Consider the following 72,089-nt stretch of genomic DNA (forward strand, 5'->3'; position numbering starts at 1 on the left):
AACTTCTCATAGTTGTTGCACTCAAGCGCCAGGTCCTGAGATCGGGTTGTTATTCAGCCTTGGGACCAACAATGTTTCCAGGTGTTTGCAGTGTTGTCACGAAGCCTAGTGTACACCACTGGAACACTACTGTAGATGACCAGAAGGTGGAAACACGAATACGTACATACACCCGAAAACAAGTGTCACAACTTTTTAGTGTCGCCCAGGGCAAATGGCTCTGTTCACCCAGCAGGGAACAGGTACCCGATATGTGGGGTGGATGTAAAAACTTTCTTGCACCCATAGGCAGCCTGGGGTGTATACTCCCCTGGGAGTTGAGAATGATAAAAGTGGAACGCAAACGGATCCACTGGTCGGGGGACAAATAAATCTGCATTTGAGTCGATACTAGTAGGGTTGCGACGGGTACTCGAGTACCCGATAACGCGTCGGGAAGCCTGGGACTCGAGTCAAATTTTCAGGACTCGAGTGCCCGTTCAGGGGAGATAACTCGTAAGTCACTTCAAAATGGACGACAAAGCGGACAAACGTTCAAATGTTTGGGCGTATTTTGACCTTGATGACACAAAGAAAAAGACCAAATGCCGTCTCTGTGGCATATGTATCAGCTACGCAGGTAGTTCGACGAGTTCCATGAAAAAGCATCTAAGTTTTAAACACAAGAGCATTTACTTTGATATTCTGCGTCACTTGTTGTTTTAGGTAAGCCATGCAGCCATTTAATAAAAAAACATAATACCTTAGAATAGATCTATAGATGTTTGATGACCTTTTATTCGCAAAAACGTTACAAAGAAGTGGGACAACATTGAACTACGGGTACTCGAGTTCAGTTTTCGTACCCGGTCGCAACCCTAGATACTAGTACCTGGATACCTGCGATATATAAATCACTAGGATGAAACAAGACGGCTGGAATACTGCATGCCCTAATAAGGATCCATAAGGATCTTTCATGAATAATTAAATGTGACCAATTTGTAGGCATTATTAAGGATTTAATTACCATCGTTTTATTACTTCCAAATCGATGTCCTACAATGAGATGTTTAAACCACATAAAATTTCATCCATTATTCAAGAGAACTGATTGGCAAACCAAATCATTGGCTTGTGACCCCATTTAATAGTAGAATAAGGACCTTGAATTGTCTTTTGACGGTATTGCCATAATGATTGTAGAGGAGACCAAAATACTTCTAATACTGAGTGGTGAAAGCATGTAAACTAGAACTATAGCCTCGTTTGGTTTCATTCTCTTGATTGATTATCAGTTTTCAAAATCACATACAAACACGAATCAGTCATGTTATTAATGCTTTTCTCTTTACTTAATTGCACAAAGTTAATCTATTTCATTTGATTATAATTATGAATATATAATATTATACTCATGAATGACGTTTTAGCAGTCATTATCAGTATTATCTTATATATTTCTAAAAATTAAGGATTCAGATACATCTACATGAAATGCTTTAACTGGGGTTGGATTTGAAACTATGTCTTTAAAATATTTGATTTTATTACCCACGAGACGTCATTTCCTTTACAGAAAATTACTACTACCAGACACGAGTGAAGGAATCTCATAAAACGAGAGACATTTACAAACACTTTATTAAGAAAGACAAGACAGTCACACGCATCAAATTCGTTTGGTTGGTTGGTTGGTTGGTTTGCTGTGTAACGCCGCACTCAGCAATATTCCAGCTATATGACGGCGGTCTGTGTAAAATCGAGTCTGGACCAGATCATCCAGTGATGACATCATGAGCACCGATCCACGCAATTTGGATTGATGACATGCGTCAACCAAGTCAGCGAGTCTGACCACCCGATCCCGTTAGTCGCCTTTTACGACAAGCATGGTCACCTTTTTACAGCAAGCATGGGTTGCTGAAGACATATTCTACCCCGGATCTTCACGGGTCCCATCTGTAAGAAACAAACCAGTGTAATTGTGTGTGTTATTCTCATTACTTGTATATAATTTGTATGCACTGTAATTTATTTTGCGCTATTATTATTCACATATTACAATGAATGAAAAATATGTAGGAGGAGGCCTTGTAAGTGTGTCACATGTGCATAATCAATTTGATTTTTCGCATGAATATGTTTCAATCAAATCAAGTGGTTAAATAGTTTGCTATTCATGTTTTCCCCACAATTCTGTTCGCCCACGAGCCTTGATGTCCTCTCCAAGGTCAACATGTCAGGCTACAGCGCTACCGAGTGTAATTATCGCCAGGAACCGTTAGACCCTGACGGGTCGTTCTACTACAGTATGAACGGTTGAACTTCGTTTCGCCATTAGGTAATTATTGGCCAGTGTTGATCTTATGCTGACTAACCCCTGGTGGTACGGCGGTAAACGTATTGGCTAGGGTATTATATTTATATAATATACCCCTTTTATCTAGTAATCATGAATAACACATTTTCGCAGAATTATCTAGCAAAGGTCAAGTAGTTGTTTCTTGTTGGGTGTCAAGAACTTATGTTTGTTTGTTTGTTATTTTACGCCGCACTCAAGAACTTATGTTAGTCAAGTACGTGTATACTTAGAAAGTGTAGTATTTTTTTTCTTTTGAGACTTTTTAGAGATAGGTGCACATTAGCCATTCTCCCCATCTAGCCAAGCCTGGGTTATTCACTCATTAGAGAGTGCAGAGTTAATTAACTCCCAGGTATTATTGGTCTCTGCTGTCTATGTGTCTTACAGATTGCATTGCCAGAGCGTTGTTTTAGCCATATTTCTTAATAGCTGGAATACGGTTGCTTAGTTAACGAGTTTGCATATTCGTTTATTGTTTATGTATCATATTGTTTACCTGTGACAATTGAAGCCCACTTTAGATTGCCTATCGTTATTATTTCTTCAGCAACCCATGCTTGCCGTAAAAGGCGACTATGCTTGTCGTAAAAGGCGACTAACGGGATCGGGTGGTCAGGCTCGCTGACTTGGTTGATGCATGTCATCGATCCCCTTTGCGTAGATCGATGCTCATGTTGTCAGTCACTGGATTGTCTGGTCCAGACTCGATTATTTACAGACCGCCGTCATGTAGCCGGAATATTGCTGTGTGCAGCGTTAAACAACAAACAAACACAATTTGTAACACATATCCGCCCGGAGAGCGGAAGGTCAGGGGTTCGATCCCGCCCGCGTCATACCAAAAGACGTTAAAAGATGGTACTTGTTGTTACCCTGCCTGGCACTCGGCATTAAGGGGCTAAAACAAGGACTGGTCGGCTCGAAGTCAGTATACGGCGTCTGAGTGGGGTATTCGTGTTAAACTGCGGCATGGTATCTCAGTAAGATAGCACTATAACATCGGCATCAGTCTGGACTAGTACAAGCAGCCACACACACGTGCATGCACGTCGCTATATAAGTGCAATAATCTTGGACGCGACGTTAAAACCCAATTCACCTAACCTGCCTTCAGATTAGATTACACCGAATGAGTGCAACTACGAAATGATTAGCTTGGGGATGTGTTATACTCCACACTATCCTGGAATCTGCTATCAACTGTCGCTTTATACGTGGTTAAGCTAGTGTGATCTTGCATAAGTGATTGTGAAATTTCGAGGACTGACAAATGGCAAAGGAAAATATGGATGTGTTTCCCAATGTATATGGATTATTTGGTTTCCTGTTAGTTATAAACTGGATGCCATGCCTCTACCTCGAATTACCTATTCTCTATGGACGTCCTTCACAACACTTATTTTACTGGACAATTATTGAGTATATATTGTTCAGCGCGCTTAAAAACGGTCACATGTCGGGTGACCTGTATGCCGTTATATAGCTGAGATAATTAATGCTCAGAGTAAAACACACAAATATTGATTTGGTATTGGTTTTAGTAGTAATATGTCATGCTTTGGTTTTCGTCTTAATGACAACTGGGCGTTCCTCATCTATTAATCCTACAAACGTTTGACTTATTTAATAAAGAATTCATGTAAATCAGTCAACAGTGCAAACTGCATTGGTATTCTCCGTGTGGTGTCTCTCTGCGTCGGAATCAACAAACTGGATTCAACAACGCTTACTACACGGACGTACTATTGCATCTGACATTTTAGTTTCCAATCACTCTCGGACACAACAAAATGACAGCCTTTGTCATGTGTAAGTTTGTCTCTGTTGTATCTCTTCTACTCCAAATACACTCTTACTCCTGTTCTCGGTGTGAAAAAACCCAACTTGTGCCCTTAGCTGACTTTGACAATTTATTCGTGAACGAGCACCTGTTGTGGAATGACCAAATGGACAGCGTAGCGGCGTGTATCAGTCGCTGTTTCCTAGACACTCGCTGTCGAAGTGTGCAGGTACACGGGATCACGAGCGGGTGTACGGGTCATGCTACAGGCTTTGCTAGTCCTACCAAGATATACCCTCCGGCCACTGCTCGAGAAGGTTCCAGACTCTTCCTACTGCCAAGAGGTAATTATGAATATCAAAATTTTTAATATAATACATCTTCTTTTACCTTCCTAGGACAAAAAAGTGTTTCACAAAAGTATCCTAATTCTTAAGCCCTGTTTATACGGCCAAATGTTACTCACATAAGCATATTTACTCCAGGAGTATATTTGCTTATAAGTAAATATACTTTTGCACGACCTCTTGAGGTGAAGTAAATTACTACTTGAGTATATTTGCTTACGTAAGCAAATGCGTCTACACGACCACTTTTACTTATGTGAGTATATATACTTACATAAGTATATTTACTTATATAAGTAAACGTGGTCGTGTAAACGGGGCTTTAAGACACCCATCACGTGTGGCTTTCCTCTCACATCAAGCTGACAGGACGTGATATAACTGTACATATACATATACACGCCAAAAGTCAGAGTTACGTTAGAAATGAGAGTTTGTTATGTGGCCATTGTAAATTATAAGGTCATAGAATGGAGTACATTATTAGAGGAGCCGTATGCATAAAGGTTTTAGTACATAAAACTCTAACGAGAAACGTGTTCACTAGTACCTTTAAGAGGAGCTCTAAATCCTTTGCTATTAATTAATGGATTTTGAAGTTAACATAATCTTAAAGCGCAATGTTCCTCGAAACAAGCACCTGTTCAGAAACTGAGAGTTTAAAGAAAAATAACTAATTGCATTATGTGTATTATGTGGCTGAGTGAAATATATAGTATGTACCACCCATTCTTATGTTATTAGGACTTGTCACATCTACATAGTGTAGAATGCCCGTGAAGATCCGGGGTAGAATAGGTCTTCAGCAGCCCATGCTTGCCTTAATAGGTGACTATGATTGTCGTAAAAGGCGACTAACGGGATCGGGTGGTCAGGCTCGCTGACTTGGTTGATGCATGTCATCGATCCCAATTGCGTGGATGGATGCTCATGATATTAATCACTGGATTGTCTGGTGCAGACTCGATTATTTACAGACCGCCGTCGAGTGCGGCGTAAAACAACCAACCAACAGTGTAGAAAATATTAGTGTAGATACAGAATACTCCTACATTCATATTGATTGAGATATGGAAATATCTCAGAAAATAGAATACAGGATAAAAAAAACAATGTTAATATTCAAATAAATTGTATATCACTTAAATAGTCTCATGTCTTTGTCATATTTCATTCGCTCCATGAGTGATACGAGGTCTGGTCAATAAGTTCTAAGCCCTGATTAACTTTCAACTATGTGCGATAACAAAGTGAATTTGTCAGTGTGGCACATTTTTTTAGTAGTTCATTGCATGTGTCTGTTGAGACCGTTTGTATATAACTGACAGCCAGTCGAACGTGATAGAGGTCCAAATGGACACAGAAATGGAAAAGAAGGAGTACCGAACAGTCATCAAGTTGTTTTTTTTAATTTAGAGAAAAATACTCCACAAAAAAATCATGACCGCATGTCACAAGTGAACATTTACAGATAAATCCGATATCATAGTACCGGGTGAGGAAACATGGGTCTACCACTGTGATCCCGGGCAAAACGTCAATCCATGGTATGACACAATACCACTTCTCCGTCACCAAAGAAATTCGATTACTGAAGAAAGTTATGGCGACTGTATTTTTGGATGCAAAGGGTGTGACCTTTGTTTATAACTTAGAAAGTCAAAAGACAATTACCATTATGCTGAGATTCTGAGAGAAAAGCGGCGAGGAATGCTGACTGCTGGAGTGACTACTCCTTCATGAGAATGTCTCTTCTAACAACCCTCGACTTGCAATAGCGGCTGTGCGACAATTTGGGTTCGAAGAACTTCCTTACCCTCCATACTCGTAAGAGCTAGCACCAAGTGTTTTCCATCTGTTTTCTATGACGACAACGATCACCTCAAAGCCGCCGTGAATGGGTTTTTCAGGGTGGCTTCAGAAAACTTCTGCATGACTGGAATTGATTTCACTATTGAATTGAGAAGTGTATTGAAAAACAAGGAGATTATGTTGAAAAATAAAATGAAAAACACTTTCACAATTTTTGTTTTTGTTTGTTAGACTTAGAACTTTGTAACCAGCCCTAGTATATTATCTATTTATCTATTTTACTTCTTATGTATGTATATATACTAAACCGCAAAAGAAACGTCACCCCAAGTAACATTGCATGAAAAGTTGTCATTTAAATATTTGGGTAATTTTTGTCAAAGATTCTAAATTTTAACATTACCTTGTCCGGAAAAATGAAATTTGATGATAAAAAAACAAAGCAGATGACAATAAAACTGATCGTCCAAACGCATCACGGCAACGGCCATGGTTACCCGATGCACGTGAGTTCCGAGCAAATTGAAATGCACATGCGTCCCCCATTTCTTGCCCTATAAAAATTCACCCAGATCGGATAACATTCATTAGTTATAGAATTGCTACCACATGCCAAGTTTGACAAGAAATCAGCGACACCAAGCCCTTGGACGATTGCAAGCTGGACAAACCGCCCGGCAAGTAGCCAAATGCATTTCAAGTCCACGTAAGGACCATATACAGGCTCCAGCAATGGTACCAGACCACCAACACTACAGATGACCGACCACGTAGTGGAAGACCAAGGGTCACCACCCGACGTCAGAATCGTCAGATTATGCGACATCATCTTCAAGATCGCTTTGTTACTGCTGCGGAAACTGCTCGACAGACCGTGGGGACACACCAGCGACACGTTAGTGTGGACACCGTACGTCGACGATTGACGAGAAGACACCTCCACAGGAGTCTGGCGACGCCGTGGGGAACGTTTTTCGGATGCTTTTGTTGTTGAGAGAGACTCGTGGGGTGGTCCGAGCATCATGGTGTGGGGTGAAATTGGTCTTGCAAAGAGGGTCGGTCCTGTGGTCTTCCAGAACATCGGTCCAGGGAGAGGCAATGGTGTCACGGCAGTTCGGTACATTGATCAAGTCTTGACACCACACGCCATACCTCATTTGGCACGTCGCCGCAACCACGAGTTTCAGCATGATAACTTCCGTGCCCACACTGCAAGAGCAACATGAGACTTCCACCAGCAGCATGGATTCAGAACCATCCAGTGGCCTGCCCTCAGTCCCGATTTAAATCCCATTGAGCACCTGTTAGACGAGATTCAAAGACGGCTGAATGACGTCCGACCAAGGCCGACAACTGCAGCTGAACTGCGTCAGGCGTTCCTCAGTGTGGGCTCAAGTGCCTATGGCCTTCATCATCCGCCTCATCCATACCATGCATCGACATTGCACGGCAGTCATCATTGCACATGGTGGACACACGAGATACTGACTTGTGATGCCATTTTCTCAGAGACTAGGGTTGTTTTTCACTTTAAGAACATTTGACACTTTAATTTCAACCTTTATAATCAGTTTTGCCAAGTTTCATCATTCATCTCAAAGTTTGTTTACAGTGTTTGGACAAATAAGGTTTCTCATATATCTATCCTTTGTGACGTTTCTTTTGCGGTTCAATATATGTTCATCACGTCAGGCATTCACATTATCATAACAGGTTCAATTGTGTTAATGACAGATGATGTAATCAAAACTTTATATGCACTAACTAAATTGACAATCATGTCAGTTAGACATGACAGGGTATGCTTTATGTTCAATCCCGTTATGACTTCTAAAAAAGAAGATCCGGGGTAGAATAGGTCTTTAGCAACCCATGCCTGCCGTAAACGGGATCGGGTGGTCAGGCTCGGTGACTTGGTTGATGCATGTCATCGATCCCAATCGCAACCCATGCTTGCCGTAAAAGGCAACTATCGGGATCGGGTGTTCAGGCTCGCTGACTTGATGGATGCATGTCATCGATCCCAATTGCGTGGATCGATGTTTATGATGTAAATCACTGGATTGTCTGGTCCAGACTCGATTATTTACAGACCGCCGTCATAAAGCTAGAATATTGCTGAGTGCGGCGTTAAACAACAAACAAACAATTGCGTGGATCGATGCTCATGATAATAATCACTGGATTGTCTGGTCCAGACTCGATTATTTACAGACCGCCGTCATATAACTGGAATATTGCTGAGTGCGGCGTTAACCAACAAACCAACCAACCAACTAAAAAAGGAAGGGGTAAAATTAACATACCTATAGAATAATGGACTACTCCAGTCGTCATCTGTACTCTGCCCAACATACACGAACAGTGTCAATTAAGAGATGTGTTTTTTTGTAAGTGGGTGTCAATTTCGTTGTATTATTTCTTCTTATATTATTTATTTTCATAACGACAACAGAGAATACCTTACCTTATTTGGACAATCTTGTGTGATCTCTGTGAGTAAAGAGCTCTAATCTGGTGGTGAACCAGATATTTGTAAGGACCTGGTTCTGGAAACAGGAATACAGTTCCGTCCTGATAAACAATTCAAATTGACTTTAAATATCCAGTTCACCAGGCTGTCAAAGATGAACTTAACCACTGACTTATAGGGGTGTTTTGGCCCATTACACTCAATGTGATTGGAGGAAAAGTATGACACTTGTAACTTTAAACGTGTGAATTCATGAACATATGAATAATAATAAGAATTATCAAATGATTACTACAAGGAATGTGTTATCTTTTTTCCCAGTATGACTACTCCATCTTAGTATCTATCAATTGAACTGTCAGAGTGAGTGAGTGAGTTGGGTTTTACGCCGCTTTTAACATTATTCCAGTTATATCACGGCGTGTCAGCTTAATGCGGGAGGAAAGCAGGTCTCAGACGTTTACCACTTCGGGTGGCCCAGTCGTCTAAGGCGCCGCGATTCGCTGTGCAGAGTTGCGTTCCTTGGGCACGCCAGAAACCTATGATTGTGGGTTCGAATCCCGGTTCGTCCCGATTATGTTTCTAACCTGACACCCTGCGATATAACTGGAAGACTGTTAAAAGCGGCATTAAACCCAACTCACTCACTCACTCATCAGAAACTGGCTCCATTCAACACACCGATCTACGAGCTGTCATTAATCTTTGTTAGAGTATTGATGCCCGGAAAGTCGTATCATTAAGAATGAGTGCGTGAGTATGGTTTTACGCCACTTTTAACAATATTCCAGCAATATCACGGCGGTTGACACCAGAAAAAAATGGGCCTCACACATTGTACCCATGTCGGAATCGAAATCGGGTCTTCGACGTGACGAGCGAACGCTTTAAACCACTCGGTTACCCGACCTCCCCCATAATATTAAGAACCGTCGGGGAGTGGAGCCATGATAGTCATGTTTTCTCTGTATACTTTCAGCCTCCCACTACATAGGTAGTGCTTGTGCCAGTGATGGCGACTGTCATGTGGCGACCTCTGTGTGTAATGATGGAATCTGCACCTGTCAGATTGGGTACTGGTTTTCGTCCTCACAACAGGCCTGTGTCACTGGTAAGTTTTGTACGTCATGGTTGGGGCGGTTGTAAAGCGGTTAAAACGTCATGAAGACGTCATGGCCATTGGTACAATGTGGAAAGCCCATTCTTATGCCCCTCTTCATGAATTGTCGTATTGCTGGAGTGTTAGCGCGAGTGAGTGAGTAAGTGGGGTTAAACGACCCTTTGAAAAGTAGTCCACAATCATAAGTGTGTTGCGTGCCCAAGGGAATCAACTCTGCACGTCGAATTAACTGGGTCACCGGTGCATCGGATATTACCAAAGACATCCTCACTAACTATCTATAATGTACATCGTGACACGAATTGTTACCGTTTACTTGCTATGATGTTTACAACCCTAAAAAAGATTGACATACGAGCTGCGCACGCAAACTCGAATAATATCAAAGTATTATTGCAATGAATGATTGTGCATGTTACATGAATACTGAATCAACTCACTTTTGTAAAACAGGCATAGGTTGGTAGGCACCCATTATAGTCCCGAATCACAACGGGGGGGGGGGGGGGGGAGGGGGTAGCAACGTTGCACGCCGTCGGGGGTATGGTGACACGCTATCAGCCAAGTCACAGAAGACCCGTGAAGATTCCGGGGTAGAATAGGTCTTCAGCAACCCATGCTTACCGTAAAAGGCGACTATGCTTGTCGTAAAAGGCGAATGACGGGATCGGGTGGTCAGGCTCGCTGACTTGGTTGATACATGTCATGGTTAATTCAATATATACTGCCACAAATATATGCCAAATAGGCTGTCCAAAAAAGACAGGACCATAAAGTATACTTTTCGGAGTATTTTAAATTCCATTTGTACATATCCCCATATTGCAGGTCAAACCACTTACGACCCAGTGATGATTCCAAATTACCATAACCAGCATCAGCATCTGGTGACCGTAGGAGGCGGCTAAATGGATTGGGTTGCAAGGTTTTCTTGTTTGTTTGTTGTTTAACGCCGCACTCAGCAACATTATACCTGATGGATGACAGGTGTTGAGTGAGATATATATTCAAGGTCAAAAGATCATTTCTTATAATAATCGCAGATGGGCACTCTTAACGAGACACGACAGTTGAGCGACTGACGCAGTTTTACTGATCTTTCACTGACATTACTATCTCAAGCTTATAACATGTATCAACTACAATGGATATAACGTTACTATATATCTAACCCAATTCTAGAGAGAAAGGGACCCGTGAAGATTCCGGGAAAGAATAGGGTTTCGGGTGTCTTGGCTCGCTGACTTGGTTGATACATGTCATCGATCCCAATGGCGTGGATCGATGCTCATGATATCAATGACTGGGTTGTCTCGTCCAGACTCGATTATTTTCAGACCGCCGTCATATAGCTGGAATATTGCTGAGTGCGGCGTTAAACAACAAACCAACCAACAACCAACTGGAGAGAAAGGATGACAAAATAAATTTACATTCACTTGGAATTAAGCAGTATTTAACTTTCTTTATGGTATAATGTAAGCATTTTACTAAAATAAAATCTCCCTATCGTTTTATATCTATCCTTGTGGCTGATGTTATGACGTTCATGAAAACAGCTTCTTTGCCAAATGGTGCAAACTGAAAGGTCTCACGCTCTAAATGAAAACAAGAACAATATATATATATTATACAATTACCGACGCACACCGTGTATTGTTACAGTTGCTCCTAACATGCTTACGCATATACTCACGCACATACAGTCATAAAAATGCTGATACTATTAGACGAATACCTAGACTTGTATAAGTGACTCTGTAAAACATAAATAATCCTCAGTCCGTTGAGACCCGTGGAGATCCGGGGTAGAATAGATCTTCAGCAACCCATGCTTGCCGTAAAAGGCGACTATGCTTGTCGTAAGAGACGACTAACGGGATCGGGCGGTGACTTGGTTGAAGCACGTCATCGATCCCAATTGCGTGGATCGATGCTCATGATATCAATCACTGGCTTGTCTGGTCCAGACTCGATTATTTACAGACCGCCGTCGAGTGCGGCGTTAAACAACAAACAAACCAACCAACTCAGACCGTTGTAAATGGACATTGGGTCCTGGAAAATATGACATTATACACTAAAATTTAAAGATAGACACAAATAATACCTTGAAATCTAACTCCGACCATGATGATTTCTCAGAAATGATAACCACTGTGGTTTTGAATATAATGAAGATGTTCGTAATATCTGACCAAGAAAGTGCCAGTATTCTTCTGGGTATGTACCAATTATTAGAAGGTATACCTTCGACCATACTTTGGGGCGGTCGGGTAGCCTAGTGGTTAAAGCGTTCGCTCGTCACGCCGAAGACCCGGGTTCGATTCCCGACATGGGTACAATGTGTGAAGCCCATTTCTGGTGACCCCCGCCGTGATATTGCTGGAATATTGCTAAAAGCGGCGTAAAACCATACTCACTCACTCACTCACTCGACCATACTTTGACTGATAACTTTGCTTTGAGTGACTCCTCGTTTGTTGTATTATCAGAGAGCTATTGGACCAGAAACACGACAGCTGAGCTTCTGAAGTATCGGGGAAGGGGGTATATGAAGTATCGGGGAAGGGGGTATATGAAGTATCGGAGAAGGGGGTATATGAAGTATCGGGGAAGGGGGTATATGAAGTATCGGGGAAGGGGGTATATGAAGTATCGGGGAAGGGGGTATATGAAGTATCGGGGAAGGGGGTATATGAAGTATCGGGGAAGGGGGTATATGAAGTATCGGAGAAGGGGGTATATGAAGTATCGGGGAAGGGGGTATATGAAGTATCGGGGAAGGGGGTATATGAAGTATCGGGGAAGGGGGTATATGAAGTATCGGGGAAGGGGGTATATGAAGTATCGGGAAAGGGGGTATATGAAGTATCGGGGAAGGGGGTATATGAAGTATCGGGGAAGGGGGTATATGAAGTATCGGGGAAGGGGGTATATGAAGTATCGGGAAAGGGGGTATATGAAGTATCGGGGAAGGGGGTATATGAAGTATCGGGGAAGGGGGTATATGTCACTGATTGATAAAGCTCCCTGCCAAATAGTCCATGTAGCAAAAGTAATGTAAGTCCCCACTGTCCCTAGTGAGGTGGCCTAACTTTGGTTGCTGTGATCTATAGCCCATTTTTATATTGTATTGTTGATTGAAAATGTATTCTTTTAACTGTTCTCAACTAGTCATAAAATCGAAACTGTGATATTCTAGTTATCTTACTTTCCACCTTTGACAGGTTTTTAATTAAATCAAAATATAGTTATTATAACTGTTTCGTCACGATATGGCTGAATTATTGCCGATGTGACGTTAAATTTCACTCACTCACTGCCAAATATTCAATGAATTAGGTTTTATCCCTAATCTAAACTGGGAAAGTAGACAACCAATGCAAAAAAAATCAATGTTGTAGAGTTTGTAATGTGCGGTTTGTTATTTGTTTTAGAATGTTCTTCTCTGGGGCCTGGTCTCGTTCGATACAATGGACACGCCATCTTTGGATATGATATGGCTGAACATCTGATGGAAGAAACGTCATGCCAACACCTCTGCAACGGCACCTGCTCCAGCTTGGACTACGACGAAAAAAGATCTCGTTGTTATATTAATAACGGCACATACCTCTCAGTGGACGTCGCATCTCGGGGTGAAGGGGATAAGTGGGTGTACTACCAGCGTAACTGTGCCCAGTAGACAAAGGACAAAAAGGCACACTACCAGAATATCTGGATCATATGCTGTCAGTGGACATGTTCTAGGTGGATGGGTATTTACGTATGTATTTATACGAGGAACAATATTTAAGGGAACACCCCTACGAGCGAGACACCATTACTGAACGTCGAAAGCAAATTCCAAGTTTGCACATTGCACATGTAATACATGCCGTCCACAGTGACACAGCCTGGTTACTTGCATGTGGCTATAAACGTCACAACCACATGGTTAATTGATCAGGTACAACGAAGGAAGATGCTTCTGTGGCAGGACGTGGAGTCATCTCACAGATGATATCCTTACCTTGTCAGCTTGCTGACGGGGTTAACCTCTTTGGTCATGTGGACAAGGCGTCCAACCTCTCATCAGAAGGTCCGTGGTTCGAATCCCATCACGGGACTCGGACATTTTATGGCCGTTACATTGGCGCCCAACGTAGGGCTGAGCACGTTCATATTAAATTTGAGCAAAATAAGCCTCAGTACCCTACTATGCGGCCCGGGACGTTCCTTCTGTTGACGGGGGAGTATGTAGCAGGACGTGGAGTCATCTCAAAGATGACATCCTTACCTTGTCCGCTTGCTGACGGGGTTAACCTCTTTGGTCAAGTGGACGAGGCGTCCGACAATTGCGCGCACTAGACATCGTTGAAGCTGGCAATTTCGAATGCAGCTGCCAGACACTTTGGTAAATCTAAACGTGTGATATCCCGACAGATGGAACCATATCGGCAAACGGGTGGGGTTAAGATTAGGGTGGGAGGAGGAAGGCCTAGAGGAACACCAGAACTGGGGACAACTTCGGGGCTGCAAGAGGAAAAGAGCGAGTCTGAATTCAAGGCGAACTTTCAGAGGAATGTGTCTGCGTATGGCATCTTAGACAACATCCGTTTGGAAGGTCGTCAACAGCAGCGTTGAATATACGGCAAGGGGAGAGGTACTACAGGACTGCATTCCATGAACACGATAGGTATGGTGGTGGCAGCATAATGGCATCAGGACGGATCTGATGATCGTTTTAGGGAATATGACTGGTCAACGTTATGTTGACCAAATGTAGCGTCAAGTGGTCATCCCATTTGCCCAGTGAGTAGGCCAGGACTATGAGTTTCAAGATCACAACGCACACCCGCACCCAGCACGTGTTGACTGTTTCCCGATATGCCTGGGACGATGGGTTCTCAACCGACCTCTGCGTTCCAAGAACTTGCAACAGCTTGGGCAGGCCCAACAAGAAAAATGGTAAATGATATTAAGGGAGACATCCCGGCATTGGATTTCCAGGATGCCTAAAAGACGTCGTGCCTGCATCGATATTCACGTGTCATCGACAAGATATTGACTTTACTATGAAGATTCCACAAGGTCAATTCTTTCGTCAGTTTCTGAATAAGCTAAGGGGTTCCTTTAAATATTGGATTTGTATCTATATGTTGTTGGTGGATATATATTGAAATGTAGTTGGTGGATATATATTGAAATGTTGTCAGTGGATGTTTAGCTGCATGTTGTCGGTGGATGTGTATTTATATACTGTCAATTGATATGTATTATATGAGGTTAGTTGGTATTCGCGTTATAGAATAAATTAAATTTTAATCTGATGTAGAAGAGAGTAGTTCTGTGTATATTGATCATGTTTCAATAATTAGAAGTTTCACTTCAGTATGTTGTCAATAATGTTATTTTGTTTATTTCTCATACTGCATTAACGTACAATTATTTATTTATTTATCATTTCAGGTTGCATTGGGTATTTAAGTAGTTGTAAGTTAAGTATCATCATTAAAGCTCTACTCTTTTGTTAGGTTTTACTAATTGGGTCTGTCAACTGCATTGTCGGGTAGACATCAAAGGCGAACAATAAACACATTCCTGGCTATTACAGAGATAATTAAGAACGGGACAGATTTGCCATCTTCGATCGATCGATGGCAGGTTTTGCCTCTTTCGAGCTAATGGTCAACTATTTGGAGGCAGTGGAGTCATAGCTAGGGGTGGAATCTGTGGAGACTTGAAGAGAAGGCCGGTTGCAATTCAAGACAAGTATATCGCAAAGAGGTATTTGGAAGAAGTTCTGAGACATGTTGTGCTACCATGTATCAAACAACAGCTACGGGGTAAATCCTCCCTGCAGGACAACGCTTGACCCAATACCGCAAGGCAAACACGACACTTCCTGAACAACATGAACGTCAATGTTTTACCATGGCCTACCTATGTTCTCCTGACACAAACCCCATCGAACATTCGTGGGATCACGTTGACAGGCAAATCAGAAGGCGACTAGAAACACCAGACAACCGCCAGGGCCTGGAGCATACCTAATTACGTCGTCGTCCCGTGAATATTTTGCTTATGAAGACAAAGAACAAAATATTTGATGAAGTAATATCTTTCGTAATATCGATATCTACGCACAATTTAGTTACACGGTAAATAATCACATTGTGTTTTAGGTAATTGATGATGGTTGCAGCAGCGAGTACTTCAAGTCTCAAACAACCAGTGTACGATTTGTTTTGGGGCACTGATATACGTTTTTTTCCAAACAATTTCTGTTCCATTTGATATAAACATATTTATTTCCATAAAGTGGAGGGATTGGCAAAAAAGCAAATTTTGCTTATCTGAATGCCTCTCCCAAAGTTCCATTTCAATAGTATGCAGAGAATATACTAGTATTAAGGAAGGTATTGCACAACAGCATGGGATATTAATTAAATTGTACATGGTGGGAGGCATTATTCTTAAACAGTGGATGTGTGAGTATAAACAAGTGTATAATGTATTCAGAATTGTACTTACATTACATGTTATGAGTGCTTCAGGAACTTGACTTGAAATACATTAAAATCAAATAAAATAAAATTGTTTGCTAAGGTTAAAAAATAAGTTGTTATAAATACATTAATAAACGGTAGGAATTAAATCTTAAAGATCAAATAAGAAGTGAGATTATTGATCAAACAGAGAGTATGTTTACCAAATAATTCCATTTTTTGTGATATAACTATTGAGTGTTATTCTAATAAGCAATATTTTTTTTCTGTTTTACAAATGTCAGTGACAACCTTTAGAAAGGTCTCAAAAGATAACCTTTGAGGCTTGATGCTTGAGACATAAATACATCTTTCACTTGCTAGGAGAATATAGTTCGCAACAGTGAATTAAGTCCAAATATTTCAAGAATATCTTGTGAAAGTGATATCAAGTTGAAGGCTTCTTTTCATAAGTGACTGCACTTGCATCCAAAAGGCACTAACACGTTCACAATCACAATGTATATGTAAACAATTTTCGCTATTACAGTTGCAAAATGAATTTAATTGATTTTCTAATTTGGGTAAATACTTTATTCCATTGTATTTTTTAGATAATATATTTTTCCATTTCTCAAGATGTTTATCAAATTTGTTTGAACTGATGAATTTATCATAACAAGTTTGAGATCCTTTTGTAGATTCTAATAAACCATGTTGATACCTTTGCTGTATAAAATATAATCTTGATCTTTAATTATTTCTCCAATTGTCTCGGTATGTTATTGAAAAGATGTTGATAATTTAATATTGTTCCTTTAATGTTAAATCTTTCTGTTAGTTCTTCAAACGAAAGAAAACCATTGTTATGACAAATATCACTCATAAATTGAATTCCTTGATTAAACCGATTTTTAATTATGTATGATATTTCATATTGATGATTCGACCACAATGGTTCTTCCATTATTTGTAGGGGACACGGGTGGCCCAGTCGTCTAAGGCGCCGCGATTTGCTGTGCAGAGTTGGGTCCCTTGGGCACGCCAGAAACCTATGATTGTGGGTTCGAATCCCGGTTCGCCCAGATTATGTTTCTAGGTTTGTCAGTACGTGCTCGTGGGTTTCACCGAAGTGGTAAACGTCTGAGACCTGCATCACTTCGGGCTTTCCTCCCACATTAAGCTGACACGCCGCGATATAACTGGAAGACTGTTAAAAGCGGTGTTAAACCAAACTCACTCACTCACTCCATTATTTGTTCTATAGTTATACTGTCCCCAAGATTGTGTTCCTTACAGTATTTTCCCCATGCAGAAATAGCATCTTTCCAGAAAGGATTATCTTGGCTTGTGTAGATTCCTGTATTAGCCCACAAAAAAAGATATCTTAAATTGGCAAGTTGTTGTGATATATCCTTATTAAATCAGGATAAATAGACAGACTATACTCTCATTGAAACCTTGATATGTAACTCTGAATCTATTCATTGGAAATGAAACGCAATACAGTCTTCGGTGAGACTTCCAGCAGGTTGCTTGGTTTGTGTTTAACGCCGCACTCAGCAATATTTCTGCTATTAACGGCGGTCTGTAAATAATCAAGTCTGGACATGACAATTCAGTGATTGATATCATGAGCATGGATCCACGCATTTGGGACCGATGACATGTTTCAACCAAGTCAGCGAGCCTGACCACCCGATCCCGTTAGTCGCCTCTAACGACAAGCATAGTCGCCTTTTACGGCAAGCATGGGTTGCTGAAGACCTGTTCTACCCCGGATCTTCACGAGTTGGAGCAGGTCACTGGATATTAGATACAACGATGTAGCTGGGCGACTCACAATCAAAGGTACTTTTTCGTGATTAATCACATCTGTCACAGTACATGTGCATGTGCATGTGCTAGTGCATGTGAGTGAGTGAGTGAGTGAGTGGTTTGGGTCTGTGTGTGAGTGAGTGTGTATGGTTTGACGCCGCTTTCAGCAATATTCCAGCAATATCACGACGGAGGACACCTGAAATAAGCTTCAAACATTGTACACATGTTGGGAACCGAACTTGGGTCTTTGGCGTGACGCGCGAACGTTTTAACCACTTGGCTAACCCACCGCCCCGAGTAGGTATGAATGTGGATTGAAACGGTGTCTTCAATCCAGTCACTTCTTTCTTCTTAGAGAATAGAGTTTTTGTCACTGAACAGTTAATCGTTAGTCACCTTTTACAGCAAGCATGGATTGCTGAAGACCTATTCTACTCCGGAATCTTCACGGGTCGTTTGTTGCTGAGACAACCAAAACGGACATGACAACTTAACACAAGTGAGCACATCAGCAATGGCTATTTCTAGGTATAGATATCATGTGCTTTATTTGGTAAAATGTTTCCTTTAACAAGCACTGAAGTGTAGCGTAATTCATATGACAATTATCGCTGATAATGCACCACTGTAGTTTGCCTTTACGAATATATTCCAGATGAGTATCTAATGTCGTCAACTTGAACGTCGTTCCATTGCGGGCAAACAATGGAATCATATTTGACGTAAAGGGAATATTTTGTTGTGAAAACGATAGTCGCTATGTTTCAACCGAATACAAATGTCATAATATTGATTTGTAACTGTGAATGAGCGTGAACACAACACCGGAAAATATAATGAAACAATAACTGCACATTGTTCTACTGTTTTACTGTTCAGATCACATTGCACTGCAGCAGAGTTAAATAAATGATACTTCACATAAATAACATGATCGTTAAGCTTTTTACACTGAATATTATAGTTGACAGTAACCGCCTCCGTGGTCTAGTGGTAGAGCGTCCGCGTCATACCAAAAGACGTTAAAAGGGGCTAAAACAAGGAATGGTCGGCTCGGGGTCAGTAAACTATGTCTGAGTGGGGTATTCATGAGAAATTGGATAGCATAATTAATGGGGGTTTATAATCGGAATTTTTCGTAATTTCAATTATTTTCTCGAAATTTCGAAAAAAGATTCTCGTTACATAGATTTTTTTCTCGTTCTTAAGAGTTTATTCTCGTTGCTTCGATTATTTTCTCGTTATTTCAATTATTTTCCTCGAAATTTCGATTATTTTCTCCTTATATTGATTATTTTCTCCTTACTTCGATCACTTGGAAATAAACCTGAAATAACGAGAAAATAATCGAAGTAACGATAAAATAATCGAATTTTCGAGTTTTTAAAAAAAACCTGAAATAACGAAAAATAATCGTAAAACGAGTAAAAACTCAAAATATCTTGAAATAACGAGGAAATAATCGAAGTAACAAGAAACGACACGAAATTTCAAGTTTTTTAAATAAATTCGAAGTAACGAGAAAATAATTGAAATAACAAGAAATTTTTATTTGTAAAAATTAAAATTATGGTTCCAAATTATGGCATCATTAGGCTTTCGTATTGAAATATCATGTCTCAGAAATAACTCCTGCTTTTCAAAATGCGCCCCGTCTTTGTACGAGCCACATTCGCTCTGCACAGCGGGTCCATAGACGTACCAGAATCCCAGAATCATGGGTCATGTCAGCACCACATCCGTATTTGTGAAGTTCTCATACATGAGACACCAGACACCGGTTGCTGCTTTTTCTGCTTGCAAGTGTGTTTTGTTTCTTTTTGCATTTGTGTGTGTGTGCGTGCGTGCGTGCGTGCGTGCGTGCGTGCGTGCGTAATTCTAGCAGTATAAATTAATTAGTTATTTGGATGGTGTCCGATGGAAGTCCTTATTACGAGTTGTGCAATTTGTTCCCGTGTTTTTTCGGGTGAACAGGGGAGGTGGGGTAGTCTAGTGGTTAAAGTGTTCGCTGGGTACAGTCACGCCGAAGACCCGGGTTCGATTCCCGACATGGGTACAATGTGTGAAGCCCATTTCTGGTGTCCCCCGCCGTGATATTGCTGGAATATTGCTAAAAGCGGCTTAAAACCATACTCACTCACTCACTCACTCACTCGGTGGGTACAATGTGTGAAGCCCATTTCTGGTGTCCCCCGCCGTGATATTGCTGGAAAATTGCTAAAATCCAACTCAGACACTCACCCACTCACTCACTCTTGTGAAGATTTTTCTTTCCTTTGCATTGACAGTGGGCAGCAAGTGGGCACATTTTGAAGACATGTTACTTTTAAGGTATGTTTACAACTAAATGCATATGTATATATATTTTCATAAATATAAATATATAATAGGCGTAAGTTAAATAAGATATTTTCTATGATGTGTGAGAGAATTAGTGAATGGCTGATTTCCCAGGACAGGCAGTTATGTGAATATAATGTGAAAAGCTTTTATCATGCATATGAAACCCGTGCAGATCCGGGGTAGAATTGGTCTTCAGCAAACCATGCATGTTTACGTTTTTCAAAGCAGTAGGAAGTGTGAACATTTGGCATTTTTTACATGTCTTCTATATTTGTACCAAGTATAGAATGTCATCGTTGGTTTGTTGTTTAACGCCGCACTCAGCAACATTTCCGCATATATGACGGCGGTCAGTAAATAATCGAGTCTGGACCGGACAATCCAATTTTAATATCATGAGCATCGATCCACGCAATTGGGACCGATGACATGCATCAACCAAGTCAGCGAGCCTGGCATGTGATCGATCCCAACTGCATGACACGATGCTCATGATGTCAATCACTGGATTGTCTTGTCCAGACTCGATTATTTACAGACCGTCGTCATATAGCTGGAATATTGATGAGTGCGGCGTTAAACTACAAACCAACGACGATGTTTCCATTCATCCACAAAATCCAAATAATTTTCATTCAAAATATATTACCTTCTTTCGTCAATTGTAGCACCATCGTTTTATCCATGTTCACAGATAGTTCCCACAATTTACAATAGGTTTCAAATCAATTAATTGACGTTACAGAAGTAGAAATAAAACTAGTGCAATAGAATCAATTAAGTGTAGCTGACTCGAGCTGCAGCCCTGTACAATCCTGTTGCGTAAAATAGAATTCTATATCATTCAAATACAAGAAGTTGTGATACATTTTCCTCTTGTGAAACTCCAATTTACAATAAAAAGCTCTGACTTTAAACCATTCACACACAATCACAAGTCCCCGTGTACAACAATATTTTACTCTTCGATGCAAATAGTGCTGTGACTAATGGTCTCTTTCCGTTAATTTCAGCAAAATGAGATTCTCCTTTTTAATAATAGAGGGGGATTATCGAAATCCGAGAAATGGGCGCGTAATAATGCTCATATTAAAATGGTTTCATATTAAACTTACCTTGGGATACTGTTTATGAGAACTTTAAGCCAAAAAAGCGTTTAAACACTGATTTTCAATGATTGATTCATATAACTTTAACCATCAGGGCCCGGTTGTTCAAAACCCGGTTAACTGTTAACCAGCCGTTAAATCAGTGTTAACTCTCCGTTTAATTTAACCAAATGGTTATGTTGTTTCCCAAAACATGGTTATCTTTAACGACTGGTTAAACACCCGTTAAAGTTAACACACCTCCCGACCTCCGTTAAATACTTAACACCTTGGATATCTTTGAAACAAAATGGCGTTCATGGTTAGGCCTAGCGCCGCTTTCATGGTTCCAGAGGTTAATGCGAGACAACAGAAGCGATTCCGAGCTGTTAATTTTGCATGTATGAACTAAACAGACAGTGAACATCAAGAATGCTACATACGTCAGGTTGAAGATGGATTTTTTGCCCTTGGTGGTTTTCCGAGTGTCCTAGGTTGCATTTATTATACGCACATACGTATTCAGGCACCGACCAGAGATGAACCAGCTTACGTTAATCGGAAAGGATACCACAGTATCAACGTACAGGCAGTGTGTGAACACGAAGGTACGTCTTGTGAGATTAGAGTACCGTCCCTTTTTGCAATTAGAGTAGCTTCCCTTCCAAGGTCTATAAAATTCCGCATTAAAAAGATTCGGAATTAGATAAATAATGAAATGTTTGCGTAAATGCTCTCATTACTCTAAATAAATACAAATGGGGTATTCTAGTCAGCTAACTGAGAAAAGCTTTAAGAAAATATAGCTGTAAGAAGTTTGTAATATATAATCTATAATATATATTCCTATAATAGAAAATCCATTAATCAGTCACGAACATTGCTTATGTTTTTAATTATTTGTCTAATTTGTAGGTAAATTTACGAATGTGTCTGCTAAATGGCCGGGATCAACTCATTATAGACACATATTTAGAACCTGCACTTTGTGTGAATACTTGGAGAGATCGCACACTTAAACTGATTGAGTATGGTTTGTATTGCTTTTAGCAATATTCCAGCAATATCACGGCGGGGGACACCAGAAATGGGCTTCACACATTGTACTCATTTCGGGAATCGAACACGGGTCTTCGGCGTGACGAGCTAACGCCTTAACCGCCAGGCTACCCGACCGCCCCTCGCACACTTCAATATCAGATTAGGAGACAGTGGATATCCTTGCAGGCCTTTTCTCCAAACCCCATACATGACTCCACAAGGCAATGCTCAGCAGAGATACAATGACAGCTTGTGTGCTACAAGAGTTACAATAGAAAGAACATTTGGTCGATGAAAAAGTACTTGTGAATGACTCTCCACCATTGACCGGATGATATTTTCTTCATCCTTAGAAAAAAATCCTGTTTCTTTTCTTTCTTTTTTTCCTTGGAGTTTCCTCAGTCATTGACGCTGTTTCGGCCATTATTCGATACGACACAGTGACGGATGTACTAACGCTTGGAATTCTGGCATAATATTTACCTAGTCGGTGCTTTAAAGATGTTAAAATTTAACCGAGTGGTTAGCTAACCTAATGGTTATCTATTGATCTTGCAACAGTATTTGTTAACTAACGTGTGGTTAAATATTTAACGGTTGGTTAGGAGTTCACCAGACGTTAAAGTAACCTGGTTCTGAACAACCGGGCCCAGTTTGCCTTTTACGTCCAAAGGAATCTGTTTCGGCAGATAATCGAGACCGATTATTCTTCAGCGTTAATATCTTATATTTATGTCAATATTTAAAATAATTCCATAATTTTTAGAAAAATCCCTGTGATGTAAAAAAAGACGAATTCATTTCAATGCATGTAAACGTATACTTTGGGTTCGATCTTCCACCTCAAATAGTATTGTATTTTACAATTCCTATATTTTGACTCAAACACTGTATATATTTGTGGTTGAAATAAACAACCCTTTAATCCTCACGATCTCCAACCGAAGCGTTTAAAATAACATATATAAGTTTAGGTCTGGGATTCGCATGCATTGATCAGAGTGTTGAAAATATAAATATATATAATTAGATTGCTACTTTAAAGAGCAAAGTATTGCTTTCAGCATTTGTGGTGGGAAAGGTTACAATAGTCAATGTACATACATGTACGTATATTTCTATTTTCAGGTTTTGTGTGAAGATTATATTCATTCTGTTACTGTTTAGAAAATTTGCGCTGCAATCACTCACGTTAGACCTGGATTCTATGACGTAATGGATTACGAAAATATATTTCAGACGTCTGAAATGCAATAGAAACCGAATACCATTGTTTTGTTTGCATGTAAAAAATATCATCAGCACATACGTACCAACGAAGTATAAATGCATACCAATATTAACCTAGATTGTGCATTGTACATCCTAAAAGCAATATTGCTTTATTATACACATTGTACCATGCGTTGCCTTTAAGAAAATATGACACCATACCTTGTGAATACCTTCTCACTTTAACATATGCTATGGATCTATGGTCTCACAGCTTTCATTTAAAAACAATTAGAACTCTTTAGTCACGCAATATTTCCATGACCCGTACGCCACTATCCGTATTATATATCGTGGACCATCAATGACTTGATCCATGAGCAAGGGGCGGTCGGGTAGCCTAGGGGTTAAAGCGTTCGCTCGTCACGCCGAAGACCCGGGTTCGATTCCCGACATGGGTACAATTCGTGAAGCCCATTTCTGGTGTCCCACGCCGTGATATTGCTGGAATATTGCTAAAAGCGGCGTAAAACCATAACTCAATGTTTCATGAGCAAATGCCACACCGTCCGGACACAGTAGGCTGATGACACTGATGACACACAATGACATTATCAGCGTGTCTGACTTCTGTGCAAAACTGAGAGTACATCACTCTGTCTCATTATATATTGGCGTTCCAGTGGCCTATGGCGCTAAAACCCTGTGCCATGCCTTGGTCAGCATACCAGGTGTCCTCAATATAGCTGGAATACACTGATTCAGTTAAATTAGGCACCGAGTCACCGATTCCCATCCTCATCAATAAGTGCAGTGGCATGAATATCACCTCTTGCCTCTTTCATAATGAAAACAACGAAAACATAACTGTCCATGTTAATAAATGTCCGCAACAGCGTACGTCAACATCAGTAAAACGGTCTAAGAATCATGGTTCCAGATTTGGTAACAGGGCACGATCACATGACTCCCAATCCTGTTGTTCTTGGATTGACAGTATTGACTGTTGCAATCTCCTTCGGCACATGTCTCATCCGTTCCGTTTGTGATTGAGCGTTTCTGCTCACTGACACTCATGAACTGTAAAAGGCTTAGACATCGAGTTTCTGATATTGGTAGTGTCTTCCAAAATATTAAATATCACAGAACTCAGGAACTCATACGTGGAATCGAACGCAGAAGAGCGAACTGTTTAACCGCCTTCACCCGTCCCCGACATTCACAATGATACTAGTTTGCCAAAGTTCTTACATCTACAATGGAAACATATTATATTTTTATAATTTGGGTTTCAAGTAATGTCAACGTGTAACGCTAGGAAGCACTGTTTAGACAAGCAAGTACTAGTGTGCCAATTTGCCAAACTACCTATGGCATTCTAGTTTTCTGTAACAGCGTCAGCATCATTGAAACGGTTTTAAAGGCTTCGATCCATAAGTGCTAACAGGGCAAATAACTACAAATCCTGTTCTTTGATTGACAGTATCGACTGTCCTCTTCTGCCAGTACAATCATCCCTCCGGATGCTACATCATCTACTTCGTGTTGACTCTTCTCTTGACGATTTCATGCATATACAAATCAACGTCCCCTTGGATTTGTTATTCGTTAGCTCTTCTTTCTGGTTTGGGTGATTATAAAGGGATTGTTGTTACAGGAATTGATTTTCCTTTGCTTTGTGTCGTCAACAGACGATATTCAGACTTTCTGTTAATTCATCAGATACCTGGCTGTACTTCACAAGCATTGTTCCGGGGTTTGAACATTGAAAACATGACCGCTATTCGGGTGACCTGTTTCACTATATGTTTATCTCAGTTATTCACACGAACCTTTTGTACTGAGTGTACTGATTACCAACTGACGCCATTACCTGACTTTGATGATAAATTTGTGAACCAGAACATCATGTGGGAGAACCAGGTTTTAATCGGACTGGAGTGCGTCAGTAAGTGTTTCTTTGACCATCGCTGTCACAGTGTCCAGATAGACAGGAACACGGGTGTCTGTACAGGCCATGCAACAGCCTTTGCCACCCCTACCAAGATCTACCCTCCTGCCACATCACGGGAGGGTTCCCGACTCTACCTACTGCCAAGAGGTAAATATATAAATTATATACGTAACCTTCTCACCTTTTGGTTCGCCCCGATTGTGTTTCTAGGTTTGTCAGCACCATACCCGTGCTCGTGGGTTTCACCGAAGTGGTAAACGTCTGAGACCTGCATCACTTCGGGCTTTCCTCCCACATTAAGCTGACACGCCGTGATATAACTGTAATACTGTTAAAAGCGGCGTTAAACCCAACTCACTCACTCACTCACTCTCACCTTTTGATAGGGATGATTTTATAGTTCTTAGTGTATCGAACAGAGGATAAAGCTGATATTGCATCCAAGGCAATATCGAAATTTATCATGAAGCCAATGAAAGGGTTCCCAAATAAAATTGGAGATATAGGTACTGTATTTTATACCCAGAGGTTTACAAATAGCCGAGTTCATAAAAGACGTACGTCCACTAATGCAACAAGGCCGTAGTTAATTAAATTCGTACAAGTATCACTTGTTCCCAACTTGTATTTTCATGATTCAAATATAACTGAAGATTGTTGACGTCATTGGACAATTGTTGTTTTCGGAGACGGCAGTCGTGATCAGTGCATTTATAACTAAAGAGGAGCTCAAATGACTTAATAATAATGAGTAATAAAAAACTCCATTATACTCGCATGTGTGTCATACTGATTTTACGAATGTAAGAAATTCACAAAATAATCGACCCGTGAAGATTCCGTGGTGGACTAGGTCTTCAGCAACCCATACTTGCCGTAAAAGGCGACTATGCTTGTCGTAAAATGCGACTAACGGGATCGGGTGGTCAGGCTCGCTGACTTGGTTGATGCATGTCATCGGTCCCAATTGCGTGGGTCGATGCTTATGATATCAATCACTGGATAGTCTTGTCCAGACTCGATTATTTACGGACCGCCGTCATATAGCTGGAATATTTCTGAGTGCGGCGTTAAACAACAAACCAACCAACCAACCAAAGACAAAATAATCAGACGAGGCGAAGTGTTCAGTTTCATGTTTCAGTTTTATATTCAGGGAGAAGTGATTACAATTACAGATTATATTATGACGCCACTATATAATGACGTCACGTTGCAACTGTACAAATATTGTGACAGGGCGTTGACATGATTTCCCATTAGTGGTTTCACAATGACAATGCTCACATTCAGAATAAATACAAATTTAATTCATATACATTGCGTTGCCTCTTTAGACACAACTTTGAGTGAAAGAGATTTCTTCAGCTTTATGCCCAAGGCGGTTTTAAAGTAAGGTGTTTTGAGGTCCTTTATCTGTTGTTTATGGACCTGCATTCTTTCCCTTATGCACATCATTTGTCCAATGCATTCTTCATGACCCCCTTGCCTATGGAACACTGTAAGGGACATTCTCGCGATCTCGACCTTTGGAAACGAGGTAAATATGTCCAAAACACGAGAATGTGAGATCGCGAGAACGCGAGATTTGGCCAAAATCTCGCATTCTCGTGTTTTGGGCATATTTACCTCGTTTCCAAAGGTCGATATCGCGAGAATGTCCCTTACAGTATTCCATACAGTCGGTTGGGGCGCACATGAAACAGTTGTTTCCTGTTTTTTGAATTTCATACATGAAGTTTAAAAAAATATTAACAAGTTCAACATTTTCCCCATTGACATTTTGAGACGATGAATTTTGCAGACCCAGTACAAGCCGAATTTGGCGCGTGTTCTTTTTGGCCTTACTTTTTCTCATTCTCACATTAGCCATAATGCGATTCATTTTAATATCAGTATTTAAATTGAACACCCTACTCATTTGACACTGATGCTGATAACTGCAGGACCTATATGGGTAACACATCGGTTGAGTAATTTTTGGGACATAGTAATTAAACATCGTATTACAAATCTTCAGTTATACTCCATATACATTATTTTCCCTAAATTAGTTACCTCAATAAATGTAAGGCAAAACAAGACTTTTGATGTCAAAAGGTTATATTCTAATATTCCACGTGATTTAGGGGTTGATGCTGTAATATTCTGGTACGACGAATATTCAGAATTACTTCCAACAAGATTCTCCAAGGAATTCGTCATGGAAAGTTCATATGGGATAACAATACGTTAATTTTGTTATAATTTTGATTTTAATTAATTGACAAATAAAGGGTACTAAAATGGAAAGCATTGCAAGATCTCATCTTCTCAGTTTCAATCTGTAAGCTAATGATATAAAGCTCTATCTAGGATTCAAACCGGTTAGTGAGACATTGATGACATCACAAGTTGGATGACGACAACATTTCTCAAACTGAATCATAACACAACTGTTTTATCATCAGTTCAAAACTAATGCTGCCCAAAGCTAAAACTTCCCAAAATATGGAGGTAGTTCTCGTCAACCATGCAGACAGAATCTAAGTGTGATCATTGATTCAACATTCGCGTCTGCTATTTGTTTGCTGTTTAACGCCGCACTGAATATTCGAACTATATGACGGCGGTATGTAAATAATCAAGTCTGGACAAGACAGACAGTGTTTGACATCATGAGCATCGATCTACTCAATTGGGGTACGATGACAACCAAGTCAGCGAGCCTGACCACCCGATCCCGTTAGTCGCCTTTTAAGACATGCATTGGTTGTTGAAGACCAATTCTAACCGGGATGCAAACATGCAGACCACCAAATAAGGAATATAAGGAATATAACATAGGTCAGTACATATGGGGGACAAAGTCCACGCATTTGTCATTTCAAGTTTGGATTGTTGCAACAGCCTCCTCCATGGCATTCATAAACATCATCTGGACAAGCTCCAGCGTGTGCAGGGGGCACGGGGGGCCCAGTCATCTAAGGCGCCGCGATTCGCCGTGCAGAGTTGCGTCCCTTGGGCACGCCAGAAACCTATGATTGTGGGTTCGAATCTCGGTTCGCCCCGATTATGTTTCTAGGTTTGTCAGCACCATACCCGTGCTCGTGGGTTTCACCGAAGTGGTAAACGTCTGAGACCTGCGTCCCACATTAAGCTGACACGCCGCGATATAACTGGAATACTGTTAAAAGCGGCGTTAAACCTAACTCACTCACTCCAGCGTGTGCAAAATACACCTCCCAGGCTCAACACACGATGTGGACTACGCGACCACGTAACACCGGTCCACACTGGCTACCAGTGAGACAGAAAATCATTATCAAGCTGCTGGTATTGGTATACAAATCCTTCAATGGTCTGGTCCAAGTGTACCTACACGAACAAGATTTTATCGAATTGCATGTTTATTCGCAATATTGGTGACTTGATATAAACGGAGGGACTATGATAATGCGAATAACAAACGACTTGAAATAACTGAATTATGTTATTCTCTGAATTGCAGCAATTAAAACTTGTATGGTTGGCCAGATGAATCTGAATATATTTAACGTCACAATTGTACATATAATGACTATAAATGTAGCAATAATGCCATCAATTTCCGGTTGTATTTCTACAAATATTAAGCCCTTTTCATAGTTACTTTGATCTTAATTAAACCATTTATCGATGAATACTACCTTTAGAAATACTATGGAAGCGTATAAGATGATGCTTTCATCTACGTAGATGATGCTTTTATATTTAGGCATTGGCACTACCATGCTTCCGTAAAATACAGGCGAACCAATCCATGCGTACCCCTTCAGATCCATGAGCAGATCATTCAGTGAAACATTGAAGAGAACAAATGAATTAAATTAATTAAATTGTACTCTGTGGTAATTGCTACCTGTTGGGGATATGATATGAATAATTCTGAGATATTGACGTTTTAACGATTGTAATGGTTATTTTATTCCAAATAGTCATTGTGTGACGTGGTGAAAGAAGTTCCACATGGCCGGGGAATGATAACTGTGTTTTTGTATATACAACGCAAACATGGAAACATTCATTGATTCACATAACATAAACTATGGGATGTAGGACCATGTCAACTTCCATACTTGATCCTTAAGCAGCAAAATCAGCTGTTTCGATCTAGATGTTTTATAATGGTCTGGCGTAATGGTAAAGTACACAATACCTTAGAATGTATGTCTGATTCAATGTGAGTGTATAGGTCCCCAGCAGCCTCTGCTCGTCGAAAGAGGCGACTAAATGGATCTGTGTCAGGGTTCTTGAACGACGGCATGATACAATGCTCATACTATCAGCCGTAGATGGTCTGGTCCAGACAGCCGTCGTTATATAGCCGGAATAATGCGTGTGTGGTGTTCAATAACAAAGAAACGGCTTTATGATTGTGATAAAACAGTGATAAAAATGCGTAGTTAACTCTTCGGGGACACAGGTGGCCTAGTTGGCAATCTCATTTCCCCTTGTACCACAATATTATCCTTTTCTATGAAATAAATACATGTCAGTCTTACGTCAAAAGGGTATACAAATATATCTAGATCTTCTAAAAATCCTTCTTGAACTACATTGTATGTTCTGATGATGGCGTCCTATTCTTTGTGATTCGTTAGTTGGTCTTCAACGTCAAATTTGTATCTTTGAAAGTTACTGTGATAAGTGGTGACTTTCCATTAATTTCACCAAAACGTTTATTTCAATTTAAATATAGATTCTAAGCATTTGAAAGTATTCTATCAGATGTAAAGAAAATATATCATTTATATTTATGTAAACGTATAGTTTGGGTTCGATCGTTCACTTCAAATAGTATTGAATTTGACTATTCATCATAATCACATGAATCAACGTGTTTGATCTTCAGGGTAAAACTGACAGTTCATCAGTCTCTCTCATTTTATCCCAGTGGCCTAGAAGCTGAAATCACTTAAGCAGAATTGCGTCCCTTTCCTATGACTGGATCAGCTTGTCGTGACGAATACTCTGATACAGCTAAAATAGTCACGCAGTCATCGATGCTCATCGTCATCAATAAGTGCAGTGGCATGAATATCACGTCTTGCTACTTTCATAGTAAAAGCAAAGAAAACATAACTGTCCATGTAAATACATGTCCGCACCAGCGAACGCCAACATCAGTAAAACGGTCATGGAACCATGGATCCAGATTTACAGGGTACGATCACATTACTACAAATCTTCTTGTTCTTGGATTGACAGTATTGACAGTCTTCTTCTGCCAGTACAATCATCCCTCCGGGTTTCTACATCATCCATCATACACTTCGTATTGAATCATCAGAGGAATTGGCATCGCATACCATTAAGTCTGCTGCTGATGTTGGTGGTGGTGGTCGAAGTAGAGCTGGCGTGGCTCCCTCAGGATGTGACCCAGCTTTAAGTCATGTATATACAAATCGACGTCCCCTTGGATTTGTTATTCATTTGCTCATCTTTCTGGTCTGTGTGATGTTTAAAGAGATTGTTGTTACAGGAATTGATTTTCCTGCTGCTTTGTTTCGTGACAAGTGACGTTCAGACAGCATTCAGACTTTCTGTTAATTCATCGGATACCTGGCTGTACTTCACAAGCATTGTTTCAGACTTGAACATAGAAAACATGACCGCTGTTATTGAGGTGACCTGTTTCACTATATGTTTATCTCAGTTATTCACACGAACCTTTTGTACTGAATGTACAGATTACCAACTCACGCCATTTCCTGACTTTGATGATAAATTTGTGAATCAGAACCTGATGTGGGAGAACCAGGTTTTAATCGGACTGGAGTGCGTCAGTAAGTGTTTCTTTGACCATCGCTGTCACAGTGTCCAGATAGACAGGAACACGGGTGGCTGCACAGGTCATGCAACAGCCTTTGCCAACCACACCAAGGTCTACCCTCCCCCCACATCACGGCTGGGCTCCCGACTCTACCTACTGCCAAGAGGTAAATATATGAATTATATTCGTAACCATCTCACCTTTTGATAGGGATGATTTGATAGTTCTTAGTGTATCGAACAGAGGATAAAGCTGATATTGCATCCATGGCAATATCGAAATTTATCATGAAGCCTATGAAAGGGTTCCCAAACAAAATGGGAGACATAGATACTGTATTCAATACCCAGAGGTTTACAAATAGTGTATTGAACAGAGGGCCAGAATAAAGCTGAAAGTGCTTTCATGTCAATATGACACTTAATGAAGTATATAAAACTATTCCAAACAAAATGTTGAATCTTTTCTAGTTAATCAGAGTTGACATAGGTACTGTTATCCCAGACTTCATGTGCGTGTTCGAGAAAAGGCAGTTTGAAAACAATGAGGGTTTAACTAAGAATTGACTTTCACAAGCTCCGACGTTCATACAGTTTGGCCCTCACTCCATGAAGGTTCATACTCCAATGAACTCACACAAAGTGAAAGTCAATTCTTTTAAAAGAATTATCACTATTTTTGCCTCAAAGGACGTAGACGTTCATCTATACGCCATTATATTTAGTACCTTAGATTTATTTCCTCAGATGCATATGATACCTTTTATAAAATATCTATTTTTCTTACCAAAGCTCATCAACTTAGGGTAAATAGTAAATAATCCATTGCGAATAAGTAAAAATTAAAAAAATTAAAAAATAAATAAAGTTTGTAAATATGTCATTTTGCGCAGGCTTTATGTATTCCTGCATATGTATGTATTTTGGGCCAGTGGCCCTTTTATTGAATAAATTGTCTGTCTGTCTGTCTGTCTGTTTATTTAGTACGTGTAACTTCGTGTTTACACTGACAGCCATACAACAACCAGCTGTATCGCGGAATAAAATAGTTCCTCAAAACTAGAGGTGACATGAGCGTATGTATGAACACCTTGCTCTTCAGGCACATCACAACACATGTATTCATATCATCATTAGAAGAGAAAGGTCTGCTAAGAACTACCTCAGTAAGTCAGTCACAATGAAAGCGCGTCGTAATACATTTACATCAAGTCCAAGACGTCAAAATGGCCGACACGATAAACGTGACGGGAGATATTTCCGAAGATGTTAATGAACCTGTGGCTATTACAAGTGTTAGTCCTCAATTGGCCGATCACTGAAAGGTGATTGTAAAGATGTGTCAATTAGATACTACGGGACTTTCATTTATTGCTGTAGACTGCCACGGATCGAGTCGATACGGTTGTTTGGGTGTGCATTTCTTCGTTTTGTTCTGAAGGATGGGTTGTAGCGAGGATATCCTTGAACTGATATTCAATCAAACTTTTTTACTTATCCCAATGTATACAAACACCCTGAGTTCAAGATTAAAGGGTTTAAATGAGAAGCACCACTTCTGTAGGTATTCGTGCTGGGGCACTCCCAGGGGTTAGGAATGTGGAAGTAGTCCGGCAGTGTTTACGTAATTTCAAGAACACGGTCCCGTGAAAAGCGTATGAACATCAAATTGTGTCGTCTCGTCAATTGGAAAAGCTGTATATCATGTAAAATTCAAATTAAAAAATTGAAAAATGTTGGTTTATTGAGTATTTATTTAAGTTTTCGTTAAGAAAATATCTTTCTAGGTGCTTAGTTGCTTATTCGTCAATATGGGCATACAATTTCATGTCTTGGGATAACATTACACCGTGCTGTTTATGAGTATTCGAGTGATGATGTGATGTATTTTTATGGACCAAATTAATTTTAAGGTCGTGTGTTGCATAACGTCATAACAGTGATGCCTGTCTTGGTTACAATAAGCGAGATGTTGCTCATCTGGGCAGTAATCACTGCAGTAGGGTTTTAAAAACATGATTCCTTCATTCAGACACCGAGTATTCCACAACATGAATACTAATTTGCCAAGTTACACTCATCAGAGGGGTACACACTGTACGTGATTTATGCTACCAGTTGTCGGACTTTTATTTCGATGGCTGAGTGGTTAGATCGCTGACTTTGTATGCTGGCGATTTGGATATACCTACATATCAAAATTCATGTCATATTGATTATGTGCAATATATCGATTTTCAAAAACACGTGGTATAGTCACTACAAGTGCAATCAAAAATGAGAAATATTAGATCCTACTGTATATACATAATTTGCATGAAGTACATTGTATGTTGAATACTGTAGTAGAGTATTATCACCGTCCTTTAGATGGTGAATAGAAGATTTGGAACCTTTGCCTTTTATTTTCTGAACCATGTTCCACACCTTGGATATGGGTGTACGGGAATTCATTTCGGAGACATAGTTCCTCCACGATTGTCGCTTATTTTGTTTAGCCTTGGTATTTGTAATTTTAACCTTATCTATATTATGGACTGTAGGATGTCTGCAAAAGTATTTTTCTGCTTTCTTCAAACACTTTCAGGCCTGTTTGCTTTCAGTTGTGAACAATGATTTACGAATATGAGGATTCGCAGAGGACTTAGGAAATGTTTGGCTAGCAATGCCATTGAGTAAGTCCGAAAACAGCTGTATCGGATCTTGAATATTCCTGAAAAGGTGATGTTTTATGATGTCAATACATAGTATCTCATGTAATGACTAATTTGCTTTGGTAAAGTTCCACCTTGATGAAGGTGGATCATCAGAAGGGGTTAAGAGTTTTAAGAATGGTTGGGAGGTCATCATGGACCAACCATTCAAATTCATTGTACAAGTTTGAGTCTGTGATTGACGGATCGAGGACAGAATACGTCTCAGTGGCTGGATGTAAATATGTGGTAGAATTCATCATTAAATATACATAGTTTGTTGTCAGAAATAAATTCCTCATTGATTTTCCCTTTATAATTTGTATTTGCACTTCCCCACAGCGGGCTGTGTCACCCATGATACTGCAGGGCTTTGGACGTTGATCGTATAGGTTTTTAGATCAGACTGTTAAAAATCCGAGGAAGGAGGTATATATACTCAACAACAAAAGTTTCTGTGACACCAATATTTCAGTGTCTTTTTCAAACAAGTAAAGTTTGGTTTTCAATATTGTAGTACATGTATGGAATCAAGTCACAAAAACGCAACTGCTACAGAAAAGCATGCAGTCCATGCAAACGGTGACTTTAATGCGAGCCCCATGCATTTCACTGCCAAAGAATGGGTATAAAAACAAGTGCGTTAACGGGATTCCATATGCATTGTTTAGCATCGTGCTGACAACAACCACTCAGAAAAACAACAAGGCATTACCTTTCAACATGACAACACCCGGCCTCACATTGCTCGACTTGTTCAGGATTCTCTTCAACAAAACAACGTGAATGTCATCCCCTGGCATGAGACAAAGATGTGTTGCTTGCATCGCAACCAGAGGTGGACAAACACGCTATTGATTTGTAAATTGACATTTTGGCATGTTCATGTTTTTTTTTAATGAAATCACGCATTTTCTGAAGTCAGTATGGTACATTACACCATTTGAACACTTACAGGATTCTGTTATCTGTTGCAAACCGAATTAGTTTCAGATTTGGTAAAAAACTTTGCATTAAATCTTATTCAATGTCACAGGAACTTTTGTTGTTCAGTATATAGGAGCACAGCGTAAAAGCAATGTGCAGAGTCAGACGAACAGCAACAGTTTGAAGATTTGTATTAAGAGGAACAGGACTATGCTTGATCCCCTCTCGCACCAAGATGGTTGATCCTCCCGTTGCTTTATCTCCCGGAGGAGAAAAGGAACGATAGCCATTGTACTGTCTTAAGGTAAACTGATCTGTAGATTTCAGGTATTTTTCCTGAAGACAAAATGCTGACGGTTGAAAATCATGTATCAATAATTGTATCTCATTAAAATTATGCCTAAGTCCTCTGCAATTCCACTGCATAATATTGGATAATTGAGTCAAGGTGGCTCAATTGGAGATCGCTGGTGTGAATTTGAGGAGGAACTACTCCTCCGCCTGCCCTATGAGGACAGTAACCTCCATGTCCAGAGGCCCAAAGGAGCTCTGTAAAGCAACTTCTGAAGGTGGAGGGACGATAGGTGGCTGTTTTCTACTCAATTTCTTTTTCTCTTTTTTTTCCAGATTAACTTGTTGTTTCCCAGAAGTTTGAGATTACGTCTCAGACTGAATTTCAGTCTGAGATCTTGAACTTGATTGACTGATGGCAAGAATAGGTTTATCAATTGGAATAGTAGCAACAGGTTGTTCCGACTTGACCCATGTCAAGTCAGTCTGACACGAAATAGATGATGTTGCTGTGGAGCGTGAGACTGCAGCGGAGTAAGAAATAGTTAAAGTCGTGGTTTGATCTTTCAATAGTTTTATTTTGGCACCCAGGTAGCATATGTTCCTTTCACATTTTAGTTTCATTATTTTAGATTCAATCACACAGGGCAAGATTTGGATGAAGCAACATGTGGGCCAGAACAGTTAGCACATTTCAAATCATGTTCGCAGTCAGTGTTCTCATGGCTGACACCACAACGATGACATACCCCAGAGCTATGACAGGATTTGGAACCATGACCGAAATGTTGACACTTGTAGCATCGGAACGGGTTGGGGACATACTCACCCTCTCCGATGTGGAAATAACCGACTTTAATTGACTAGGGAAGGGATGTACGGGCAAACGTCATGAGATACGTATTTGTATTTGTGATGACACCGTACCGTCCTTCTTGAACGTGAAACGTTTAACTGCAGTAACAGCCTGGTCTTCCAACTCCGTAGCGTTTTCTTCTTCAGACATGTCGGACAGACAACGAGCCCTGTCACGAACAATGCCTCGACACGAATTTAATGTTCAGTGTACAGACACAGCAACCTCAATATTGGCAAATGTAGAGATAGATAAAATATTGAGAGATTGCTGTCTCCGTGTACACTCCACCAGAAGCGAACCACTACAGAGACGGGTCACGTTATTGACCTCACCGCAAATCCCGGACACAGCCTTGGAAATAGCAAAAGGATTTAATTTGATGGGTAAGTTATCAGCAGCCTCAATCACCAGGATTCCATATTTTGCGAAAGATTTCCATTTGAAATATCAATTTCCTCCAGACGTCTCTATTTCATTTCGAGATTAACCAGATTGTTGTTGAGCCATAATGAAAGATAATGATTCAGCAGTCCCGTTCCCCTACCGCCATCGAGTGTCAACGAGGACAGTGTTATATTGCACCGGATATCCAGGTATACTCGAGGGAAGATGACACGAACAGCTGTATTTGTTCACCAAGTCAATGCCAGACTGGTTAGGCCCATGACAAGAAATTGGAAACAAACATTTTTCGGAGGTAGATTGGCCATGAGCCAACGCTTTCTGGCATAAGACTCTAGGCAATTCATTTCATCAATAGTTTGTAGTTAGATACTGAGCTAACAATACACGAAGATAGTTCACACGTAATTAAGCACACAATATCATGCACAGGGCTTGGCATGACCAGCCGATTGATAGGATCGTGCCCATCCTACCACCCGTCTAGGTGAAGTAAGGGTCGAAGTTGTGTGTTGGGCAAAAGGAACACTGTTCCTGGCTCCAGTGCCCTCAACCACCAGAATCCCGTCCTCCACCGACACAGGGGCGCAACCAACGGCAAACAGGTTGCCCAAATTTGTCGCCTTTTACGACCAGCAATGGGGTGCTGTGGATATATTCTGCCCCAGTTCCACACGGGGGAAGAGCTATTAGCGTTACCCAGCACTCACCACGGGGAGGTTGCTCTTCACGAGTGCCAACCCGGGTTAGAATTGGTCTTCAGCAACTCATGCCTGTCATAAGAGACGGCTAAGGGGATCGGGTGGTCAGGCTCTCTGACTTGGTCGATGCATGTCATCATATCCCTTTTGCGTACACTGATGCTCATGATGTCAGTCACTGGATGGTCTGGTACAGACACGATTACATGCAAACTGCTTTCATATAGCAGGACTATTGTTGAGTGCGGCGTCAAACAACAAACAAACAAATCGTGTACACTCATTTCCAAGTCCTCGTAGTCCCTTGTTGCTTAAAGGTGAGGAGTACTTTCGGCACTGTTATTTGGTTTAATTTCGTTTTTATATAGAACAATATGGGCACTGAGTGAGATCCTCTCTATTCGTAGAACACAAAGTAGCAGCTACATGGGGATCTTCAGGAGTGACATCATCAGTTAGACCCTCTCTATTCGTGGAACACAAAGTAGCAGTTACGTGGGGGCATTCAGCAGTCAGACCCTCTCTATTCGTAGAACACAAAAAGGCACTTACATAGCGGCATTCAGCAGTCAGGGCTTCTCTCTATTCGTAGAACACAAAAAGGCACTTACATAGCGGCATTCAGCAGTCAGACCCTCTCTATTTGTAGAACACAAAAAGGCACTTACATAGCGGCATTCAGCAGTCAGACCCTCTCTATTCGTTGAACACAAAGTAGCAGCTTCATGGGGATCTTCAGGAGTGAGATCATCAGTCAGACCCTCTCTATTTGTAGAACACAAAAAGGCACTTACATAGCGGCATTCAGCAGCGAGACCCTCTCTATTCGCAGAACACAAAAAGGCACTTACATAGCGGCATTCAGCAGCGAGACCCTCTCTATTCGTAGAACACAAAAAAGCAGTTGTCTCATATGTTTCAGCATCACATGCATGTTATCGCAAAATAGGAAAAGTGTTCATAATCCGCAAATGAACAGTTTGTAATTGTGTACATGAAGTAGGCAATGTCATCACGAAAGAGCCTATCTTTGTACGATTCCCATGGTGAGGAGAGCCGAAGAAGGTCATATCTGGAAACGTGAGTGAGTGAGTATGGTTTTACGCCGCTTTTAGCAATATTCCAGCAATATCACGGCGGGGGACACCAGAAATGAGCGTCACACATTGTACCGGGTCTTCGGCGTTCTAGAAACGTGATGTTTGGAAGTTTACAATCATAAAATGTCAACATCAGAGTATATTCAGTTTCGATTATCTCTCGAAACATATTACATTTGGCGTAAAAGGCAAAATAGTGGTGAAAATTATATGGATCGATCTGTAGACGCCACTCATGCGCGACGAGAGATCTCCTTTCACAGACGCACGCATTGCTTCGTCAGGACGGGCTCGAATACTTGCAAACTGTTCATGGTTACTAAAGAATCAATTCATCGATATTTAATTTAATTTAAGATTGACCATGGAGTTCCTTAAAATCCAAACTGGTCCTTATTTCAGTTTTACCCACCTCAAAACACGTCCAACTCGTTAAATGTTCCTCCTGTGCCTTAAACAGTTATGGTGACTATAAGCTGCTGTTCTCGCAGTTGATTCTGAGTCAGGAATTCATTCGTTTTCTCAAAATGCATTTTAGACAGGTACAGCTGACGCAACTGTAGGTCATTATGCAAAGTTATGGAGTCATTATGTATCAACCACAACATGGTTTATGCCAGAGAAATCACTAGAATCTGTTGATTCAGGAAGGAGACGTTATGTTTCCATTACTTCATCATGGGGGGCACAGATGGCCCAGTCGTCTAAGGCGCCGCAATTCGCTGTGCAGAGTTTCGTCCCTTGGGCACGCCAGAAACCTATGATTGGGGGTTCGAATCCCGATTCGGCCCGATTATGTTTCTAGGTATGTCAGCACCATACCCGTGCTCGTGGGTTTCACCGAAGTGGTAAACGTCTGAGACCTGCATCACTTCGTGCTTTCCTCCCACATTAAGCTGACACGCCGTGATATAACTGGAATACTGTTAAAAGCAGCGTTAAACCCAACTCACTCACTCACTCACTCACCGAAGTGGTAAACGTCTGAGACCTGCATCACTTCGGGCACTCCTCTCACATTAAGCTGACACGCCGCGATATGACTGGAATACTGTTAAAAGCGGCGTTAAACCCAACTCACTCACTACTTCATCAGAAACTGGTCCCATTCAACACACCGATCTCAGAGCTGTCATTGATCTATGTTAGAGTATTGGTGCCCGGATCGTCGTAAAATTAAGAGTGAGTGAGTGAGTATGGTTTTGCGCCGATTTTAGCAATCTTCCAGCAATATCACGGCAGGGGACACCAGAAATGGGGCTCATGTCGGGAACCGAACTCGGGTCTTCGGCGTGACTAGCGAACGCTTGGCTACCCGACCGCCCCCGTGACATTAAGAACCTTCGGGGAATGGAGCCATAGTAGTCATGTTTTCTTTTTATATTTTCAGCCTCCCACTACATAGGCAGTGGCTGTACCAGTGATGGCGACTGTCATGTGGCGACCTCTGTGTGCAATGATGGAGTGTGTACCTGTCAGATTGGGTACTGGTTTTCCCCTTCACAACAGGCCTGTGTCACAGGTACTTAAGCCTTTTTAAGCACAATTGAGCACATTTGCAGGGTTGGAACTCTTCCATTTCACACATTTATATGTATGTATGTATGTATGTATGTATGTATGTATGTATGTATGTATGTATGTATGTATGTATGTATGTATGTATGTATGTGTGTGTGTCTCGGGGTGTATGTGTGTGTTAGTGTGTGTGTTAGTGTTAGTGTGTGTGTGTGTGTGTGTGTGTGTGTGTGTGTGTGTGTGTGTGTGTGTGTGTGTGTGTGTGTGTGTGTGTGTGTGTGTGTGTGTGTGTGTGTGTGTGTGTGTGTGTGTGTGTGTGTGTATGTATGTATGTATGTATGTATGTATGTATGTATGTATGTATGTATGTATGAGGTGAGGTGACATGGGGTTTAACGTCGCGTTTAAGATTATTGCACTTATTTAGCGACATGCATGCACGTGTGTGTGAGTGCGTGCGTGCGTGCGTGCGTGCGTGCGTGTGTGTGTGGCTGCTTGTACTACTCCGAACTGATGCCGATTTATAGTGCTAGCTCACTGAGATACCATGCCGCAGTAGACAGGGTAAAAACAAGTACCATCTTTTAACGCCTTTTGGCATGACGCGGCCTGGCATCGAACCCCGGACCTTCCACTCTCCGGGCGAACGCTCTACTACTGTACCACGGATGTTATGATGTGAAGCGTTGGGTGTTATGATATTAGGGTGTTGCGTGTGATGTAGAAGATGTTTTGTCTGTTTTGATGGTGTTGGATATGATTATGTTCGGTGTGAAGTCAGGGTGATGGGGGTGAAGTCAGGGTGATGGGGGTGAAGTCAGGGTGATGGGAGTGAAGTCAGGGTGATGGGGGTGAAGTCAGGGTGATGGGGGTGATGTGAGGGTGATGGGGGTGAAGTCAGGGTGATGGGGGTGATTTGAGGGTGATGGGGATGAAGTCAGGGTGATGGGGGTGAAGTCAGGGTGATGGGTGTGAAGTCAGGGTGATGGGGGTGATGTGAGGGTGTTGGGAGTGAAAATGTGCGATCATATAAATGTGTGAAATAGAAGAGTTCCAACCCTGCAAATGTGCTCATCGCACCCAATTTGCAACACACTCTCGTCATAACACCTGACACCTCACATTACTCACCCAACACTCTCAAATCTCACCCTTGCTTTCTCTCGATACAATACGTGCCCAGTCTCCGAATGATTTACCCTGGGTCTAAGTTTGACGTTTAAGTTGAGAGATTCAATCTCATTAAAAGCATATCGAAGTTCTCGCTACCGTTAAACAAAGATCTTAGGACATCCCATTGAGGGTCACGTCAGAACGACCTTTCATCTGACCAATCAGAGCATCGCTTATCAGATCATGAAAGTGACAGTTGGAATGAAATTTTTGATCGTGCAACACACAAGGTATTGCGAACGACAGTTATGTGCTTTATGTCTGTACTCATACAATCTAGACCATCTATTAGCCATTCCAGAATGTTTTTTTGTTCAGTTTTTATATTTTTAATCGAGTTTGAAACTCATGCCGTAAAACTCGATTAAGCTGCCTTCTGATTGGCTATTGTCGACTTCTTGTTAGTCATTCCATTGGACGGTCAAAGTTCGCGAAAGGTCGCTCTGACGTGACCCGAAATGGGATGTACTCATATCTTTGTTTAGCGGTAGCGAGACTACTAAGATCTGATTTTAATGGGACTGAGCGATTTAGCTCCAATTATGCTTCAGTTAATGGACCATGTTGCGCGTTGCATGGAGAAAGAATACAGTGTTTAGTCGTTGTACCGCGTGTAATCAATGAATAGGTATTAAATTTTCAACAGAGACATACACAGTTACAAACCAGCCGCCATATATTCGTCCGCCGAGGCCAAGTTTCCCTCAGAGTATATAAATAATGAACCCGATAGGTTTGTTAAACACACACAAGGTGTATGATTATTGCTTCAAAGTTAAAAGGATTTGCGGATTTAAACACACCACCACCACCCACCCCCAACCCCCAACCCCACCACCCCACCACCCCAGCCACCCACCCCACCCCACCCCCGCTTGCCTGGATATTGCTATGGTTTAACCAATTACTTATTTACCAATTGATGACGCCTAAATTAGTACAAAAGATACGACCATGGCAGCCATCTTGAAAAGCTTGAATTTGGACATTATTCGGCCATTTCAGCCAAAATATCATGAAATGCGGTACCTGTACATGTACAGATAGTATGCACGTATGCTGTTTTTTTCGTGATATTATTCATTTGGACCGCTGTTGACCTTTGAGTGTGTTAAATCCTCACATGCATAGATGGTTCTGTAAACAGACAGACAGACAGTCCATTCAGTAATTTAGGCATCAAGGCCCATAGTACAATGCAGATTGGAAATTAACATATGTCACGTGATGTACATGATGAGATTTTATATCAAGTTACACATTCCTCGTTATAAGACATGTTTTAAGAATACAGAAACACCATGGATCATATCAGGATTTTCAGAGTTTAGCAGATTTATCATTAACTGACGGTCTTTAAAAATACCTTGCAACATGGGGAGAAATTTGTACCTTAAATGGGAATACGTTTCACATATATGAGTAAGACATGGTATTCATCCTCTACTTCTCTCCGGATCAACAGTTTGTACAAATAGAGCTCACAATATCACCGTCTTTGGATCTGCGACATATATTTACATTAAAATTATGCAATGAAATTCTAAGTTTACAATAAGGTCTGATTAAACTTTTATCATTGAAACAAGTTAAATATCTTTCAGTTTGTAACAATGATTTTACTTTGCTGTAATTGCTAAGATAAAGTGATTCAGAAATACTTTGGTGCCACTGTTGACAAAATATATCCTTCAGTCATTGATGGTTCTGTAAACATTTCTACTGAAAGGTTGTCGGTAGAAAAGGGCTGATCTGTGCAGGCGTTGTTCAGGGCCCACTTGCACAAAGCGATCTTAGCGCTAAGACTATTGTAAGCCTATGTTAAAGTATGGGCGTTAAGATGCCCAAGATTCAATTGCTTCTCCGAAGGAAGGACTACATTGGATCTGCAGTGGCGTTCATGGAGATGATGGCGTTCATGGAGATGATGGCGTTTATGATACATGGAGAACCATCGTGCCCCAACTTCGTGGCACATTGCTCAAAATATCAATCACTAGTTTGTCTGTCTTTGAGACAAAGCCGTCAGTTATCTGAAATATTACGAACTGCCCAAATCGTGAAACTAACAATAGAACGTTGTAAAGTAAAATACATATTTCTACTGTTTTCGGTGTATTAATACTTAAACATCCACACAGAACATGCCTTTTCTTTTTCCCACAAATCCGATCGACGCATAACAGTTTAGGCGATTTTTTTTTTAAAAAGACAGAATATTTTTTTAGGTTTAATATCGTCCAATCCAAGCGAACTGAATTGTAAAATATCCGACAACCATAAAGGGTAGAAATATGTTGCTGTTCCAAAATACAGTAAACTACGGTTATAACGAACACGCTTATAAGGAACTGACATTTAAGTCCCGACTATTTGCTGTGGTGATGCTGTATATATTCTAAAATATAACGAACTACGGTTAAAACGAACGAAAAAAAGTAGTCCCTTTGAGTTCGTTATAACCGTAGTTTACTGTATGTCATTTTTACCGTTAATCTGACCTTGGTTATAATGCTCGGTATTCATTTGTGTACCAATAGGATATCATGCTGATCAGTTTAAGGATTGACTATGTTTTATTCCCAGTATTACTGGTCGAGGGCAAATACGGGTGACCCAGTGTGGATAATAGCTTTTTATTGGTAAATTCTGTACCGCTTTTGTCTTTCGATACATCACTCAAAAAACGGACACGAGTTTCCTAGGATCAATGATGAAACAAAAGCGGAAAACAAGTACAGAACATGTGGCCTGAAGATATCGGTGCAACGGTGCAGCGGTGCGTGACACGTGTTTTCATTGCCTGATATGAGGACTTGATTGCAGCGTCTGTCTATTATATAATCTTGTAATAAATCTACTATAGAGTCAGACCGCCTCCGTAGTCTAGCGGTGGAGCGTCCGCCCGGAGAGCGGAAGGTCCGGGGTTCGATACCCGGCCGCGTCATACCATACCAAATTTCCCTTATTTCATACCAGAAGCCATTAAAAGATGCTACTTGTTACCCTGTCTGGGTAAACAAGATGAGCGTTCAGGCGCGAGCATTTGGTAAATGTTTTCCATCTAACGTCACTTACATTAGAAGAAATATGAGAAATAACTCTACACCGCATAGTGGAAGCCTCACCATGTTGATTGAGATGAGCCGATTGTGTACTGCATTGTCATACAATGATTTTCTTCAGGGTAGTGAAAATTATATGTATGGAATACTGAAATCACCTCAACACATGTTTCACTGTGTAGATGTTCCCTTATTTCTTTCCACCGTTATATTTACTTCCTTGGTAGTCTATAACGCTAGTTAAATTCCCACATTCGTCAACTATTCAGGACCCGTGAAGATCCGGGGTAGAATAGGTCTTCAGCAACCCATGCTTGCCGTTAAAGGCGACTATGCTTGTCGTAAAAGGCGACTAATGGGATCGGGTGGTCAGGCGCGCTGACTTGGTTGATGCATGTCATCGGTCCCAATTGCGTGGATCGATGCTCATGATGTCAATCACTGGATTGTCAGGTCCAGACTCGATTATTTACAGACCGCCGTCATGTAGCTGGAATATTGCCGAGTGCGGCGTTAAACGACCAACCAACCAACCAACCAATCAATTATTCAGAGGGTTTCACAATTACTTCAGCTCTTCAAAAGAATTGACGGATCTCCTTGAGGATCAAACATCAATGTCCGTGAATTATCCATACACCTTTCCCACCCCTGTGCGTCACTTTGTATCATAAAATATTTATCGATGAATGTAGTGAAAGTATTTTTCTGTCCCTCGATACATTTATGTTTGTGTCCTTCACAGAATGCACAACATTAGGACCTGGTCTTGTCCGCTATGCTGGTCACGCCATCTGGGGCAATGACTTGGAGGAACTTACATCAATAGAAGACAGCCAATGCCAACAGCTCTGTATCAACATCACCTGCTCCAGCGTCGACTACGACCCGCCTGGCAAGCGTTGTTTCCTATCTTCAGCCACGTACCTCTCCGTGGGTTCAGGAGCTCGTGGGGTGCACGCCGGCTGGGTGCACTATCAACGTAACTGTGCGTCGTAGACTTTGTGTACGAAAGAAATCACAAACGGAACACGATTATACAGTTAAATAACCTAAAAACATACATTAATTTGTTGCTGACTGAAGTATCAGATGCTTTGTCCTGATTGCAAACAGGACAGAACACTCTGGATACATATAGTGAATGACGAAAACTTATTTGGACGAAAACTCCAGATTGGACAGACCTTGGTTTATTAGAAAGGATTGGTTGGTTGGTTGGTTGCTTTGTTGTATAACGCCGCACTCAGCAATATTCCAGCTATATGACGGCGGTTTGTAACTAATCGATCCAGTGATTAATATCATGAGCATCGATCCACGGAATTGGGATCGATGACAAGCATCAACCAAGTCAGTGAGCCTGACCAACCGATCCCGTTAGTCGCCTTTTACAACAAGCACAGTCGCCTTTTACGGCACAGCATGGGTCTTATTAGTAAGGAAATAGCATCACGGATAAATAACCATACAGAGGTAATGAACACACCCGGAATTCGAACCCACACTTTTAGACAGTGATATAACTAACTCGAGGCTTTCGAGCCATGGAAGTCCAACAACTAGTAGTCCAGATCGCGAACTTGGTTTTTCCCTTACATCAAGCTGACATGCCGTGATGTAACTGGAATATCGTTCAAAGCGGCTTTAAACCCAACTCACTCCCTTACTCACTGTTTTTGCACATGACTTTGGATATGTATGGTTTATCCTTCAGTTTCGGCTATTTCAGGCAATTCTGAGCAAAATGAAGTTGGTTGGTTGGTTGGTTGGTTGGTTGGTTTGTTGTTTAATGCCGCACTCATCAATATTCCAGCTATATGACGTCGGTCTGTAAATAATCGAGGCTGGACCAGACAATCCAGTGATTAACAACATGCGCATCGATCCACGCAGTTGGGATAGATGACATGCATCAACCAAATCAGCGAGCCTGACCACCCGATCCCTTACGACAAGCATAGTCGCTTTTAATGGTTGTCGTAACTTTTCCTTATATTTTGAAAGCATCACTGAAATATCAAGGCAAAGGTGCCGATAAGAAATAATATCGCTTTAAGGAAGCTCTTCAGTTCTTTTCACGGATGTCAACTAGACCCCAAAACACCTAATAATTGGAGGGCATCATTGAAATTTGCGTGCATTGATATCGGGTGTTGCATCCTGACGTAATAAAACACAATCGCTTACACATTCCCAAGTAGAGATTTGATTTCTTTCGCTTTTGTTTCAATATCGATCTCTGCGGCGGTAAGCTAAGTGGAAATTCGTACGTATCGATCAATAATTCATTAAACGAAGACTAAGTCAGCACACAAGTTGTTAATAAATTGCTTTATCGATTTCATGTTTTGTGGAAATGTAGAATTACATGTTCAGTAATGTATTACAAGAACTAAATGCGTTTTTTAACATATATTTCTCCTCAGTTTATTTGTCTCCTCTTACAAAACTTTGTCTTGTTCTTGTTCACGTTAATTTTTTTTTTTTTTAAAGAAAATTATCAAGTAGGACCCGGATTCCGAATATTTGTTTCCAATAGTCAAAGTACCCATCCGCATACCAGAAGTGAGGTGAGGTGAAATGGGGTTTAACGTAGCGTCCATTATTGCACTTATATAGCGACGTGCATGTACGTGTGTGTGTTTGTGTGGCTGCTTGTACTAGTCCGGACTGATGCCGATTTATAGTGCTAACTCACTGAGATACCATGCCGCAGTTTAACATGAATACCCCACTCAGACACAGTATACTGACTCCGAGCCAGTCCTTGTTTTAGCCCCTTAATGCCGAGCGCCAGACAGGGTAACAACACGTACCAGCTTTTAACGTCTTTTGGTATGACGCGGTCGGGGATGGAACCCCGGACCTTCCGCTCTCCGGGCGGACGCTCTACCATTAGACCACGGAGGCGGTCTACGCATACCAGAACCAGTTTGAGGGGAGTGAGTGTATACATTCTGAGACTAGTTACTGGTGCATGGAAAACACAACAATACTCCATTCAGTAAATATGGACATTGTTTAATACAGTTTTATGAGCACGTTATGACATTGTGTTTTATAATAAATGATGGCTGATCAGTAGAAGAGATACAACAGTTTTGTGTGTATGTTGCGTAACGCCGAACTAATCAATATTCAAGCTGTATGATGCGGCCTGTAATTAATCAAATCAGGACCTGACAATGCAGTGCTTGATGCTATGAGGTACAATCCACACCGTCGGGGTACCGCGACACGTAATCAACCAAGTCATCGAGTATGACCTCCCGGAAGCCGAGATACTGTTAGTCCCCATGATCCCGAGCGAGGTAGCTTTGGTTATTGGTGACCTATAGCCCGTGTTTTAAATCTGTATACATTATATTGTTATGCTCAAATATGTTTCACAACTTGTATTTAAATATAACTTTGCATAAATAACTAAATAGTTGATATATGAACTTGGTCTCGTCGCTATATGGCTGAAATAATGCTGATGCGACGTTAAATTTTAACTCACTCACTGCTGTATTTTTATTTTGTATTGACTGTCATATTCTTGCTTTATTATAATTATTTTTAATGTAGCATGTTTTCAAACAACAAATTATTTAAGTGCATATAAAGATTAATTTTTGGAATTTATGTTTGAAGGTTATTTTTACACTTTTTTCTGAAATAATTGTTGAATTATTCACAAAGGTTTTTTTAATTTTTTGGTTTGATCATTTATGATGTAAATGAAGGATCTTGCACATTGTGATAGTGATATTTATGTTTGTATAATATATGCAATTATTTTCAGAGACCTTTGTGGCAGAGTCGCTTTTTTCCAAACTGGATACTATGTATCCTGTTGATGCATCTGGGAAAACACAGTACATTAAGTTTGTACGTTAAGTATGCAGTATAACTGGTTCAAAAAAAATTTAAAGTCTGGTTGCAATTTTCTCATCATTTGGTTAAGATAACCTCTCAACTGATTAGGTAATAAATATTGTATGTTCAATTTCTGGTTATTGCATATACTTCTCGCACACCCTTAACATTAGTTTTGTTTGTTTGTTGTTTAACACCACACTCATCAATATTCCAGCTATATGACGGCGGTCTGTAAATAATCGAGTCTGGACCTGACAATCTAGTGATTAATATCATGAGCATCGATCCACGCAATTGGGATTGATGATTTGCATCAACCAAGGCAGCGAGCCTGACCATCAGTTCCCGTTAGTCGCCTCTTACAACCGAAATGACAAGGAGTGACTCTGCAGATGCAGATGGGTTTATATAGCGACGTGCATGCACGGGTGTGTGTTTGTGTGGCTGCTTGTACTAGTCCGGACTGATGCCGATTTATAGTGGTAGCTCACTGAGATACCATGCCGCAGTTTTACATAAATACCCCACTCAGACACAGTATACTGACTCCGAGCCGACCAGTCCTTGTTTTAGCCCCTTAATGCCGAGCGCCAGACAGGGTAATAACAAGTACCATCTTTTAACGTCTTTTGGTATGACGCGGTCGGGGATGGAACCCCGGACCTTCCGCTATCCGGGCGGACGCTCTACCACTAGACCACAACAACCCTGAGGGATAAACCCAAACGGATCGTACGGCAGCGCTGGTGACCCCGAGTTGCTGTGCAGACAGAAGTTAAGTTATCTGGTTTTGTGGAAGTAGCTGTAAAAAATATATAATCTCGACTCCAAGCCCCACCACCCAGAATACCAATGGTCGGTCCTTTTATACGTTAGCTTGGTTTTTTGACATCAATAAAACAAAAACAAAACATATTGGCTGCATATTTGACTCTACTACAATTGGTTTGGTTTGTTTTTTAACGCCACCCTCAGCAATATTCCAGTTATATGACGGCGGTCTGTAAATAATCGAGTCTGGACCAGATAATCCAGTGATTGATATCATGAACATCAATCCACTCAATTGGGATACGATGACATGCATCAACCAAGGCAAGCATGTGTTGCTGAAGACCTATTCTACCCCGGATGGATTTCTTTAACTATAAGTTGGTGCAACCGGTCTGTCTATTTATTTATGTTTCTACTTCACGTGTGTGCATAACGGCTCACCGAAACCTTTTGGACAAGTACGAGTCGGCTCCTCTGTTGGTGAGGCGTAATCAATAGTCAGTCTTTTTTTCTTTCCTTTTTTTTCGAATCCACAATCATAGGTTTCCCAAGGTTTACATAAAGTTTATAAACACAGAATTGCATTCTTAAAGGAAGAGTGATATTTATAGTTCATTTAAACATAATGTTCAATGATATTTATAGTTCATTCAAACACACTATTTATAATGTTAAACAACATGTACCACACTTTCTTGCAAAAGTATTAAGTCATCATATAATTATGTTATTCATGATACTTGTCAGTATATACATAAAGTTTATAAACACGGAACTATACTCTTAAATGATGAGTGATATTTATAGTCCAATGAAACATAATGTCTCAATGTTAAACAACTGTTGGTAACATTTGAAACATGTACCATACTTTCTTGCATATGATTGTACATCTGCCTTTATATTAGCGTAAGCGCAGTACATATTAATAAAATCAAGCATGTATTACGGGCCTTTGGCCTTTATACTATATTAAAGAATCTGAATCCAAGGGACGCAACTCTGCACAGTTTATTCCGGCGCCTTACCCCACTGGGCTACCCGTGCCCCCGACAGACACATAGACATATTGAAGATTGAGTCTAACTATGTGCAGTGGAATGATTCACATGAACAAGATACGTCACTGAAAGGAATGTTTGTATCTGCACGTACCGACGCAATTCTATTCCTCCCGGGCTATTTCTTTACGCGCATTGTACAACCGGCAGCTCCCAGCATTAATAATCCAGGCCTACATTGCAAACAAATTCACCGTGAAGGATTTCATGGTATACCGATTGACTAACTCCTCCGCATATAGTTCGTAAAATGTAGCGGCCGAGTTTGAGAAAAGGTCTCCTTGTGATTAACAGAAATGATGTGTATATTACAGTAAAAGCGGTCAGTGTATAATGTGATTCACTTAAGCAATTTATAAAGTGCCTAAATATTTTAATCATTTTACAAACTGACTGAAACATATGTCCAAAATTTAAAAGGGCTTCAAAACACTACAATAGACTCATCATACCAAGATAAGAAGCTAGAAAATAAAGAAATATACATTGACTTTCGTTTTCTTTCAGTCGTATCATTTTCAGTCAGTCGCTGATCAAAATGTTTGGAATTCATTATCATAAAGTAAAGAAAATGGACATTTGCAGTCAAATTGTACAATATGTGACATATTTACACGTTTTGTAAATTGCCTAAGTGAAAATTTCAATCATCTTAAGCATTAACTGTAACATATACGTTCGATATCGATCAAGGGTCACGCCTGAGTCGTTTAGTGAATCCGATTCCCATGGGAATTCTCCAGAATAACGGCGCGATGACATTTGTTTAAGAATTAATCGTGAAGTGGCTTCAAATGTCAATTCAGCATCTCTTAATAACTTAACGGATCTTCTTGAGGCTCAAACACCATGTCCAATCGTATGCATCTGTTCCAGACAAACAGTTTTTATTGAAGGCATGTGTTTTATCTGTGAACCCATTGATCGCACAATCAATATGATATGGAGTTAAGACTTAACGTCACATCGGCAATACTTCAGCCATATCGTGACAAGACAATTACATATCAAGAGTACATTTAGAGTTTATGGCAACCTGTCTACAATGGACAGTAAAACAACTACAGTATCACAGATGTGTATTTAAAACTAGCTTGTATTCTTACAATATGACTACTCATAACAATACATCATAAAAAGGGGCTAGATATCACCAGCAACCAACTAAAGTCTGGCCCTCATACTAGGGACCATGGGGACTTTGGTACTTCTGCTCCCTACATGGTACCCCAGCAGGATTTACACCATCCCTTGACCCGTGAAGATCCGGGGTAGAATAGGTCTTCAGCGACCCATGCTTGCCATAAAAGGCGGCTAAGGGGATCGGGTGGTCAGGATCGCTGACTTGGAAGATGCATGTCATCGATCCCAATTGCGTGGATCGATGCTCATGATGTCAATCACTGGATTGTCTGGTCCAGACTCGATTATTTACAGACCGCCGTCATATAGCTGGAATATTGCTGAGTGCCGTAAAAGGCGACTATGCTTGCCGTAACAGGCGATTATGCTAGCCGTAAGAGGCGACTAACGGGAACGGGTGGTCAGGCTCGCTGACTTGGTTGATGCATGTCATCGATCCAAATTGTGTGGATCGACGCATATGTTGTCATCAAGAATGGGCATGTCTGACTATGTCATCATATCTCACGAAGATCTCGATTGCTTCAGATTTCAATGTGTTGAGAATGTCATCTTTAATCAACGGTAACAACGTTCCCGACACCTTCCCTGGCCACTACCTCCTCACCTGGCAGATCCGTGCCCCTCATGAGACCACTGACAATACCCAGGTCTCCCTTCCGGACCATGATGCTTCTTTCTCAAAAAGGTACATACAAAATAAGATCACTAATACTTTTTTAAATGATAATAATTATGTTGATAAGATTAATGATCTTGTCAATAATCTAGAAAAAAAAGTTACATGTTCATAAAAAAACAACTATTGATGAGCAAAATGGTTTTCACCCAAACCGTAATACTCAAGAACACATTTATTCATCATATTCAGTTGTTAATAACCGTAAACAATCAAAACAGTCCACTTTTGTTTGTTTCACTGATATTATGAAGGCCTTTGATAAAGTCCATAGACAGTCCCTGTGGTATAAATTGAAACGTTTAGGCATTAGTGGTAGGTTCCATAATGCTGTTCAATCCATGTAGAATAACACACAATCTTGTGTAAGAGTGGACGATCTCAATACTGATGTATTTTCTGCATATTCCGGTGTGCGACAAGGTTGTGTTATGTCGCCAACACTTTTGTCGGTTTACATTAATGATCTGGTAAATAAAATTAATAGTTTACGTTGTGGTATCAACGTTGATGCTGTTATGCTTAGCCTTTTGTTTTATGTCGATGATATAGCCTTAATAGCACCGAATGACCAATATTTACAGCGTGGCAAATTGGTGCTCGACATGACAATTAAAAGTTAATCAGAAAAAAACTAAAGTTGTTCATTTCCGTCATGCTTCATGTTCAAGATCAGATTATACATTTTATTTGGATGATGATGTCATTGATTACACAGAAGCTTATAAATATCTTCGATTATGGTTTCATGAACACCTTAATCTTAATTTTACAGTTAATGAACTAGCAAAATCTGCAAGTCATGCTTTGGGGGTAATAATATACAAATTTAAATCACTTTGTGGTCTACCTTATGAAGTTTTTAATACTCTATGCAAACCTTGTTCAATCAATATTGTCTTGTGGTTCTGGGATCTGGGGATCCAAACAATTCAGGTGTATTAACAACATCCAGAACAGAGCTTGTTTTCTTTTCTAGGAGTTGGTCAAAATACTCTCACACTGGCAGTTCGCTGGGATATGGGGTGGACGTTCTCTCTCGTGAAACAACATGTCGAGGTTCTCAAATTATGGCGCCGTTTACATAGAGCACAGCAATCCATCATTGTAAGTTCTGTGAATAATTGTTTCGAAAATCCTGGTAAAATGTTACATATTTACTTATTTTAAACTGGGCTTTACCTGTGTCAAATGTCTTTTGATATATCCTCAGCTGAATTTGATTCGTCAAAACAATGGTTAATGTGTATTGATTATAATAACTGGCTTGTAGAATTATGGAATGATAGAAATTGAGTAAATCGTAATAATCTAAGAACGTATAGACAATTTAGAACTGATTTTTATAATGAGAGGTTTGTCAGCGCTTCACTTGATAGATATGAAGGAAGTATTTTGAGTACGTTCCGTTGTGGAACCCTGCCTTTAGAGCTTGAATTAGGAAGATACACAAAATTTGTAACACCTTTAGTCAATAGACTCTGGAGGTTTTGTACCAACTGTGTTGAAGATGACACATACTTTCTTGAAACCTGTGATCTTTACTCAGACCTACGTTATAATTTGTTTAATTCTATTTCTTGTTTAGATCCCTCCTTCCTACAACCTAATCCAACAGACCAGTTTAATTAATTATAATGAATAATGATTCACGTAATTCATGTAATAAGTTAGCTGTACTGACAAAAATGTATAAGCGTCGGTGTCACACACGTTCTTAATATCATGTCACTACCCAATTAATCCTGTTTTAATACATTGATGTATATTTTATATTTTATATTTCAACTGTTGACACGTATGTTCGTGTCTCGTAGGCCAATGTTGGCCGGCGGATGTATTTTTAATTCATGCCATATTTGACATGTTACTGTTTTTATGCATCCAGTGACACGTTAATAAAATATCTTTCTTCTTCTGCTTCTTCTTCTTCGTCAATGAAATGCATAGTTTTGTTTGTTTGTTGTTTAACGCCGCACTCAGCAATATTGCAGCTATATGACAGCCGTCTGTAAATAACCGAGTCTGGACCAGACAAACCAGTGATTGATATCATGAGCATCGATCCACGCAACTGGGGTCGATGACATGCATCTTCCAAGTCAGTGAGTCTGACCACCCGATCCCGTTAGTCGCCTCTTACGACAAGCCTTGTCGCCTTTTTACGGCGCGCATGGGCTGCTGAAGACCTTACTTACTTTGGAGATTTAACGTGCGTTGGACAGTGTTTCAGATATATCAACGTGTGTCAACACCTCGCTCCATGCACCTGTATCATATGGGGGGAAATTTGGACAGTTCGCTTCTCTGTTATTGTTTATAAACACCCCTCTTCAGGTTTTCAAGACATCATTAACAAACAATGTCGTGTGATCGACCAGTCTGGCGGGCTCTTTCTCGTTAACTTGGCTTCCACCAAATTGTTATTAATAAACTAGTTCTCCCTGATCTAGTTCTCGATTATCGCCAACGTCACGAACCATTGGCCAGCTTTCTTCAAAACATATCATTTGTCTAGCAGACAGGCATAATTTAGCATAAGTATTTTCTGGAATCAATTCGCTTAAAACAGTTCATCAGCCTACAGCTTGTTTTAATGTTTATTGTTAATGCACATGAAAGTGAAAACAATTGCGCTACCGCAATTAGAATGGAATTCAGGTTCTTACCTTTAGATTTTGTTCATTTTCCCCAACAATAATGTTGAAGCAATGAGCGTCAGTTGGGGTTGTGATTATAGGGTAAACACGAATAGTGTATACAAACAAACACATGAAAATATAATATGGTAGACTGTTCTTTTTCTATTCTATTTGACAATGGTGCTCTTATGCTAATGACACAGAACATATTAGTAGCTGCCTCGCGTTCAAGCGTGCACAGAATAGAAACTCCGTGCCTCGACCATCAGCAGTGAAAAACTCGAATTGTGTTCCGATTGATAACTTTTACCTTAATATAAATTCACATTTACGATGACCGTAGTGCGGGAGGTCGGTGGTTCGATACTCGGCCACGTCATGCCAAAAGATGTTAGTATATTAAACTTGTTGTTACCCTGCCTGCCTCAACATTAAGGGGACAAAACAAGGACTGGTCACTCGGAGTCACTATGCAATAGCTGATTTGGGTATCCATGTTAATCTGCGGCATTGTATCTCAGTGGGCTAATATTATTAAACCGGCATTAGTCCGAACTAGTACTATCACTCTGGTTAAAAGTAAAACATATACTAATTCAGACCCTAGGACAAGCTTAATTTTTATATTAATGAGTTTTTGCAAGTGTTCTAATATTTTTCAAATTATATATATCATGTTCGTCTTAGTGTTGTAGTTTTTTAGCATATATAATAATTGATGAAATGTGTTATGTTTTATAAAGATAAAGATAAAGGAATAATAATTTCTCCAACAGTTGCACTTGACTTTGATCGGAAGTCAATTGTGGTAATGGGACCGGTTATTGTTTCACATTGTTTACAGAAACTAAACTCTTCCAATGCAAAATATATTTTTTAAATAAGCACCAAATAAATAGTTATGTGTTTAATCGCTTCGAAACATTTTGTAATGTTTATTTGCAAAAGCTATTTTCTCTTAAATTTATTTCAATTTATTTTATAAAAAATAATAATAAAATCAAAAACATCATCTTAAAACAAATATTAAAGGTATTTACAAACTGATATTGATTTAAATGTAATCTATTTGATACAGATATACATATTTAAATAAAATATGGCCTAAAACTAGTGGCTGGCGGTCATCCTGAAAAGACCCGTGAAGATTCCGGGGTAGAATAGGTCTTCAGCAACCCATGCTTGCCGTAAAAGGTGACCATGCTTGTCGTAAAAGGCGACTAACGGGATCGGGTGGTCAGGCTCGCTGATTTGGTTGATGCATGTCATCGATCCAAATTGCGTGGATCGATGCTCATGATATTAATCACTGGATTGTCTGGTCCAGACTCGGTTATTTACAGACCGCCGTCATATAGCTGGATTATTGCTGAGTGCGGCGTTAAACAACCAACCAATCAACCAAATCATCCTGAAAATGGCGGCCATGTTGGGTTATTCTAATTGTCCCCAATATCCGGTAAAAACCTGCATCTATCATGATGCCAAAGAACCGGGAAGACTCGTGGTAGAATAGGTCTTCAGCAACTCATGCGTGCCGTAAAAGGCACTATGCTTGTTGTAAGAGGCGACTAACGGGATCGGGTGGTCAGGGTCACTGACTCGGTTGATGCATGTCATCGTAACCCAGTTGCGTGGATCGATGCTCATGATGTCAGTGACTGGATTGTCTGGTCCAGACACGATTATTTACAGGCCACCTTCATATAGCTGGAATATTGCTGAGTGCGGCGTTAAACAACAAACAAACAGTTTGAAAACGCACAATGGACCCACCAGGAAACGGCTGGAATACCCATGCATACCCCAATCCGAAACTAGACAATGTTCGCGGATTTACTCAGCATGCACACCGGTTTGTACGTTTATAACTCCAAAAACGAAAATAATACTAAAGAAGATTCTTAAATTACCTTCTTCAACACAGTCTAATGCCTTGTGACCCATATTTCTTAATCATATGCTAATATAATCATTGGTATATTTGTGAAGTGTCAAATACGCCAGGGGGCACGGGTGGCCCAGTCGTCTAAGGCGCTGCGATTCGCTGTACAGAGTTGCGTCCCTTGGGCACGCCAGAAACCTATGATTGTGGGTTCGAATCCCGGTTTGCACCGATGATGTTTGTAGGTTTGTCAGCACCATACCCATGCACGGGGGTTTCACCGAACTGGTAAACGTCTGAGACCTGCATCACTTCGGGATTTATCCCACATTAAGCTGACACGCCGTGATATAACTGGAATACTGTTAAAAGCGGCGTTAAACCCAACACACTCACTCACTCACTAATTTGTTCCAACATATTTTTCTGGTCAAATGTATTCCGAGATAGGTATATGGAGTAACCACTCATATGTTCATTTTTTTTAATTTTCGGTAATGTTCCTCCAATTTAAAATCAACCAGTTTTCCTAGAATGTGGATTTTTATGGTTTGTGAAACTTTTCTTCCCTGCAATGTTCAGAGAAAATAGAATGATAGTCCAGTGTTCGTGTCCAGTCATTAACTGTGGTTTTAGGTTTAGCGTACCTTGCATTGTTACACCTAAAATAATAGTTAAAGAAATATATATACAATGTAATTATATATATAATGAAATTTACGGTAGGAGAGGAGACTGATGACCTTAAACTCCACCTTAAGATGTACAGAAAAAGTATGTTTTTACATCCGTGTTAACATCATACAGAAAGGCGTTTTGTTGAGATACATCTTGATAATCACACAGAAAGGCGTTTTGTTGATATACGTCTTAATAATCATTCAGGTAGGCGTTTTGTTGAGATACGTCTTCTTAGTCACACAGAAAGGCGTTTTGTTGAGATAAATCTTAATAATAATACAGAAAGGCCTTTTGTTGAGATACATCTTAATAGTCACACAGAAAGTTGTTTGTTGATATACGTCTTAATAATCATTCAGAAAGGCGTTTTGTTGAGATACATCTAAATTGTCACACTGAAAGGCGTTTTGTTGAGATACATCCTAATTGTCACACTGAAAGGCGTTTTGTTGAGATACATCTTTATTGTCACACTGAAAGGCGTTATGTTGAGATACATCTTAATAGTCAGACAGAAAGGCGTTTTGTTGAGATACATCTTAATAGTCACACTGAAAGGCGTTTTGTTGAGATATATCTAAATGGACACACTGAAAGGCGTTTTGAGATACATCTTCATTGTCACACAGAAAGGTGTTTTGTTGAGATACATCTTAATAATAATACAGAAAGGCGTTTTGTTGAGATACATCTTAATAATCACCTCTGATGCACATGCTGATGCACATGCTCTTCACAAAGGTCATGCTACCTGATAAACCTGAGTACAAGGCATCGATTGATATGAGGTGTTGTCGTAGAGTTTTCCTATTGTGCTAGTAGTATTTTGGTTGTCTTTCGTATACTCAACAACAAAAGTTCCTGTGACAACAATATTTTAGTGTATTTTTCAAACAAGTAAAGTTTGGTTTTCAATATTGTAGTACATGTATGGAATCAAGCCACAAAAACGCAAGCATGCAGTCCATGCAAAAGTTGACTTTTATGCATTTCACTACCAAAGAATGGGTATAAAAACAAGAGCGTTTACGGGATTCCATATGCATTGTTTAGCATTGTGCTGACAACAACCACTCAGTAAAACAACAAAATTACGCAATTATTCAACATTACGAAATGCCACGCCTGTCCGAAAAATACGCAACTATCATTTCACTGGGGAATATTGCTAAGCGATTTCATTTCAGTCCATGCGTACTTAAATGGATCATACTCCTAACAAAACACATATGTGACATTGAAATATATACTCTTCAGAAAAAGAAACGCAAGAAAACCGTTGGAATCGATAGCAGCCTGACATCTCCTGCCCATAGAAGAGTTGAGTATGCGAATCACATCTGGGGAATGGTAGCCCACTCGGTCTGCAACGCAAAAAGCCAACTGCTGCAACGTCTGGGGTTGTGGTTGACTTTGGCGAAGCCGTCTATCCAATTCATCCTATAGGTGCTCTATCGGGTTCAAATCCGGGGATCTGGAGGGCCAGGGGAGAACCTCAACATTGTTTTTGTGAAGACAGGTTCTTGTGATCCGTGATGTATGGGGTCGAGCGTTGTCCTGCTGGAATACACCGTTGCCGTTGACTGCAATTGGGAGGACGTGTGGTTGGAAAAGTTCGTTGATGTATCGTTGAGCCGTACGATTGCCCTGGATATGGACCAAACCTGTCCTGTCATAATGAGCGATAGCCTCCCACATCATAACGCTACCCTAACCAAACCTGTCCGCTTCCTGTACGCAGTTTCCGGCGTAACTTTCTCCCCGACGTCTGTGGACCCGTGCTCTTCCATCCCCTCGACGAAGGAGAAATCTTGATTCGTCGCTGAACCAGATATCTCTTCATCGCGGTTGAGGCCATACCCTGTGTTGTCGACACCAATGCAGTCGTGTTGCCGATGTTGTCGACTCAATATGACGCGTCGAACAGGACGTCTTGATCGTAGACCTGCTGCTCTTAAACGGTTTCGTACGGTCTGGTCGGAGATTCTGCGCAGTCCAGGTATTTGGGATGCGGTTGAGCTTGCTGCGGTCGTCCTTTCATGAAGGTGGCGCAGTCGGATGTAGCGATCTTGGGGGGGAAGGGTTACTCTTGTTCGTCCCGACCTTGGCCGATCACGTGTTGACCCATGCTATTGAAACCAATCCAATAGCCTTGTGATGGTGCTGGGCGCTACATTGAAAACCCTGGCTACAGCTGATCGGGATTCCCCTGCCTGCAAGCGGCCTATGACGTTGTTTCTTTGCACTTCTGTCAATCTTGGCATGTTGTTGAACTGCCACTTTTCGATTGACGCAGATGTAACATACAGAAAAGGTATCTGCAAAAGTTCTGCAAAAGTTTTGCAAATGAATCATCATGAAAAGGCCCATAATGTGGGGGGAGAGAAGTGAGGTGTGGTCTCTGTTGCTAAGACGTTATCTGTCATCAACATGACTAGGGCGAAGTCATAGCATGACTAGCAGAAGCACAATTGAACAACATCATCGGTCAGTTGGAATCAGTAAATCGGGTTCAGCAGTACCCAAGGTATTCGATGTGTCCCACAGCACCATCCCTAGACTTTGATACCGGTACCAACAGCATGGAGCGTCATATAACTGCAAACGTTTCTTTTGACGCAACATCATCGTCAGCGGCGATGTCAGTAGGGTATGGCCTTACCAGCGATGGAGATCTGTTTTACGAGTCAAGACGTATGCTGCAACGAGCTAAAGCCGCGCTAGCGTATACCGAGGTCAGAAGGACGAGAGATTTGTTGTGGCAGGGCAATGATGTGGGCGTGCTTCTCTCATAGTTGCAGAACAAACCTGGCGCTTGTACAAGGCAACTTAACGCCCCAACGCTATGGTTATGAACTTCCAGAGCCGCTATATGTTCCGATTATTAACCATGCTAACGTCATCCTGCAACACGACAATGCTAGATTGCCTCCGTAGTCTAGTGGTAGAGTGTCCGCCCGGGGAACGGAAGTTCCGGGGTTCAACGTAATGAAAACACTTTAAAATGATGCTTGTGGTTTGCCTGATTGGCCTGGATAGTCACCTTTAGCCATAATGTTAAACGTTTACCAGTTCGGTGAAACCCACGAGCACGGGTATGGTGCTGACAAACCTACAAACATAATCGGGGCGAATCGGGATTCGAACCCACAATCATAGGTTTCTGGCGTGCCCAAGGGACGCAACTCTGCACAGCGAATCGCGACGCGTTAGACGATTGGGCCACCCGTGCCCCCGGGTCTGTTAGGTTTTGATATCATGTCGAATAATGCCAAAAAACTGCATTGATACTGCACCTTATTTTATGACAAGCTGATATGTGCTTTCTCTGCTCCAGATTGTCCTACTTTGGGAGTTGGGTTTGTTCGCTACGCCGGCCACTTTATCTCCATGAACGATTTCAGTGTTTCTCAAGGGGTGGAGGAAATAGCATTTCAGCAGGTCTGTGGCGCGGACGACGAATGTCGCAGCTTTGACTACAAGCAATCCGAAAGCAACTGCTACACTTCTAGAACCACATACTTCCATGTGGATGATACCGCTAAGCGCCAGGGTTCCATTTGGGCGTACTATCAGCGTAACTGTGCCGTGTGAACTGTCGCTTGTAAAACTCAGGGACTGACCATTAGAATTTCTTGAAGGGTCGAAAAGGGGTCTGGGACCTCGGACCTTTTTTAAAAATATTTGTTTAATCAATGACCAAAACAATATCGTATGTCTCACCAAAATTCACTTCCCACCCCAAACCCGAACCCTACGAACCCCGAACAAAAACACACACACATACAACCACAAACAAAAACACAAACAACAAAACACACGCACACGCACACACACATACACACACACACACACATACACACCAACAAACAAACAAAACACGCGCACACACGCAAACAAAAACACGCACACACACCAACCCACACAAACAAAAACACGCAAACACACACAAACCCACACACAAACAAAAACACGCACACACACAAACCCACACACAAACAAAAGCACACACAAACACTCGCTCGCGCGCATGCGCGCGCGCGCACACACACACACACACACACACACACACACACACACACACACACACACACACACACACACACACACACACACACACAAACACACACACACACACACACACACACACACACACACACACACACGCAAACACACACACACGCAAACACACACACAAACAAACACACACACCAGAATATTAAATGGCTGATCCCTTTAGCACCTCCCTCTGTCAACACAAGAACGAAGTACAGGCCACAACACTGTTACTTTACATTCTACCATAGATTTTGAAATTAAACGATTCTGATTGGTCTACTCTGGGTTTCTTATCACAATAACAACCTCTGGTTTCATGGCAACATCATCCCGAAAGCTTGCATTTTAGAATTTTTTTCTCTGGCGTTTTGAAATCAGTCTATAAACAATTATATGTTACAGAATGTGGGTATTAAAACATTCAAAGTATTCACTTCGGCAGAAACACGATAGAAATCAACAAAAACTGTTGACGTTGTGTATGCCAGACTGTCACATCGATGTGATGTAATGATATTGACGGCCGGTGTAAACTAAATCTTGTAAGGCTTACTTACTTTTCTTTAGGGGGGCACGGGTGGCCCAGTCGTCTAAGGCGCCGCGATTCGCTGTGCAGAGTTGCGTCCCTTGGGCACGCCAGAAACCTATGATTGTGGGTTCGAATCTCGGTTCGCCCCGATTGTGTTTCTAGGTTTGTCAGCACCATACCCGTGCTCGTGGGTTTCACCGAAGTGGTAAACGTCTGAGACCTGCATCACTTCGGGCTTTCCTCCCACATTAAGCTGACACGCCGTGATATAACTGGAATACTGTTAAAAGCGGCGTTAAACCCAACTCACTCACTCACTCACTACTTTTCTTTAGGCTGCTCTCCTTATGTTGGTTTACCATGCTGCTATGTCACTCATGTTCAATGCCAGTCATATATGCGAATAAAATATTTATAATGATGTAAACAAACAATGTCTTGAGCATAAACAGAGCATGCTTTGTTTAAAGGGTATTATCTATTCTTTCTTACTTCAGATCGAAAAAGATGCGTTTTATTTTGTCTTTCTCGAACGTCGATAAACATACTGCATTTTCATGATATTGTAACTTTATTGAGGTTTAATGAGTTTCGGATTTGACTCACTCACTCACTCACTCACTCACTCACTGACTCACTCACTCACTCACTCACTAACTCACCCAATCCCACTCACTCACTTGTAATTATGTTATAGTGATAAATATCTGCATGTTTCCTACTCATCAGAATTATTTTGTTCACAAAATGTACTTGCAATTCAATATATTTCGAAACAAAAGTGCTATGATTGTCACCTATCGCTTTATTCTTGTCAGATCGTTCAATAAATCACCTTCAGGTTAAATCAGATTTATTGTATGTCAACTCGATTTATCCCTCAACGATGCCAAGAATGTATAATAATGACGTTGTTGAAGCGTGACATTAGCGTGAATGTTATCATTCCATTGATGAGTATCAGGTGAGGTGAAATGGGGTTTAACGTCGTGTCCAGGATTATTGTACTTATACAGCGTGCGTGCCTGCTTGTACTTGTCCGGAGAGATACCATGCCACAGTTTATCATGAACACCCCTCTAAGACACAGTATACTGACTCCGAGCCGACCAGTCCTTGTTTTAGCCCCTTAATGCCGAGCGTCAGACAGGTTAATAACAGTCTTTTAACGTCTGTTGGTTTGATGCGGCTGGGGTCGAACCCCGGACCTTATGCTCTCCGGGCGGACGCTCTACCACTGGACCACAAATGCGGTCCTGAGGACTTGAAATGAATCCGTTTACATTGAGAAGTTTATCCGACAATGTCTGAGACACTGTTGGAAATCCTCTTGGCTATCAGTCCACGGGTAGATATGTGTGTACGTATGTGTTTGTGTCTGAATTATTGTCGGACTAAATACCGTTAATCATAACTTCATTTCTTAAAGTCACCCTCCTTACATTAAAGATAACTATTTAAGAATATAGTACTTAAAGACACTGCAAAAAAACGAATAATCAGGGGGGAGACTTTATACTGAGGGGGGCGCTAAATATATCCGCCCGGGGGAGATTTTATTTCAGAACAGATTCTCCGGGGGAGAATCTGTACCGGTATAAATTCTCCCGGGGGAGAGTTTATACCGGGACACCGGCGTTTGTTTGCATTATTTCTTACTGCGTATTGTTTGTAGACCGTGTAGACCATTGTTTGTATTGCCACCCACACTGCCAGTTACATAACTCTGTTTTTATTACAGTGTAAAGTTTGTAATAGATTAGAAGGAAGGTTTATATTAGGACCACTGCACAGTTTGGAAGTATATCCCTTTGACGAAGGATTATTCAAGTCATTTTAATATATTGACCAAACAGAATAATGCAATGAACTTTTAATGTGAGGAATGTTTGATGTCGATTAAGAATATTTCAGACTTGTCCTGGGCTTATCACGTGATTTTAGCAGCATTGCATGTGGAGAGGTGGTCTCCCCTTAATGAACATAGATTTAACACAAAAATAGGACATATGTTTCTATAAAATGGTTCAAAAATCACGTTACAGGTTAGGGAGCCCCTTTTGATTTAAACCAAAAAGGAAAGGGAAAGTGTGTAATTATTATCGCATGCTGTTGGTTAATGGTAATGTAGGCTTCAAAATTTCAGATTTATAGTTTCAAAGGATGTTTGCAATAATTTGAAATTTGACCCCATCCGAACATTGGTAATAGGTGATATCGTTATTTCACCAGTCGTCATTTATTCAAGTACTGAGGTTTCCTGTTTCTTGTGCTGAAGATTTCATAAACAAATTATATGATAGTTCCCATAGAAGATTTGTTTCTTTCTTTCTTTCTACACTACGCTTGAAAAATATGTTGACAAGTTCTCGATTAAAACTTTGAAAACTGAACAAACGAATATTCCGGAATGTCTAATATATGGTTGAGATTGTATGGCAGTGCTTCCCAAGTACTGTGCAATACCTCCTCCGTTCAAATCTTTACCCCACTGAAGCGAGAGATGGACGATAGGTTTGACGGAATCAGTCGTACTGTCGTAAATATCTCAGTTTAGATATCAAACAAACCAGGTCAAACATTTATAAAGATAATATATCAGTAGATTAGGTAATATAGATTAAAACTAGGCTATGGACCACTAGCAACCAATGCTAGACGACCTTTCTTGGGAACGACCGCCTCCGTGGTCTAGTGGTAGATCGTCCGCCCGGAGAGCGGAAGGTCCGTGGTTCGATCCCCGACCGCGTCATACCAAAAGACGTTAAAAGATGGTACTTATTGTTACCCTGTCTGGCGCTCGGCATTAAGGGGCTAAAACAAGGACTGATTGGCTCGGATTCAATATACTGTGTCTGAGTGGGTTATTTATGTTAAACTGCGGCATGGTATCTCAGTGGACAAGCACTATAAATCGGCATCAGTCCGCACTAATACAAGCAGCCAGACACACAGACACGCTATATAAGTGCAATAATCTTGGACGCGACGTTAAACCCCCATTTCACCTCACCTCATCTTACTAGGGATCATGGGGACTTACAATGCTTTTCCATGATTCCAGTAGGATATACACATGACGTACCAACTTGGGTTGTCAGTCCAGACATGACGAGGTCGTTTTACAACGATGTCGTATTTGCCACAGTCGATTTACCCTCGAATATCTGCTTAAGACAGATGAGGACGAACCTCCTAAGTGTATCCCTTGTGAGTGAGTGAGTGAGTGAGTATGGTTTTACGCCGCTTTTAGCAATATTCCAGCAATATCACGGCGGGGGACACCAGAAATGGGCTTCACACATTGTACCCATGTCGGGAATCGAACCCGGGTCTTCGCCGTGACGAGCGAACGCTTTAACCACTAGGCTACCCGACCGCCCTTGTATCCCTTGTGATGAAAGGTTCACCGTCAAGCATATATTGCTTGACTATGTGGACTTTTCAATCGCAATGGATTCACATTACCAAATCGTAAATCTGAAATATCTCTTTTCCCGTGTCAGCGGGCATCTAATCTTAAAGTACTTGAAAGAAATTGGTCTGTATAATAAATTTAAAATATGTATGTGAATAATTAAATGTTTGTTTTCAAAATTTGTGTGTGATGCTGTATTACAAACTGACATTATTGAAGGCTCTGTCCAGGAGGTTAAAGTACTGTAAAATCATTGTCCCCCTTTGTGACACGTAGTCCTATCATAATCGATGTAACTATCATCAACTAGTTTTTTAAGCCAACTCATTGCTGAGTATTTTTTAATATTGTGTTGATGAGTCGCTATGAAATAGTGATGATACCAGGTTTTCGGAAAAAGGTGATCGTATCCTGTCCCACCGGTTTTGAATGTCATTGTAATTGCTTATCAAATTCCGTTAATTTGGTATTTCGAGTAAAACTGTCTTATTCGGCTATGAAATCTGCTAATCGCATGAGATAACACAAAATTCAAAATGCACCTCCGCTGGTTTGGACCATACGGTCATCGGAAACCCCATGAACCAAGCTCACTATAAACCAAGCTCCCTCCGTCCGCAAAAAGAACATTGTAAGTTAACATCATTTGTTTCAAGAGTGCGACAATGAATTCGACCTAAGATACAAATAAAAGGTATATATGAGAAGACAATGGCTGTTCAGCGCCTGAGCCAAATATGAACAAAGAATCGGTCTCGTTATACAGTTTCTCAGCCAATACAATTCGCAAACCTGTCTATCTAACCATAACTTTGGCCCATCACAATTAATCAATAGTCACCCTCTCTGGAGGGAGAGATCCAAAAAACACATCCTAGGTAAAATTTCCTCCCAAAAGGCACCAAGGCACCCTTGTGAACTATGACTTAATATGTCATAACATTCAAGGCCTCACCGCAGCTTTGTAAACGTTTTGTGGTAGACATATGGAGGACATTTCCTAATGTGACCTATGGGTGACAAATTCATGTCCAATGCCATTTCATTTTAAAATATACCATATGTTCCCGTGTTTTGTCAGGTGAACACTTGACTTACATTTTCATGTGTTTGTGATGGGTGCCACCGGAGTGATAGGATTCACACACCTGGTATCATCAATATATGGCAGTAATTCATAAACAGGTTCTCATGATGTAATCGGAATCGTGCAATGGACTCTGATTTTAGTACAGATTACTTATGATTATTGTTATATTACAGTCTAATTTATTGTTCAACGATGGTGTAATTGTATTACATAGTTTCTGTTCATTTAGAAGTTCATAACATTGTGTTTTAGCAATAATTAGTTGTCAGGAATGTATTACTTTCCTTTTTAGGCAGTTGTGTGGAAGTTAATATATTTAAATGCTTTCGGAGTCAGGTGTAATATGGAATCTTCCCGGGGCAAGGGAGTTAACTGACTGTAAAAGACCAGTTTCCGACACTGCCAAAATAGCCTGGAATTTCGTAGCTCGACCAAAGCGCCACCAGTGACGATTACGAGTTATGTCCCTTCTACGTCACTCCTATTGGTCAGTCAGATTCCACCTCTCATATCACTTGCATTTTGCTGCAAGCAAATGGCGGCGCCTAGTCAAGACGATCTGATCCATAATCAATTTAGTTGTAATAAAACGGATATTACCTCGCGAAGTGCAACACATCGCTTGGGTACCTTTATCAAAGACATGAAAAATTTGGAAGGCTTCTGTCGACGCCCAGTTGACGTACACATGCTTTACAAATCCTGCATTTGATCGTAATCTGTACAGCAGTCGCCATGTTGTCGTGAACCGAATGTCGATTCCGTTACGCGACTTTCATTGAACTCGTTAATCCAGCCAAAACATAACTCTATAATTGCAGCCTTGTTCAGCAAGGCAGGAAACTTGCCTCCCATGTTCTCTAGAAGACGGGGAAATTGAAAAAACAGCTCGATAAATCCAGCATGATATGGAACCTTCTAGAAGGGATTGATACTAAGTGATCATTTCTCTATTGTGTTCTGCCAATGTAAGTACTTTGCAGTAATTTGTATTGATTTGTATACTTAGTTAATGTTATAATACAATTATTAATTGTATAACATTTTTTTGTCGATTGTTAGTTTCCCATTAAATTCTTTTGGGTATAGATTTTTTAGTTGACTTATTGTTTCAATCTGGAAATTGACGCGTAACATTATGGAAATTGTTTTGTCGCTTTTATTTGAGAACTAGGTGGAGAAAAACATTGAGAAATGCTGCTGTATCAGATCGATAGGTCTTGGAAGAAAGCCTTTTTTCCGTGTATCTATTATGCTACATTATGCGCTCAGAGTGTATAGCTCAGTTAACGCCGCTTTTAACAGTATTCCAGTTATATCCCGACGTGTCAGCTTAATGAGGGAAGAAAGCCCGAAGTGATGCAGGTCTCAGACGTTTACCACTTCGCTGAAACCCACGAGCACGGGTATGGTGCTGACAAACCTAGAAACATAATCGGTACCGGGATTCGAATCCACAATCATAGGTTTCTGGCGTGGCAAAGGGACGCAACTCTGCACAACAAGTCGCAGCGCCTAAGATGACTGGGCCACCCGTGCCCCCACAAACTGATTGGAAACTAAATTTATTAGATCATCAGATGGGATATGATATGTACAGATTTGTGACAGCAAATTCCTATGTCTTCCAAAAGTGTTCTTTCTTCTTTTTGATGTTTAGTGGAAAGGATTTGGAAAATGTCAAACAGAATTTGGTTGCTGGGGAACTTTTGCTGGTGGAGAGGAAAGATTTGCGGTCTGCTTTGGCCGTTGAAGTTTTATGTTCTTTGATGCGGGATGTTTTATCAATGTACGAGTCACCAAAGTCACAATGTATCTTATAAATCCCTCCTTTGGGAGGTTGCGTGTTGGAGGGAAGGTAACAGCAGTTATCTTGCAGGATCGTCCTTAGGGATTAAGGGTATGTGAAGATGATATCGATGCCTGCATGGTGCTTAAGTAATCTTCTGATTTGATGTGAAGTCTTGTCAATGTAGTAGTAAGTATGGTTTACGCACAAGTTTAGCCATTCTCCTGCAATATCACGGCTTGGGACACCAGAAATGGGTTCCACACATTGTACCCATGTCTCGGGAATCAAACCCGGGTCTTCGGCGTTATAAGCGAACGCTTCAACCACTGGGCTACCCGACCGCCCCTTCTTGTCAATGAATGGTAGGGTGATTCTGATTGGAGTTGATTCTGGTCAGGTTGGTTTGGTTTTTGGCTGGAGTGTTGTGGAGATGATACTGGTTGAGGTTGGTGAAGACATGCTGCAGATGTTCATGGTCAAGTGCAAGTTTCCTGGAGCAGATGTTCATGGTCAAGTGCAAGGTTGCTGGAGCAGATGTTCATGGTCAAGTGCAAGGATGCTGGAGCAGATGTTCATGGTCAAGTGCAAGGATGCTGGAGCAGATGTTCATGGTGAAGTGCAAGGATGCTGGGGCAGATGTTCATGGTCAAGTGCAAGGATGCTGGAGCAAATGTTAATGGTGAAGTGCAAGGATGCTGGAGCATATGTTCATGGTCAAGTGCAAGGTTGCTAGAGCAGATGTTAATGGTGAAGTGCAAGGATGCTGGAGCAGATGTTAATGGTGAAGTGCAAGGTTGCTGGAGCAGATGTTCATGGTCAAGTGCAAGGATCCCGGAGCACATGTTCATGGTCAAGTGCAAGGATGCTGGAGCAGATGTTCATGGTGAAGTGCAAGGTTGCTAGAGCAGATGTTCATGGTCATGTGCAAGGATGCTGGAGCAGATGTTCATGGTGAAGTGCAAGGTTGCTGGAGCAGATGTTCATCATGGTCAAGTGCAAGGATGCTGGAGCAGATGTTCATGGTCAAGTGCAAGGATGCTGGGGTAGATGTTCATGGTCAAGTGCAAGGTTGCTGGAGCAGATGTTCATGGTCAAGTGCAAGGATGCTGGAACAGATGTTCATGGTCAAGTGCAAGGTTGCTGGAGCAGATGTTCATGGTCAAGTGCAAGGATGCTGGAGCAGATGTTCATGGTCAAGTGCAAGGATGCTGGGGCAGATGTTCCTGGTCAAGTGCAAGGATGCTGGAGCAGATGTTCATGGTCAAGTGCAAGGATGCTGGAGCAGATGTTAATGGTCAAGTGCAAGGATGCTGGAGCAGATGTTAATGGTGAAGTGCAAGGATGCTGGGGCAGATGTTCATGGTGAAGTGCAAGGTTGCTGCAGCACTGATACACTCAAAGAAATAGTCTGACATGGGTGGTCTCCCTTTGTTCATTCGTCGAAAAGAAGCCCATTCCCCTCACATACACGGAAGATAAAAGCCGTCTTGGCTGCTTGTTCAATCAGTGTGTTTGTATGTTTATTGTGTACATGATGTGATTAAGAAATTAAAGCCGGTCCCACAGCGTAACCCAAGCTATATATCAGAACTGAACAAAATTTTATTCTAAAAAATCACACAGTGACACATGCAGAGAACATACATCATTACATCATACACACACATAATTATAATATGTACAAGTCAGCAAGCATATACATCCCAGCTCATCCACGTGTCAAGGCGACCGTGAAGATTCGGGTTGGAATAGGTATTCAGCATCCCATGCTTGCCGTAAAAGGCGACTATGCTTGTCGTAAGAGCTAGTCGACTAATGGGATCGGGTGGTCATGCTCGCTGATTTTGTTAATGCATGTCATCGTATCCCAATTGCTTAGATCGATGCTGCATGACACTTAGATGAATGTACTTGTGCATCGGTATGAAGGTAACCGTTCATGTTGCAGTAATGAGTATTTATTAGTATCGTATTTCGCATAGATGTTGTTGTTTGTTGTTTGTTGTTCAACACCGCACTCAGCAGTATTCGTCTCTTGCGACAAGCATATTTGCCTCTTACGGCAAGCATGGGTTGCTGAAGCCCTATTGCAGCCCCGATCTTCACGGGCCTCGCATATAGATGACATAAGGGGGCGAGGATGTAGCTGAGTGGCTAAGGCGTTCGCTCATCGCGCCTAAGGGCCAGGTTCCATTCCAGGTATAAACGCTTATCTTAAAGTCCATTCCTGGAAGGTGTCCTTCACCGTCATATGGCTTCCATGCGATTTTCGAGTTCCAACATTTAAAGGGCGACTATCCCCGGGCAGATTGGCTGCTTTAGTAAGTCTGGTACAGGTCGTTCAAACACAACTTTCTTTGACTGTTGACTCCAATTCCATGATTTATATCCATCTAAGAGTTCACGAGTACTCTGATTGACCCAGGTGTCCATTAGGCATTATTTACAACGTGTAGACCTGGACTGAAACTGGCACCAGACACAGAAGCGCAGTCCTCCCTTTAAGTCTTAGTTTTCTAAGAAACTTACGTTTCAATTTTTGTCACCATTTTTATCGTGATCATGTGTGCCTAAACTGCTAGATTTACTTTCCAACCAGCTACCCATAAACGAAAGAGAACATCTGTAGATATATCTAAAGAATCGATGGTAGGAGAAACAGCGGCAGACGGCGAAGGGAGATAACTCTCGATCTTTCATCCATACATGTACCCACCAGTAAGTGAAAAAGTGATCGTAAAATACCCAGCGTTACTACACCGGCTTCCAAGCTATATAACAGCTATCCATGGGTATGGAGTTCGGACTTTCCATGGGATATTCCTCTAATAAATTGGGCTAGAAGACAGCAACACAACGGTTTAGGGCAAATGTCCCATTAATATCTTAACTTGAAAATAAATATTAACAACTTATCATAACAACTTCAAATTATATTAACACCAGGCTCGGGTCTCCTGCCTTTCCTGTTGTGTTGCTGTCACCCAGTCGTTGTTGGATCCAAGGAAGGAAAACAGACTCATGTGTATACCATTATTCCATTTTTATTTAGATATATTTAAGAAATGGAGTAGTATGTGTCCAAAAAAAGTATTTAAAGCAGGGCCAAAAGTGAGCACAAAAACGCTTCTCCTATATCAGAGAACGGAATCAACTTAGAAATAATGTCAGTCAAAGGGTGAGCCAAAACAAATGAAAAGAAGATCGAAAGAGTGTGTTCAAACATAAACCCAAAGGGTGTAGCCAAAACAGTCCAAACGGGAGAAATGCTTTATTACAGGGGCACCAAACCACACCCTCTCACACATACACACTTACACACAATACTAAATGCAAATCACTCCAACTCCCATATACACACATGATTACACTCACCCAAACACACATGTAAAACGAACACTCATACATACACACTTAAACCCAATCACACATTCAAAACACACTCACACACATCACAAACTTCCACTTTCTGTCACACATGCAAAACTCATCCTCTCACACATACACACTGACACTCAACAACACATGCAAAAACACACCATCTCACACATACACTCTCTATCACACAAGCAAAAAACATCCTAACACACCCACACTATCTATCACACGTGCAAAACAACATCCTCTCACATTTACACACACTCGTACTCTCTGTCTCTCTCTCTCTGTCTCTCTCTCTCACACACACACACACACACACACACACACACACACACACACACACACACACACACACACACACACACTGGATGAGAAATCTACGAGAAGATTCTCCCCCAGAAGGCGGCCACTCTCCTCAGCGCCTTCCTCAGAGGATGAACCTCTCTGTCCTCCACGAAGCTGTCGTCATCCTCGTCCTCGTAGACCCAGTAGTCACTGTCGTCATCACTAGGGGCAGGATAATGGTCGACGTAGGTGATGGTGACTGGGGCGGGGAGCGTCTCACCGTGGTCAGGGCGGGCCCAGAAGGGGGTGAAAACACTCAGAGGGTTGGGAGAGGGGGTCCGGGACGCAGCTTGGGGACGCTACATCAGTGAGTGGGGAGGGAGGGAGAAAGGAGGGTCAGAGGGCCAGGTATATAGGCGGTTTTCAAATAACAAATAACATGTGGAAAAGAAAGTCAGTGTGATACACAGGTT

General features: G+C 40.9%; 2 protein-coding genes across 2 annotated transcripts; both read left to right on the plus strand.

Annotated features, from left to right (window-relative positions):
• Nucleotides 1-4,134: 4,134 nt before the first annotated feature.
• LOC139478601 (uncharacterized) lies at nt 4,135-13,564 on the plus strand. Its single transcript, XM_071261153.1, has 3 exons — nt 4,135-4,468; nt 9,736-9,867; nt 13,317-13,564. The coding sequence occupies exons 1-3, from the start codon at nt 4,135-4,137 to the stop codon at nt 13,562-13,564; spliced, it is 714 nt and encodes a 237-aa protein (XP_071117254.1).
• Nucleotides 13,565-25,627: 12,063 nt separating this feature from the next.
• LOC139478329 (uncharacterized) lies at nt 25,628-45,329 on the plus strand. Its single transcript, XM_071260752.1, has 3 exons — nt 25,628-25,955; nt 39,965-40,096; nt 45,076-45,329. Exons 1-3 carry the CDS (start codon nt 25,628-25,630, stop codon nt 45,327-45,329), a joined length of 714 nt encoding a protein of 237 aa, XP_071116853.1.
• The last annotated feature ends 26,760 nt before the right edge of the window (nt 45,330-72,089 follow it).

Source organism: Haliotis cracherodii, unplaced genomic scaffold, assembly GCF_022045235.1.
Source record: "Haliotis cracherodii isolate W230 unplaced genomic scaffold, xgHalCrac1.p SCAF_4, whole genome shotgun sequence".
Lineage (NCBI taxonomy): Eukaryota > Metazoa > Mollusca > Gastropoda > Lepetellida > Haliotidae > Haliotis > Haliotis cracherodii.

Bases quoted from the DNA above. Each gene is read 5' to 3' on its own strand.
- LOC139478601 (XM_071261153.1), top strand. From the start codon at position 4,135: ATGACAGCCTTTGTCATGTGTAAGTTTGTCTCTGTTGTATCTCTTCTA. The intron at 4,469-9,735 runs GTAATTATGAAT...GTATACTTTCAG, and splicing joins ACTCTTCCTACTGCCAAGAG to CCTCCCACTACATAGGTAGT. The intron at 9,868-13,316 runs GTAAGTTTTGTA...TATTTGTTTTAG, and splicing joins ACAACAGGCCTGTGTCACTG to AATGTTCTTCTCTGGGGCCT.
- LOC139478329 (XM_071260752.1), top strand. From the start codon at position 25,628: ATGACCGCTATTCGGGTGACCTGTTTCACTATATGTTTATCTCAGTTA. The intron at 25,956-39,964 runs GTAAATATATAA...TTATATTTTCAG, and splicing joins ACTCTACCTACTGCCAAGAG to CCTCCCACTACATAGGCAGT. The intron at 40,097-45,075 runs GTACTTAAGCCT...TGTCCTTCACAG, and splicing joins ACAACAGGCCTGTGTCACAG to AATGCACAACATTAGGACCT.